General features: G+C 47.0%; 3 protein-coding genes across 9 annotated transcripts; 2 read left to right on the top strand and 1 right to left on the bottom strand.

Annotated features, from left to right (window-relative positions):
- The first annotated feature begins 20442 nt into the window (after window positions 1-20442).
- On the top strand, window positions 20443-21076 carry LOC120646521 (branchpoint-bridging protein-like). The gene is made up of 2 exons (XM_039923069.1): window positions 20443-20628; window positions 20852-21076. The coding sequence occupies exons 1-2, from the start codon at window positions 20443-20445 to the stop codon at window positions 21074-21076; spliced, it is 411 nt and encodes a 136-aa protein (XP_039779003.1).
- Window positions 21077-43650: 22574 nt separating this feature from the next.
- On the top strand, window positions 43651-45118 carry LOC120646520 (translation initiation factor IF-2-like). Its single transcript, XM_039923068.1, has 2 exons — window positions 43651-44039; window positions 44374-45118. Exons 1-2 carry the CDS (start codon window positions 43651-43653, stop codon window positions 45116-45118), a joined length of 1134 nt encoding a protein of 377 aa, XP_039779002.1.
- A 10715-nt stretch (window positions 45119-55833) lies between these two features.
- LOC120643596 (protein Rf1, mitochondrial-like) lies at window positions 55834-61886 on the bottom strand. 7 transcript variants are annotated; one of them, XM_039919994.1, is made up of 7 exons: window positions 61534-61886; window positions 58414-61144; window positions 57985-58060; window positions 57482-57695; window positions 56654-56820; window positions 56262-56548; window positions 55834-56162 (listed from the first exon to the last, which is right to left on the bottom strand). In XM_039919994.1, the coding sequence occupies exon 2, from the start codon at window positions 61027-61029 to the stop codon at window positions 58756-58758; it is 2274 nt and encodes a 757-aa protein (XP_039775928.1). In that variant the 5' UTR covers window positions 61030-61144; window positions 61534-61886; the 3' UTR covers window positions 55834-56162; window positions 56262-56548; window positions 56654-56820; window positions 57482-57695; window positions 57985-58060; window positions 58414-58755. The 7 variants fall into 7 exon arrangements, with proteins under 7 accessions (XP_039775928.1, XP_039775932.1, XP_039775927.1 ...); XM_039919998.1 differs by having other exon boundaries at window positions 58686-61144; XM_039919993.1 differs by having other exon boundaries at window positions 57482-58060.
- Between the last annotated feature and the right edge of the window lie 851 nt (window positions 61887-62737).

Below are 62737 nucleotides of genomic sequence, written 5' to 3'. Positions count from 1 at the left end.
GGCGGCAGATCTACCGAGGCAGGTGAGTCCTCCCAGAGGACTCGACGGACAGGTAGGAGAAGTCGGAGGAGTGGAGCGGGTTCGTCGACGCGCGACACCGCTGAGGGCTCCGGCACGGCTGCAGGGAGGAGGGCTGGGAGGAGGAGCAGGAGAGGGTGTCGGACCCAGGACAGCGGGACTGCCCACGAGCACGGAATATTCTAGAGTAGGGAGTAACACATGGATATTCCCTACCTCTTTTGTATCTACCCGAATAGGAGTAGAACTAGTCGACGTACTCGGGAACTAGCCGAACCCCTCGGACTAGGATCCTAACAGAACTCGACTAAGACTTTCCATGTAACCCTGTCCCCCTGTAAGGATCAATGGACCAAGAGGGGGGGTGAATTGGGCCTTTTTCAAAAATTCTAAAACAAAGTAAAGCAACCTTAACCTATGCAATACTAGTGAGGCTCAATTCACCAACCGGCTAGCTAAGCAAACTACACAAGCTTATGAAGATACAACTAGATAAGAAACTAAGCAAGGTAGAGCTAAGCTATGATCTCTAAGGTCAAGCACATGAATAATTGCATGAAAGTAAGTGCTTGAAAGTAAAGAGTGGGCAAGAGACAACCGGATTTTTTCCCGTGGTGTCGATGTGTTGGCACACACCCCTAATCCACGTTGTGACACTTACTAAGAGTCTTGTCACCTCCCAAGTCACCGAGACGAGGGCGCTCACTAAGAGTCTCCGTTCACCATCCCGGCGTAGGTGGAGCTCAAGCCACGTACAACCTTCTTCGGGCTCCCACAATCAGTTGGCAAGCTCCGGAAGAAACACCTTCAATCACCAAGATCGCCTAGGTGCTGCCAATCACCAAGAGTAACAAGCTAGGGTCTTCACTTGAGCAAGAACCGATGACCAAGAACGGATGCACACAAGCTTCTCTCTACTCAAGTCCTTAGTCTTGCTTCTTGATTGATTGAATGAACAAATATGTGAATGGTGAAGCTCAAGGTGGCTCTCAACAAAGTTTGAGTGTATGAATGTTGCCTGGTGTCAAGAGAGTGCAAAATGACCCATTGGAGGGGTATATATAGGCAGGTCACACGAATAGAGCCGTTGGAGAAAAGCTGCCAGAAAACTGCGTAGCGTCGGTTAATCCGACGTACCTCCAATAGTCAGCGTCGGTTTAACCGATGAATGTAAACTGCCCATTCTGAAAACTAGCCGTTACAACTTGGGCAGATTAACCGACGTATCATCGGTTTAACCGGTGAGTGTAGTTGTCCACTGATCAACTAAAAGACCAAGTCTCTAGACAACTGCACCGACGTTAACTCAAAACCATCGTCGGTTTAACCGGTGAGTACAACTTCTGAAATCCCTGGAAAAACCATCTCACTGGTCAATTGCACCGACGTCTCATTTCAAACAGTGTCAGTTTAACCGGTGTATTGAACTTGAAATGCCCTGGAAAAACCAACTCTGGACTAATGCACCGACGTTATTTCAAACAACATCGGTTGAACCGGTGAATAGAATCTGTCCAGACTCTGCTGACTGTGTTTAACCGACGTATAGAAAAGTGGAAGCGTCGGTTAAACCGGTGTATAGACTTTTTCTGATTTTGCCTTTTCTGATTTGAGTCTGGAGTGAAATCCAAATATTCTTGAGATATAAGTTGAAAACCACTTATTTGAACTTCTAGAAACCTGAGTGACCATAGTGTGCATCCATTTTTAAATGACCATGTCCATGCTCAAGTTACTTGACCTTAACCCCTCTTAATAGTGCGATCACTACAAAACTATAAAACCTATACTAACCTAAGTGTCCTTCTCAGCCTTATGACACTTAGGACTAGAAAGATCCTTAGTCTTGACATATTTTTGAGTTGAATACCGAGATCGCCTTTTTCGATAACGAAATTGAGGGGCCTCTTTTGACATATGACCAAATGAGCGATAATGATCTATTAAGCTGCACAAACTCATTAGTCACATTAATGGTTGTCATTAATCACCGAAATATACCTTGAGGGCCTAGATGCTTACAATCTCCCCCTTTTTGGTGATTGATGACAACACAAACATAAATAACGAGAGAGCGAAAAAGATAAAATAGGATAAACACAAGCAAACTCGAAAAAGGACCAAAAGAGCTCAACGGCTCAAACGAAATCCATAGATATGTCTCCAACCACAGCATACTCAAGCGCCAAAAGTACATATCCATGAATTAACACCAAATGTGATACAAAGCATCAAAGTCCTAATAACTACGAGCTCTCTCTAATCTACCCTCCCCCTGACTCCAACTCCCCCTGACTCTCTCCCCCTTTGGCGTCAAAGCACCAAAAAGGCGAGCTACTGGTCCGGCTGTCGCGGTACGGCAAGGAAGCGGTCCGGGTCGTCGTCGTCGTCGTCAGACGGTGAACCCTCTGTGACGGACGGGAGCTGCTGGTCCTGCGGGTCTGAGCTGACTGGAGGTGTAGCTGTCGTGAAGGCTCTCGTGCTAGCACTGCCTGGAAGAGGGTCCGTAGAAGTGGTAACCGGCTCAGCAGAAGATGTGTCAACATCTAAAGTAGTAAGTGCTGAAGCTGCCGGCTGTGTCGACTGTGGAAGCAGGGACTCCTCTCGTGCTCCTCCCCCTAAAGGTGCTGTCTGAGGTACAATGGGGAGGGCGACTGACTGAACCGTCAATGGTGACTCCTGGAAGAGCGTTGTAGCTGGCAGTGGTGAGAAGATCGGTCGATCGGCAGACCCAAGAAGTGCGGACATCGAGAACGAGGTCTCCGGTGTCGTCGAGAAAGCAGGAGCTGCAGTAGAAGCTGGCGGAGGAGCTGGTGTGACTGCAAGCTGAGGTGTTGCAACACCCTGAAGTCCTGGCTGCTGTGGGACGAGTCCGGTGTGAGTGTAAAGCTGTGAGATCACCCCGAACATCGCCATCATGCCCTGCTGCATCTGCTGGAACTGAGCGTCTGTGCTTGGAGAAACTCGGTCAATAAGCCCGACAAAGCGCTCCTCGGTCGCAGCACGCTCTCGAGCAGCCTCCCTCTGAATGGCTGCAAGCGGAGCCTCATGGGCTCTCCTGGCCTCCTCCTGTGCGATCCGATCCTCTCTCTGCTGGGTAACAAGCTGCTGAAGAAGAGAGGTGAGCTCGGACGGCTGAGTCACCTGGGACTCTGAGACTGTAACAACTGCTGAAGTCTGTGGAGCTGGCTCTCTAGACCCTCCTGCCTCGTGGTCGTGACTAGCTGGTGCTGCAGGAGGAAAGTACTCGTCGTCCTCGGAGGAGTCTGACTCAAGCTCAGACAAGTGAATCTCATCGTCTCGTCCGGGAAGCTGTGCCTCGGCTGCTAGGAGTGCCTCATCCTCCTCTACCACTCGGGCCTGCACCTCTGGTGAAAGTCATGCCATAGCAGCTGTCTGCCGGTCTGCCTCTTCTCCTATCCTGCGGTGCAGTGGGTCGGTACACTGGAAACCTGGGAGCCTCATCGTGACGGTAGGGAGCGCTGATGGGTGACTCTGCTGGCACAATCATAGAACATATATAGCTGATCCAGTGTGCATAGGGAAACTGTCGCACCACACCCATCCCGTCTGTGATCACATCCTCTATCTCAGCCAGAATAAAATCTACTATGTCAAACGGCTCGTGAGTGAGGATGTGTAGAAGCAGTAGCTGCTGCATGACCAGTAAACCCCTCTGGGTAGCCACTCCTCGGTAACAGAGTCCTCCGGAGTGCCATGTGTACTGCGTACGCCTCTAGGGTCAGCAAGCTCGGAACACTGGCGTAAGAGGCTGGGAACGGCTGGCGGAAGCACTGAGAGATCACCTCGTGAGAAGGTGCAATCCCGCCAACCATTGCCCTTCGGGGTGGATCTGAGTCCCCGTAAACCCTCTCGTGCAGTGAGACGTCAATCAGGTCAACTCCAAGGATGCCTGCAATCGTCGCCCTCAATAGACCAAAATCCTGCCCTCCAAACATGAAGTGCACGGCTCTGTGCTCGGGAGTTATCTAAGCTGTAGCGTAGAACACTCTGACCCAGTCCTCGATACATCTATTCTGCTCCATCTCTAGCAGCCTGGGTAGACCTCTGAAGTGTGCAAAGTGTGCTCTGACGTCTGCTCCCCTGCAGCTGTCCTCAGTGAAACCCAATCGAGCACTCTGTGTGGAAAGATCTGGTGGCCCCTCCTCTGATAGGTCTCGTAGAAGCTGGCCTATAACAAGGTCCAAAACCTCCTGTCGACCCTGCTGTCACGTGTCACTGGGAACCAGACCTCCTCCTCAACACTCCACCTGAGCCTCTTGACCTTGGCCGCATTGGCTCTGGTCAAGTTCTGGAGCATCACTCCTGGCTCCAGATGCACAAGAGTGTCCATACGGAATACTGCGCGCTCGGCCTCTAGGGCCTCGGCTCTGTGAGCTGCTGCTGCTATTGCGGACCTGCAAGGCTCCTGTGACTGGTGACCTCCTCGCGTCCTCGGTCCAGTGCGACGCTCGGTCGCTGGTGAAGACTCTCCTGCTGGGGACGTCTGCCGAGTGCGGCCAGAACATCGTAGAGTCGGTGACCCCTGTGTGCTCTGCCCCTGAGTCTGCTCTGACTGTGCTGTATCTGAATCTGCATCTGAAACTGAGTGATCTGACTCTGCAGCTGTCGGCTCCCCCTCAGACGCATCACCCTCGGTCTGCTGTGTAGTGGCCCTGGTGGCCCTGGTACCTCTGACCTTGCCCATGCCTCGGCCTCTGCCCCTGCCCCCTGGCTGGTTGCTCTCTGATCGCAAACGGGCGAGCACGGCCTGATGCCTGCTCCTCGGCGGCCTTGGCCACCATCTCGGCCCTCTCAGCCTCCTTCTCTGCACGAGTCCGCTTGCGAGCGGGCTTCTCGACCACAACTTCCTTCCCTTTCCTCTTCTCGCGACCCATCTTGACTGGCGGTGGCTAGAGCGTGGCGCGGGAGTGTGGGAATGCGTACACGGCGCGAAAGAAGTGCGAAGAGCGGCTCGGGCAAACCGTCGAGCAGTTGGCGTACGTGGTGTGACTGTGCAAATGGATCACAGGCAATGCGAGCGGCGGCGATGCGTGGGAGTCGGCGTGCAAGCAGTGGGCGGCGTAGATGGCTGTGGTGCACGGGAGCGGCGGCTCTGACCCTGACGGCGGCGTGGAGGCACACGGTGGCGGCAGCGCACGGGCGGCGTGTGGCGGCGCGGGCGCTGGCGCGTGAGCGGAGCGGTGGCTCAGGCTGCGCGTGGCGACGGCGGCGTGCGTGGGCGAGCGGCGGCGCGAGATCGGTGGCTGAGGGAGCGGCGGCGGTTCGAGACGGATGGACGCGGGCGAAACAGAGAAGAAAGAGAGGGCGGCTGCACGAGCAAGACACATATATGACAAGTGGGCCCGTGGTTTTCCTTAACGCCGGTTAAACCGATGACTAGATTTAGAACACCGGTCGATTGCATCGGTGCAGTTCACCCGAGACTCAGCACAAAATCCATCTGAACGCCGGTTGATCCGACGATATGTAAATTGAACTCGCCGGTTGAACGCTGCTAACACCGGTTGATTGATAGGTCAGATCTGTGTTACGTTCACCGGTTGATCCGATGCTCCGAAATTTGTATACGCCGGTTGAACGCCTGGTTTGACTGAGCTGAGGCTGAAACTTAGTAACGCCGGTTAAACCGATGAGTTAAATCCTTTTAAGCGTCGGTTTAACCGGTGAACCCAAAAACCTTCACTCAGCTCACACTTCTATGCTAAGTCCAATAAACTTATAAAATTCAACTAAACTCAAGTTAATGGACTTGCATAGGCGACTTTACCCCTCAAAATAAATAGGATAGCACACTAGCTTAAATATTTTTCTTTTTGAACACAAGGAAAAGCCGCAAAGCGAGACAAAGTGCCAAATAAAATGTATGAGCCATGTCATAGGAATATTGAAGATAGAAAGCTTCAAACTCATCATGACATTGCTCACTAGGCAATAACGCACCTAACACTTTGCTCTTTTCACTTTTCATGAATTAAGATCTTGTATATGAAACAAGTCTCATTTTCATCAAGTGATCTCCTTTGTGACCCTTACGCATGCAATGATGGTGCAAGCTACAACCATATGCGAAAGTAAAAGTAAACATGAAGTGCACATCTATATGACAAGAAATACATAACAAGAATTTAAGATCTACTTGTCAAGTTTGAACCCACGGGAAGCTTCTTCATGATGAGCCTTTCTTCAAGCCTAGAGGAAAACAAGTGAACCACCACCTCTAGCTAAACCCTTGCTCATCACTATCTTACCATGGTTAGACAAGTGTCCTATATGTATGCATTTTTCTATATGACATGGCAACTTACATGACGTTTGCCGCATCTAGCACATTAAGCTCATTCCTTAGCCTTACAAAAGTACTCTCGTCTAATGGTTTTGTGAAAATATCCGCCAATTGCTCCTCGGATCTCACACCTTGAAGAGATATGTCTCCTTTGGCTTCGTGATCACGCAAGAAGTGATGGCGAATATCAATGTGCTTTGTGCGAGAGTGTTGAACCGGATTCTTGGCAATTTTTACGGCACTTTCATTGTCACAAAGGAGTGGGATCCTATCTAGTTTCACACCAAAGTCCAAAAGGGTTTGCTTCATATATAGGATTTGGGCACAACATGCACCGGCCGCTATATATTCCGCTTCCGCGGTGGACAAAGCCACGGAATTTTGCTTCTTACTCGACCAAGAAACTAGAGAACGCCCAAGCAAGTGGCAACCCCTGGAGGTACTCTTGCGATCCACACGGCTTCCGGCAAAATCCGAATCCGAGTATCCCAAGAGATCTAAGCTAGCGCCTTTGGGGTACCACAAGCCTATGCTAGGGGTGTGCTTGAGATACCGAAGGATCCTATTCACAGCCGAGAGGTGTGATTCCTTTGGGTTTGCTTGAAAGCGGGCACACAAGCACACACTAAATATTATATCAGGCCTAGATGCGGTAAGGTAAAGCAAAGACCCTATCATAGAACGATAGAGGGATTGATCAACCGGTTTACCGTCCACATCCAAGTCGAGATGCCCATTAGTTGCCATGGGTGTCTTGATTGGCTTGCACTCATCCATCTTGAACTTCTTCAAGATATCTTTAGTATACTTTTCTTGATGGATGAATGTCCCTTCCTTCAATTGTTTGACTTGAAAACCAAGGAAGAAGGTCAATTCGCCAATCATGGACATCTCGAATTCCCTAGACATCATGGTAGCAAACTCATGGCTTAGTGAATCGTTAGTTGAGCCAAAGATAATATCGTCAACATAAATTTGACAAATGAAAAGATCCCCGTTGATGTCTTTTGTGAACAAAGTGGTGTCCACCCTCCCGATCTTGAAGCCTTGCATGATTAGGAAGTCACGAAGCCTCTCATACCAAGCCCTTGGAGCTTGTTTGAGCCCATAGAGTGCCTTGTGCAACCTATAAACATGATTAGGATTCCTCGGATCTTCAAACCCGGGAGGTTGCTCAACATAAACAAGTTCGTTAATTACGCCATTTAAGAATGCACTTTTCACATCCATTTGATATAACTTAATATTATGATGTGAAAAGTAAGCAAGAAGGATGCGGATAGCTTCAAGTCTTGCGACCGGAGCAAAAGTTTCACCAAAATCCAAACCTTCGACTTGAGAAAACCCTTTTGCCACAAGTCTTGCTTTGTTGCGTATCACCACCCCATGTTCATCTTGCTTGTTCCAAAAGACCCACTTAGTGCCGATGATGTTCTTGTCTTTTGGAGGAGCTTCGAGGACCCAAACTTCATTGCCTGTGAAGTTGTTCAATTCTTCTTGCATGACTATCACCCAATCCGAGTCCTCAAGTGCTTCATCTATGCTAGTGGGTTCAATACAAGAAACGAACGAGTAATATTCGCAAAATGAAGCATGCTTAGAGCGAGTTCTTACTCCCTTGGAAGGACTACCAATGATTTGACCAATTGGATGATCCTTGGAGATGCGACCATGCTTCACTAGCGGTACTTGCGTGGATGCTTGTTGGGGTGGATCATGGGTGACTTGTGCTTGTGGTGGAACATTTTGCTCTTCTTGTTCTTGGACTTGGGGTGTTGGCGTTGGCACATTTTCTTGAGGTTGTGGATCATCTTTCTCTTGATCTTCATCCACTTGGGGTGCCGTAGATGTGCTTGGTGTAGATGAGGAAGGTCCTCCCCCTTGATCATTGCCTTCATGCACCTCTTCCGGCTTGATATCCCAATGGACATCTTCTTCAAAGCTTCATCAATCTCCTCATCACCTATATTGTCATAGCCAACAACCTCCTCTTGGGAGCCATTAGATTCATCAAACTCCACATCACATGTTTCTTCAACTAACCTGGAGGTTTGATTGAATACTCTATATGCTTTGGAGTTTGATGCATAACCAAGAAAGAAACCCTCATCACATCTACTTTCAAACTTACCGAGCATTTTCTTCTTATAGATGAAGCATTTGCAATCAAAGACTCGAAAGTAGGATATATTTGGTTTCTTCCTGGTGATGAGCTCGTATGGAGTTTTCTTGAGGAGTCGGTGAGGATACACTCGGTTGGATGCATGACACGCCGTGTTGATTGCTTCCGCCCAAAACTTCTCGGACGTGCCATAATCATCCAACATTGCTCTTGCTAGGGTGATGAGTGTCTTGTTCTTTCTTTCTTTCCACTACTCCATTTTGTTGAGGCGTGTAGGTGGCGGAGAACTCATGCTTGATGCCCTCTTCATCGCACCATTCTTCAATCTTCATATTCTTGAACTCGGTGCCGTTGTCACTCCGAATCTTCACAATTGGGGAGTTGTACTCCCTTTGAGCTCTTCTTGCAAATGTCTTGAAGATTTCCGGAGTTTCACCCTTATCGCCTAGAAACATGACCCAAGTGTAACGTGAAAAATCATCAACGATTACTAGGCAATAGAGGTTACCACCAATGCTCTTGTATGTAGTTGGACCAAAAAGATCCATGTGTAGTAGCTCGAGCGGCTTGGAGGTGGACAACATCGTCTTGATGGGATGATGTGTTGCAACTTGCTTTCTGGCTTGACATGCTTTACATAATTTGTTCTTGTCAAAAGTAACGTCCTTCAAGCCGGTGATCATCCCTCTCTTGTGGGCTTTCTTGAGGTTGCTCATGCCAATATGAGCAATTCTTCTATGCCAAAGCCACCCAAGAGATGACTTGGTGAAGAGGCATGTCATGGTGCTTGTTTGCTTTGAAAAGAAATCCACCAAGTAAATGTTGACATGCCTAAACCCCGTAAATACCAATGACTTGTCTTCTTCATGAGTTACTATAATACCATTCTTGTCAAAGGTACACGTTAGTCCAAAATCACATAATTGAGCAATAGAAATGAGATTAAAACTAAGTGCTTCTACAAACAAGACATTAGAAATAGATAAATCTTTTGAGATTGCTATTCTACCCAAACCTAAGACTTTCCCCCTTGAGTTATCACCATAGGTGACATGTTCATGATCGCCGGGGTCTTCAAGAGAGGTGAACATGCTATCATTGCCGATCATGTGTTGAGAGCAACCGCTATCAAGTACCCAATGTTTTCCACCGGCTTTGTAGTTCACCTACACACATGAGAATTCACTTTTGAGTTTTAGGAACCCAAACAACCTTTGGGCCTTGCACATGTGTGACAAGAGCTTTTGGGACCCAAAGTTGCTTGGGGAGCTTCTTCTTTGACTCCTTAGCAATTTTGCCAATGAATTTGGCCTTCACCTTGCCCTTCACTTTACTCAAGAGAAAATGGTTATTTTGAAACATTGATGAGTAATTCTTTGGTAAAGTGGGAAGAGGACGTGATGGTAAGGTGCACTCCCTAGTGTGGTGCCCGGTGACTTGGCAATGTTGGCAATATGAACCAACTTCCTTGATGAAGCTAGTCTTGATCTCCGGAGAAGGAGTGGTGCCTTGATTTGGCTCCGGAAATGAACCAAGACCTCTCTTGCCATAGTCACATGCATTGTTGAAGAGAATTTCCTTGTGGATGTATTCTCCTCTTGAGAGCTTCTCCACACTACTCTTGAGGCTTGCCACTTGATCCATTAATTCCTTTTCCCTAGAAGGAGCAAGCTCGGGCACAATATTACTGGCATTTGCATTGATGAGTAGGTCATCACATGAAGTAGAAGCATTGACCTTTTCAATGGTTTCATTGACAAAGTTCTCAAGACTTGGGTCAATTGCTTCATAGGCAAATTCAAGTGCTTGATACTTGTGAGCCAACTCCATATGCTCTTGTTTAAGCTTTTTGTGGCTCTCTTCAACTTGCTTAGCAAGTACAAGTGACTCATTGTGCTTTTTGAGCAAGTCATTGTACTTGCCAAGCAAGTCGGAGTGGGCAAGCTCTAACTTGGCATGAGTGCTCTCAAGAATCTTGACTTTGCCCTTTTCCCTCTTGATGACGGATGTATATTCATTAATGAGGTTGGTAAACTCATAAGGGTCAAGCTCTTCATCACTATCATCTTCACTATCCACCTCACATACATTTGTGTTACCTTTTGCCATGAGGCACATGGGAGGCGGAGGTAGTGGTGGTTCTTCATTTGTGAGGGCGATGGTGACGATGTCTTCTTCATCACTTGAATCTTCGCTTGATGAGACATCGGTCACCCACTCTTGTTTTTCCACCAAGAAGCTTCTCTTGGTGTGCCCTTTCTTCTTTGGGAAGAGCTTGGTCTTCTTATCATGGCTTTTCTTCTTCCCAACCTTCTTGTTCTTGTTCTTCTTTTCATCCTCTTCATCATCGCTTGAATCATGTCGATATTTGCTTTTATTGTCCTTCTTTCTCTTGTCCGGCTTAGGGCAATCGGGAGAGATGTTGCCTTTTTCTCCACAATTGTAGCAAGTTTTGTTCTTGACATCTCCCCATGGCCGAAACATTCTTCTTTTAGGGTCAAAGTTGAAACACTTCTTGTTTATCTTGTCATTCAAGCGTGTGAACTTTCTCATCATGAGAGCAAGTTCTCTATCATCTTCTTCATCGGATGAGCTTTCATGATGATCTTCTTCTTCATTGCTTGAGCTTGATTCTTGCTTGACCATCTTGAGCTTGCGGTGCTTGTTGGCCTTGGTTTTGAGAGCAATTGTTTTGCTTGTAGTTGGCTCTTCGGACATACCAAGGATCCCCATTTCATGAGCACGGATTTCACCCACAAGCTCTCCCACTTCCATTGTATCAAGATTCTCCTTTTGAAGCATAGCATTTATGATGTTGTATTTGGGCTTTGGTAGGAGCATGAGAATCTTGCGGTTGATGGAGCCACTGTCAATTTTAGAAACTTCAAGGACATTAATGTCCTTGACAATGACATTCAAGCGAGAATACATATCATTGCAATTTTCATAAGCTAGCATCTTAAAGGAATCATATTTAGCTCTAAACAAGTGATACTTTTGCTCACGAACTTTTGTAGAGCCTTCATGAATTTCAATTAGCTCTTTCCAAATATCACTTGCTAAGTCCATGCCATTTACTCTAGCAAAGACTTCCTCACTAATGGCTTCGAAAATTGCATTTCTAGCCTTTGCATTCCATTTTTATTGTTCCGTGGTGGGAGTTCCGGTGAACCCGGTCTTAGTTGCCAACCACACTTCGGGGGCAATCGCATCAAGGTATGCGGCCATGCGAACTTTCCAATACGCAAAGTTCTTGCCCCCGAAGTGAGGCGGCGAACCACTCATCTTGGCTATAGCTCTAGGCGGTGAAGCCTAATGATCCAAATGAGCAACGAGGCTCTGATACCAATTGTAAGGATCGATGGACCAAGAGGGGGGATGAATTGGGCCTTTTTCAAAAATTCTAAAACAAAGTAAAGCAACATTAACCTATGCAATACTAGTGAGGCTCAATTCACCAACCGGCTAGCTAAGCAAACTACACAAGCTTATGAAGATACAACTAGATAAGAAACTAAGTAGGGTAGAGCTAAGCTATGATCTCTAAGGTCAAGCACATGAATAATTGCATGAAAGTAAGTGCTTGAAAGTAAAGAGTGGGCAAGAGACAATCGGATTTTTTCCCGTGGTGTCGATGTGTTGGCACACACCCCTAATCCACGTTGTGACACTCACTAAGAGTCTTGTCACCTCCCAATTCACCGAGACGAGGGCGCTCACTAAGAGTCTCCGTTCACCATCCCGGCGTGGTGGAGCTCAAGCCACGTACAACCTTCTTCGGGCTCCCACAATCGTTGGCAAGCTCCGGAAGAAACACCTTCAATCACCAAGATCGCCTAGGTGCTGCCAATCACCAAGAGTAACAAGCTAGGGTCTTCACTTGAGCAAGAACCGATCACCAAGAACGGATGCACACAAGCTTCTCTCTACTCAAGTCCTTAGTCTTGCTTCTTGATTGATTGAATGAACAAATATGTGAATGGTGAAGCTCAAGGTGGCTCTCAACAAAGTTTGAGTGTATGAATGTTGCCTGGTGTCAAGAGAGTGCAAAATGACCCATTGGAGGGGTATATATAGGCAGGTCACACGAATAGAGCCGTTGGAGAAAAGCTGCCAGAAAACTGCGTAGCGTCGGTTAATCCGACGTACCTCCAATAGTCAGCGTCGGTTTAACCGATGAATGTAAACTGCCCATTCTGAAAACTAGCCGTTACAACTTGGGCAGATTAACTGACGTATCATCGGTTTAACCGGTGAGTGTAGTTGTCCACTGATCAACTAAAAGACCAAGTCTCTGGACAACTGCACCGACGTTAACTCAAAACCATCGTCGGTTTAACCGGTGAGTACAACTTCTGAAATCCCTGGAAAAACCATCTCACTGGTCAATTGCACCGACGTTTCATTTCAAACAGCGTCGGTTTAACCGGTGTATTGAACTTGAAATGCCCTGGAAAAACCAACTCTGGACTAATGCACCGACGTTAATTCCAACAACATCGGTTTAACCGGTGAATAGAATCTGTCCAGACTCTGCTGACTGCGTTTAACCGACGTATAGAAAAGTGGAAGCGTCGGTTAAACCGGTGTATAGACTTTTTCTGATTTTGCCTTTTCTGATTTGAGTCTGGAGTGAAATCCAAATATTCTTGAGATATAAGTTGAAAACCACTTATTTGAACTTCTAGAAACCTGAGTGACCATAGTGTGCATCCATTTTTAAATGACCATGTCCATGCTCAAGTTACTTGACCTTAACCCCTCTTAATAGTGCGATCACTACAAAACTATAAAACCTATACTAACCTAAGTGTCCTTCTCAGCCTTATGACACTTAGGACTAGAAAGATCCTTAGTCTTGACATTTTTTTGAGTTGAATACCTTGATCGCCTTTTTGGATAACGAAATTGAGGGGCCTCTTTTGACATATGACCAAATGAGCAATAATGATCTATTAAGCTACACAAACTCATTAGTCACATTAATGGTTGTCATTAATCACGGAAACATACCTTGAGGGACTAGATGCTTACACCCCCCAAGATATATAAGGGCGGACAGGGACCCCTCCAAAAAACATCGAACAATACCAGAGGGAATACAAACCACCACACAGGACGTAGGGTATTACGCTCCGGCGGCCCGAACCTGTCTAAATCCTTGTGTTTCTTGCACCATCGCGTTCTGATCTCGGCGAGTCCCTATTCATAACCACTCTCCTCGGGATACCCCTCGGAGAACCCGACGGTAAAACACCAATAGCTGGCACCCACCGTGGGGGCCTCTCGCCAACGATCATCAGAAGAACCCGATGGCTTCTCTCGACGACAACCCGGTGCTTGAAAAAGGGACCTCCTTTCGCGTCGGCTCTTGGATCTTCGTCGCCAACGGATCAGGCGGTTTCGAAAGCCGCTCAATCAATCAAGATCCTCCAGAAGTTTCGGAAGCCGCAAAACGCCATGAATTCGACGAATTCATCGATCAACTCGAAGAAATCAGATTTTCAAACCTCAGCAATAAAGCCCGAATTCAAACCGAATTCCACGCAATCAGAACCAAAACACTCTTCGAGTTAGAGGAGGATTTGGATAAATTACTGGAAGATTCCAAGCAAAAGACTCCCATAGATGGAAAGACTCCACTTCTCAATTGCACCCACGTTGCTGAACCAAGTCTTCGGAAGAAAAAGTCAAGGATTAGCTTTAAGAAAACTACTCGCAAAAAGAAGTAGTCAAAAAACACTTTTTCAAACATCGACGATATTGATGAAAAGATCGAGCACTGCCTTCAGAAAGCTGAAGACACGTTCAACATCAACACTTCTCTCGAATAATGCTCAAACCAGTGGACTCTCAACTCTGCAGAGCTGAAACAAGATCAAGCTTTCATCGCATATCTCGAAGAATTGGATGAACCAATTTCCCCAGACGAACTAGCCGAATGGTCACACGACATCGATCTGTTCATGGAAGGATTAAGCAATCCCAACAAGCTTAAAGCTCTCTGGGAGCAGTCTAAAGCGAAGAAGCTATGGGATGACTCGCAAAGGCCACTGGACCAACAATTATCAGAAGACTCTGTTTCAATTGAACACTAGATGAGTCGCTAGTGTAACATCGTCCAAACTCCAAATTCCCCTACCCCGCAAGAAGATCACCGCATGCCGCTGATACGTTCTTCGGAAAAATGGAACAATTTGGACAAATACAACAAATTCATAAATGAACTCTCAGTTCGAATCGAAGGCGGATGGCCCCCAGCGGACCACATCCCACACGATGAAGACCTTCTGCGACACACTCTCGGATCCTCTCCCCGAGTCAAGCAAGACAAGGAAGTCTACCCGGTTTCGGACATCAAAAGAAACCGACTCGCACCACAACTCGACTCGGACAAGGAGACCGAATCCGACAAGAAGTCGACTTCTACAGTCACTATAAAAAGAGAACGGCAGTCCACAAATCGAGAAAAGAGGCAGCAACTTTCAGAAGACGAAGAACTACCATTCCAGCAAGGTCTTCCGCTCAAGGAAGACAACATCAATTCGAAAACCCGCGGCCATAATCCCGAAATTTTCATGGCTTTTCTTCCGGATACTGCAAACCAAAAAAGTGAGTACACAACACTAGAAGACTTGGACTATGATGAATTCCTCTCTAAACCGGAGATAACGGAAGCAGCAGCAGTTAGCTACGAGAATCCTCCACCAGGAATCACAGTCACCGTCCATCTAGACAACAACCCGAAGATGATCCTCAAGACAGAGCATCATCAATAATTCGGCGACTCGTTCGACTACTCCAACAGTGACTTACACAATGCCATCAACATTGGTCGCAATGCAAAAATAATCATCATCAACAAAAGAGAAGATTATGAGGAAGTCGAAGCCTACAGCCCGACATCTAATTACCAAATACCCGATATCTACGGGTACAATTCGTGAAAACGGCGTCACGACAAGGCAGCACCTCCTTCTCAATCAAAGCAGTCGACGGCTGATTCTACTCACCAGAAAATCCATTCAAGATGCTTCCTGCATCCCAAACAAAAGCACTCGAGCTTCCAATGCAGCACTCTTCGCAAAGCACTCGGAGCACCACCAACTTCTGCCAACCAAGACAACAAAAAGAAAGCTAACACGAGCAAAATCCCTTCCAATGAAGAATCAAGCATGCCAGTTACCCAAGAGAGCCATCTATTGGGCTTACCCCCGGCCTTACAACCAATAAAGGCTAGGATGGGTTTGCCCGAGCTCTGACTCAGTTCACCACTCGTGTTGACAGAAAGAAGAAACTAAAGAGAGTCATCTATTGGGCTTACCCCCGGTCTTACACCCAATAAAGTCTAGGATGGGTTCGCCCGAGCTCTGACTCGAGTCATCTATTGGGCTTACCCCCTGTCTTACATCCAATAAAGTCTAGGATGGGTTCGCCCGAGCTCTGACTCAGTTCCCAAAGCACTCATGTTGGCAGAAGACAAATACTCAAGTCGACTCTCGGCCTTTCACCCAATAAAGGCCAAGATAGATCCACCCGAGTAAAATTCCAATATAAAGAATTCGAGTGCTTCAAAATTGGATGAAAGAGAATATCTCGTTATCGGAGACATGAGCTCCACCCTCCCAAGGGGTTACTTCTTTAGGAGACTTCACTCCATCAGTTACCTCGAATACCAACCTTTCTTTGTTTACTCAGAGTCAAAGGCATGGCGAATCGAGTAACTGGGCTAAGGGACATGTGCCTTGCATCCCTAGAAACAAGTTCTCTACCACCTTCAGGATTACAACCTAAGAGACATGAGCTCCCCCTCCCCTGGGGTGGTTACTCCTTCGACTACCCCAAATACCAACATTTCTTTGTTCACTCAGAGTCAAAGGCACGGCGAATCAAGTAGTCAGGGCCTACAGCCCTAGAGACAAGTTCTCTACTCTCGTCCATGAGACAACAACTAATTCGACTACTGCGGTACTCGATCTCCGGATGGGACACACTCCCTATTTTTCTCGTCCATGAGACGACAACTCATTCGACTACTGTGGTACTCGATCTCCGGATGGGACACGCTCCCTATTTTTCTCGTCCATGGGATGACAACTCATTCGACTACTGCGATACTCGATCCCCGGATGGGACATGCTCCCTATTTTTCTCGTCCATGAGATGACGACTTATTCGACTACTGCGGTACTCGACCTTCAGAGGGACAAGCTCCCTATCTCCCAAGAGGATCCTTTCTCATCCATGAGACGACGAATTAATCAACTACTTTGGTACTCGATCTACGGACAGGATGATCTCCCTATCTTCCAAAAGGATTTCTCCATCCATGAGACAACAATTGATCGACTACTTAGGTACTCGACTCTCGGGTAACAAAATATCCCTATCTCCAGCAAGGACTTAGTCATCCAAAAGGTAACAATCCATCAACTGCTACGCACTCGACTTCGAGAAGAGAATAAGTCGACTACAACAGTACTCGAACAATCTCCCCACTTCCTACAAAGGAACTACTCGTCCACGAGACGATAAGTAAATCGATTACTATGGTACTCGAAGAAATGATTCAAGACAGCCAATGACAAGCTTCATAAAAAGGCAACCAGCCAACCGACCATCAAATAAAAGAAAAAAGTTGCTATTTATGACACATATTCTGCAGCCCCCGAGCCTTGAATTCAAATCCTTGATTTGGGGTTAAGGGTCCAGGAGAATCGTGTGACGTCCTCTTGTGATCTTTCTGAAATCGTAAGGGCTGCAGCGAATCTTCTGAAAAGGTGGAGGTGCGGTGTACTGTTTGCCCGTGGGTTCACGTGGCGAGTACTGCTGTAGAATCTTTTCTGTTTCACCCGTGAGCCCTCCTTCCTTTGGATGTCACGGGCTGAGCTATGGTTCTACTGCTTCTTCTATTTAAGCAGGGTCTGCAGCACTTGAATCCTCTTCTTGCATCTGTTCTTCTCCCTGATCTTCTTGCATCTGTTCTTCTCCCTGATACGTTTTGCAACAAAAACAATGCCATCTCTCCAGAGGCCATCAGGGGGGAGACAACCACAGTTCCCACCTGAAAAGCTTCTGACACGGCTTCCACCAGCTCTCTATCAAGACAACCAGGATGGCTACGATGTGAGGAGCAAAGGTGTCGGCCTGAGAGATAACAAGCGTTTGTGCTGCTTGCAAACACTCTTCTAGCGCCTACAAGGATGAATCGAGTACTCTCATCAGGAGGTCGAGTACTCTCTAGTGAAGAACTCCACTTGGAACCCATGGATACAACTGCAAGAATGAAGATTCAAGTGCTGCAGACCCTGCTTAAATAGAAGAAGCAGCAGAACCGCAGCTCAGCCCGTGACATCCAAAGGAAGGGAGGCTCACGGGCGAAACAGAAAAGATTCTACAGCAGTACTCGCCACGTGAACCCACGGGCAAACAGTACACCGCACCTCCACCTTTTCAGACGATTCACTGCAGCACTGACGATTTCAGAAAGATCACAAGAGGACGGCACACGATTCTCTTGGACCCTTAACCCCAAATCAAGGATTTGAATTAAAGGCTCAGGGGCTGTGGAATACGTGTCATAAACAACAATTTTTTTCGAAAAAAGTTCCAGACATCAAATAGAAGATAGAAGAACCCAAAAGACTAAGCTGATCCTTAGCCTGATTCATCGAATCAAACTAAGGCTCGGGGGCTACTCCATATGGAGCGCGAGTACATCACGCACCATATACCAAGACAGATTCGGGGCTTGAGCACCTCATAGCCTCGATGCAGCCGAAGAAGTACTCGGAAGACTACACCAAGCACTCGAGGGACTTTGAGGATGGACGACCTGTTCCAGAAGCACCCGAAGCACTCGACTACGCGAGCGGAATTCCAGAAGTTCTCGAAGTACCCGGCAGACGTCTTCAGAAGCACTCGATGCCTGCAGGACTCGACTACAAAGAGCTCGGGGGCTTGTCGGACCCAGGACAGCGGGACTGCCCATGGGCACGGAATATTCTAGAGTAGGGAGTAACGCATGGATATACCCTACCTCTTTTGTATCTACCCGAATAGGAGTAGAACTAGTCGACGTACTCGGGAACTAGCTGAACCCCTCGGACTAGGATCCTAACAAAACTCAAATAAGAATTTCCATGTAACCCTGTCCCCCCAAGATATATAAGGGCAGACAGGGACCCCTCCAAAAAAAACCAACAATACCAAAGGGAATACAAACCACCACACAAGACGTAGGGTATTACGCTCCGGCGGCCCGAACCTGTCTAAATCCTTGTGTTCCTTGCACCATCGCGTTCTGATCTCGGCGACTCCCTACTCATAACCACTCTCCTCGGGATACCCCTCAGAGAACCCGACGGTAAAACACCGATAGAGGGGCTCCTCCTGAGGAGGAGGAGGAGGAGGAGGAGCAGGAGGCGGGTGCTGAGGAGGTGGAGCAGGAGCAGGAGCAGGAGGAGGAGGAGGAGGAGGAGGAGGGGGGGTGGCCGAGGAGGAGGAGGACTTGGGCGTACCTACCGTCTGGCAGCGAGGCCCCTCGAGGCTCCCGGATCGTTCGATACCTCTAGAGCACCGACCGGTCCTCCGACCTGACGGGAAAAGGTAAGTAAGTTTAGAAGATTTTAATACGTTTCCTTTTGATATATTCAACATCACAATTGACACTAATATTATCTCTCAATAACTTATGCAGAAACTTTGTGATAGTTGTTCCAGGTGTTGCTCACAACCGCATGGCCAATGGCATCCTGGGACTGCTCTGCAAGCGACACTACCCAGGTACCATGGATATTGCTGGGGTACGTCAGCCGGCGTCTTCGTTGGGAGCACTACATCGCCGCACCGGATGCACCAGATACGGAAGGCAGGGCATTCGACAACAAGGCGCACCGGGTGTTGAGCGAACTATGGGTAAGTGTTCATGGCACTACATTTACGAATACATCATATTCATTGCACATTTTTGAAATAATGACTTTGTTCATGTTTTTGTGTAGGATTTCTACAGATGCGAGGAGGGAATGATGCCCAGAGTGATGCAGGTGGCTAGCAAAGCATGTTACAAGCTGGTGGCAGATATACTTTACGAGGCGCGCATCCAGGCCATCATCGACTACAAGGCTAAGATCAAAAAAGTAAGGATCTACAAAGGACCAGCGAGAGATATCAGACTCACCCGAGAACAGTACTTGCGGGTAAATACTCAATCTTACTTAAATCAACTATGCTCCATTTGTTCTTCTTACATGTCATAACTTGATGATGTGCAGGTGCCTCCATGGTGGATTGCCAATGATTATCTGTGCTGAGAAATGATAGTGGACTGGTGGTACTCGCAAGAATGGCTGGAGATGCACGAGGCTGCCCGGCAGCGGCGTTTGATGATGCCAGGTGCATCGCACCATCAGGGCAACCGTAACCTCAAGGCGTACGCAGCTAGATATGTATGTGAATTAATTTCTTTATTCTAACACTTAATTCTGCATAATTTCTAATCATCTTCCTTTTTTCGTTGTCGGCATCACATGGTGGTGTGCCTTGCACCCAAGTCCAGGCATACTATTTGGCCCACAAAGGGAAGACGACGTCCGATGTCACCTTCAACCCGCAAGATCCGCCCGAAGCGTACAGCAACGCAAGCGTCCGCAGCCGCCTCAGTGGGTACACCTCGATGGCACAAAGTTCATGGGCCGGAGTTTGATGTGATCAATGAGCCCATTGATGGAGAAGTCCTCATGAGGGCGGGAGGAGGCAAGAAGCATGGACGGTACTGGTTTGGCGATAGCTTAATCGACACAGCGACTACTCCCACTCTCTCGCAGATTCGAGCCAGGAGTACCAGCTCAAGCCCAGCCATACGCCCACGGCCAGACACTACATAGACTCAGATTGAGGCTGTCAAGGTTATTTCTGTTTCATCCATCGTTCCTCCATTTTTACATATGTTTACTTTGAATTCTAACCATGGGATCAAATCCTTTAGGCCTAGATGGAAGCAGCCTTTCAAGCACGGCAGGAGGCGGTAGAGGAGAGGTGGCGGGCCGAGCGGGACGAGATGCAGCAAAAATTGGATCAAGCTCTAACATTTATGCAAAGCCTGAGCTCGGCGATGGGTGTTTTGCCTCCACAATTCCCTCCGGCCCCACTTGCTCGTCAGGCAGAAACTCCTCCTACCGTAAGTGGCTTTGATTCCTATCGAGTTTCATTCATCTTAGTGACTTACCATTAATCTAGAATGACTTAGAAATAATGCCTTATGATACATCTACAATGACTTATAACTTAGGCTAATGCTTGTAGTTTTATTCTTATGTAACTCAATTCTTATGCCTAAGTTTGAATGCTGGTAACTCAATTCTTATGTAACACATGCCATATATATATTCGTTTATGTGCAGAATCAGTCGGCGGCATTCAATGATGGGCCAGTAAATCCTGACTTCTCGCCTCCGGTGCAACAGCCTCAGCAGCCTCAGCAATTTGTGTGGCCACCACCTCAATGGGTGGCTTGGATTCAGCAGCAGCAACACCCACCACCACCACCGCAGCAAGGTTGGTCGCAGATGCCTACATGGCCGCAGTCGTCGATGTGGCCGCCGCACCCGCCGCCGTCGGCCTCGTGAGTTACGTTGTATGGACTTGCTTTATACCACTTGTATGAATTTGTATGAACTTGATTTGTATGAACTTGTATGGACTCGACCAGTACTTGTGGTTGTCGATAACAAAACTTTATTTGTATTTGTGTATCAAATGCTTGTAATGCTTATTTGGATACATAAAATAATCATTGTGATATATATGAAATGCTTGAGGTACCATATACATAATCAACAAACAAAAAAAATTGAATCAGGGACCTTTGCCATGTGCAAAAACCATGCCACACGGCAAAGGAACCAATCTTTGACGTGTGCAAAAGCCAAGGCACACGGCAAAGATTTGAACTTTCCCATGTGCCATGTCGGCAGGGCACACGGCAAAGGACTCGCCACGTCATCGTTCCTGGGTGGCGACTTTTTTTTGTCGTGGGCCGAGAGTTGCACACGGCAAACCCTTTGCCGTGTGTCCGATATATAGCACACGGCAAAGACCGGCTTTGCCGATGCCTGGTTGCCGTGTGGGCTTTGCCGTGTGCGGCACATGGCAAACCAGCCCGGCAAACGCCTGGTTTGCCGTACTGAATCCTACTGTATAGTATTCTGCACTTCTGCAGAATCTTACTTGTGTTTCCGAGTTACAAACATGGACTACCTCAACATAGCTAAACATGATTTTTTTAAGAGAAACTACGGCAGGCAAGAAGCCGGCTCGGCCAGTCAACATATGTTGAGAGCTTACCTTTTCTGTTAGCCTACTAATAATGCTACTAAAACAAATCGCAAGTCAACCATAATCAACTTCGAAATAGCCCAGGCATGCAGAGTTGCAGACCGATCGGGTGGTGACGCTCTGGGTCCGTGTTGAGCCTCGACGGTATAAGGGCAACTCTAACTGAGCTCTCATCCAGATTCCAGCCCTCTACTTCCCTTCCCACTCCAACCGAACTCTTATATACCTCCCTATATCTTCACTACCTCTTTTTGAATTGATATCATGTAACTAACGATCGTAGCACTATATAAGCAAAATGGTGTTTACTAGAAATAATGATTGTCTCAATGAATATATTTCGAACTAATAATTTTTGAATGGGATTTGGGTGCCTCTCCGACCCCTCTGGCGCAGCCTTTGGGCGCCACCACCCAACTGCGGCGCCGGCCACTGCGTTGCTGGCCTCGGGCGCCGGCGGCCTAGTGCGCCACCGGCCTCGGGCATGGCCACGAGGTGGGGGCACCGCTGGCCCAATCGGGCGCGGCCCCAAGCAGGGCGCCGCCGGCCCCCTCGGCCACAGCCGTAGGCTAGGCACTGCCGGCGCGGATGCCTCCCCCCCGCTAGATCTACAGGTAGGTAATAGTTCCTCTCTCTCCCCAAGACTCCATGACCACCGAAGATGACTACCGGAGATGAGAAATAGAAGTACATACCGCGTGAAGAGCGTCGACGGCGTGGGGAAAGCTCCGCGGAAGCGCAGGAGGACCGGCCGTTGCCGCCATCACCGGATGAGAGCTCGAAAGAGGAGCTCCTACGAATGAGAGTCCAGCGGGGGAAATGAAGTCGCCTCGTCCGTGGGGGTCGGGACGAGAGACCGGTTGGAGGGCGTCGTTTCAACTCTCAAAGATATGGTAGGAGTCCAGAAACGGTCTCGGTTGGAGTTTCCCTAAGGTCCGGATGCTGCCTTGTCGGGCTGGCCCAAATAAATAGGCCCAGCGCGGTAGCCAGGGTGCGGAGCATGTTTTACCTTTATAGTCTTTATTTGGACAAGAAGGCATCAAATGCTGCTCTGATATGGCGATAATATCAAGAGCGAGTGAAATAGTCTTATAATGTTACCGCTATACTTTCTAATATTCATGTAATTTTATTTATCTTTGTGCAGTATTTGTATCAGATCATGACAAAGTAACTGAAGCTGAAAACCATAGTTTGAGGACTAAATTGGCCCAAAAAAAAGTACAGGGACGAACTTGACCCTTTGCCAAGAGTTCAGGAATGATTTTGCTTATTTTGCCTTTATTTAATTATCTATAAATGGTCTTGTGAGTGACATCTACAACTCTCCTAACTTGGTATGAACCAACTTTTGTTTGTAGAAAAAAGTCCAATTTACTCCCTTTCAAGTATAGCCAAAGTCTGAATAACCTCATACACTATAACTTGGTTCAATTTACCCCCTAAACAATGTCATTGACTCATGTAAGCCCCACACGTCAGTGAGATAACGATGGTATATATCTAACTTTGGGATCTTTTAGTGGTACAAATCCAAATTTCTCTTTAGTTTATTTTACCTATAATACAATTTGTATTTTTTTATTTCTATATACACAAGATGAATTTTAATTTCAAATTTTGCAGGATAGTAGTGGACATCACAATTCATATTATTATCATTTTTCATCCTTATTTTTCATATAATTTTGTACTCTAATGATTAATTTGTTATTAAATATCCTAACCTGTCAAAGTAATAATAAAATTATGATGTATTTTTTCTAACATATGTCATGATGTGTACTATCATCTTGTAAAATTTCAATAAAAAAACTTCAGCAGACCGGAGTGAAACTCAGCAGACCTCCTCTGTTTCTCTAGATCGCTCTCCCTACCCCAATCCTTTCCTGTTCCTGTAGCCTCCAATCGTTCGATCTCGTGCCATCTCCCATCCCCAATCCTTCCCTGCCTCCCCACGCCCATTCCTTGTTCTCTCCCCGATCCATCGCGGTGCCCTGTTTCGCGTTGGAGAGGGTCAAGGTGGAGATGGATCCACCCCCAAGTACCGGGGTGGCAGCGGCGAGGACATGTGGTCCGATGCCATCGAGCAGACAGTGGTTGTAATCCACATGGTGCTCCACGTTCTTCCCCCTCCATATCGCTTTGGCCGGAGCGGAGGATGACCTACGATAAGGATGATCCTATTGTGCTTGCCCTCTTCTATCAAGGGATCTGCAGAGACAACACCTTTGACCAGTACACCGACCTGTTATTGCACTAGAAGCAGAAAAAGGCATGGAGGAGCGCCCCTCCCCCAGCTCCATGATGCATGATTCCTTGCCTCTAGGGCCTCATTTCCCATTTGCCTTCTTTAAATGGGGGCCGAGCAGGGGCTCCTCACCGCCCTAGACTCTAGGCCCGAGCAGAAAGATAGGGGCCTCCTTCTCTACTTCGACTTCAGTGAGGTGATGGCCTGTCACCTGCTTGCACCTCGACGCCTCCACGTTCCCGGCGCACGAGCGCCTACGCCGGTAGGTCATCCTTCTACGGCAAAGTAGGTAGAGGAATTGATCTTGTTGAATCTCATTGGGTTGGTGGACACAGAGGCCCCTCCATCACCTCCGCAGTTGCCAGCTCAACCACCTGGAGCACAGCTTCCTCAACATTAGGGAGTGTCTCGTCCTAGTGATGAAGGATGCCAAGGTGAAAGACCACCCCTGGTCCTCCCTGACAGACCTTGCCTTGACGGCATGCATGGCTTTGCATCGGGTGTTGCGCCGTCACCAAAGGCTGCAACAACCAAAGATTGTACATTGCCTCTCCAGGCTTGATTTCAGTTCGGCTTTGGCACTGCACAGTGACCCACAAGCTCATCTTTGGGTGCGCACCGGCGCTGACACACTTGCCTTGTGGGTGGTACCTGCACCAAGATAGTGGCGGCGGAGGGTTCGTTCCGACCCGCTACAGATTGAGACTAGTTACTATTGCAGCTTGAGGATGATTGACAAGTTGAACATGCAACAACAAGATATATGCTAAGGACTGTCAACAAACTTTCTGACGTCGTTGCCATAGAACGTACCAATACTAATTTAGCATTTTGTTTAGTTATACATTTTCCACACATCCATATATAGAGTCATCTCCTAGTTATCCGGCAGTTCTATTACATGAGTATTTCGAACCCCCTTGATCTTGTCATCCTATTTTTTTTATGGCTGTGAGATCTATCTCGGTCTTATAACTGTGGTTATTGCACAAACTTTCTCTAAAAGAAAGGACAAAAGTCCTTATATTCACTTTTAGTAATTCGAGCAAAATAGATCTATGCTAACTATTTACGAGGACGGATCGAATGCTATAGTGCCCATTATCAATATTAGGTACGGGTGAACTTCTCGACTGCTCCTACAAAGAAAAACAAGGAGCTCCTACAAATTATTTCTATAGTAGTGCTCCGTGAATTCATGAGGGAGTGGACAAATAATCGGATCTTTCATAAAAAGAGTGGACAAATAGTCTCCATGAGGGAATATATAAAACTGCAAATAGAACAAGAAATAGAAAAATCAAGATCTTGAAGCAATAATGGTTAATCTTCTAGAGTGTTCTCCACCATGCAAGAAGAAGATATTTCCCATGGAGAACAGTAGAATTAGTAATAAAGAAAATGTAATAAATATTAAAATATCTAGGAATTCTAGACACTTATTTCACTACCATGGTCCCCATTAGCCTATATCAAACTTTGATGCCAACTATTAACCAAAGTTAAAAGTGTATATCAATGGCATATAAAAAACAAACAGCTGAAAGAAGATGTCAAAAAGATAGAGGGTCAATAAGCTAGCATTTTCGTTTTGGTATAATAGAATAAACGAAGTTTGTCGGTGCTCTTATTTTAATGTGATAGGCATAGTCTAGCAGAAATTAACTAGTAGTCCAAAACAAGTGTAAATAGCAACAGTCATTAGATTAAATTTAATTTAACATGAGTGTAAATAGGAAAGAGCTAGTAACACTATCAGCATAATATTATCAGTTCCAGTCAAGGCTATAGACTTGGTCTTAGAAGTTGCTTGGAAGTTGAAAGTGCTGAAAGACCCATAAAATTGTGCTTGATAAGCTGGTTTGCTAGACTAATTATCATCATCTGACCACTTCCATTTGATTTGAGCAAGAATTGAGCAAATCTTTAACATTGAAGTTCTGCCCTCCATTAGGAGCTTTGACATCTCAGAACACACCTCCATGCTAGGAGCCTGATCACTCTAAATTTGTAAGATTCTAACAATGCAGCAGTTCATGGCAGGGAAAGTTGAGGCCACCTTTGTAGCAGAGGTTCTCGTCGTTGCTCGTTTCCTGATCTCATTGATGGTGGAACTGTGCCCTAAGTCGCCACAATAGTTGTCCCAACTTCTTTCACACATGTGACCAAGCGTCCAGGGCATGCGGCATACTGGTGGTTTAGACTTTAGACTAGTAAGGTCTGTCAGTTTAGACTGTTTAGTTTTTTGCCAAATGGTTACTGTTCATATCCTTGTCTACTTACTAACAAAATGTTGGTAGTTGTTACAAAAGTGTTATCTATAGCAATACATTTAGATTAGAAAATTAAAGTGTTAAGTATGGCAATACATTTAGATTAGAAAATTAACCAGGCTCGTTATAAAATTAAGGGCGATGGCATGGCAGCTGAGGGATGGAAAACAGATGGCAATGAAGCGAAGAGCCTCGCTGGTGTAGGTCTCCGCTATCGCATCATATCCTGCGGTGCAAAAAAAAGAAAGATTTTAAAGATTATTAAGTCCTGATACGTACAGGGTCCCAAATATAAACAAAGAGGTTTTAAGATCCCATCCAATAAACTAGAGGAAGAGGATAGCGGGAGCCGGCGCCGGCGCTCATGGAGACGCGCGGAAATGTCGGGGCTTCTCCGACTTCAATCCTGACACCAGCTGGCTTGCCGTGACACACCCAGAACCCGACTCCAACTGCAACTCATCTCGTTCAATAAAACCCAAGCTCCGTGATGCTGCTGCTTCTGGTGTAACAGATCGTCAAGACTCAAGACCCTGCAGCCTCGCGCGCGCACCTCGTCAAGTTTACATCTACCGCCCACGAGATGGCTCCTGATGATGCCGCCGCCGATGCTGCAGCGCCGGCAAAGGCCGGTTCGGATGCGGACGCCGCCGCATCGTCGGCGAAAAGGGACGACGCGGTTGTTCCATCCTCTGGAGAGATGCGCCCCCCGTGCGGCAGACGCCTGCGTGCACGTCCTGGGCGTCGCCGAGCTGTGACCGGAACTGTCCCGCAGCGTGGCGGCGGCCAAAGGGAAGAAGGCGCTGGCAGCCTCTTCCTCCACCGCTGCCGCTGCTCCAAACCCCATGGCTGCGCTCCGTGAACAGGTAATGGTGCGTTTGTTTTCTATGGGTCCGTGAACAGGTACTGATGACAACACATCAGTGAAAGCATGCATGATCAAGCATATGTCAGTTGTTACTATGTTTATCGTTATAAATTTTCTTCCAAATGTAACAATACATTTTCAACTAAGCAGATAATGATCCAATGTGTTCCGTAGGGTGTCAACTTCAGCACTACAGGATTAATTACCAGAAATAGAGGATTGCAAGCTGCCATAAAATGCTATAGGAGTATTGCAAGTCGGATGTTGTACCATTTATAACGCTCAATGCGACCTTTTTTTTTTTGCATATGATACTTTGGTTGGAGCACTGCATACGTTGTGGTACCTTTAGTTTTGTTGCATTTGTACCTGATTTTGTATCTACTTGTACAAGAAGATTCAGATGATTAATTGAGTATTTGTTTTCTGGAATTGAAACATCCACACAAGTTAGCGTTGGGCACGGTGGCTCCATTTAAGCAACGTTTTCCCTTTTTTATTTTTTATTAGAACAACATTTGAGTAACCTTGGAGCTATGAGGCATGACGCAGAGGGACCAACAGAAGGTTATGCATTGCCTGAAGGACATGCACACGAAGTCACAAACCTAGACAGTCAGCGATTGACAATGAGGTCAACTTTAGCGTCATTCTCTCTGGTTAGACAGTGCCGGCCCTAGGATTTGGGAGGCCCCCTGGCGAACTCGTCGCAAATGGCCTTTCTAAAGTCTAGACCTTATATAAAATCTTATGACCTCGAAGATGACCGTGAGCGGCGAGCGCTCCACGAGACGCGACAAGCCGCCGATGCGATCGCGATGCGGATGCTGACCGCGAGCGGCGAGCGCTCCGCAAGACTGCGATGATTTGGCTTCCGCGATTCCTCCGACGACAGTTCGAGGCCTCTTAGTCTTTGGGTTGGGCTATACTCTGTAGCTACGTATACATAATACTCCCTCCAGGTTGGTAAAGGAAGTCATTTCGGACATTGACACGGTCTACAAAACAACTTTGATCACTATCTTTTTGCCATAAATAATTTATAAAATATAGTCAATATATACTTCTACGAAATTGCATTTTAAAATGAATCTACTTATATCGCTTTCATATTTTCAAACTCAACCCAATAGAATTTATTTATAGTCAAAGTTTAAATGTTTAACTTAAAGACAAACTTAAAACGACTTCCCTTACCGATACGGAGGGAGTACATAACATACCTGGACTTGGGCCCCCTCCTGGCTTGGGCCCTCGGCCCTCGCACATGCTGCCCTACCCCTAGGGCCGGCACTGAGTAGAGATACATACGCTTACAAACATGTACACACTCACTTCTATAAAAACATACACGCATATGAGCACCGCCGAGAGTCTATATCAGTTTTCAGAATAAAGAAGGCAGAGGAAAAGCGGGGAAAAGCATCTTACTTTTACTAATTGGAGGCTCCTGTCAAGCCTCCGCGTGAAGCCACCTAGGATCCTAGGTGGACACTCTACAAAAATAGATAAATTCTAGAAATTCTCACAAAAATCTGAAACATTCGGCCCTCTATCTATCACTCTAATTATAATAGCCATTGGATTTATTAGCTCTCCTAATAAATTGTCCACCTCTGCTATTTTGAAAATAGAATAAAGTAACCCCTAAATATGTATCTAAATTACCCACTACTCTTCATGTAAATTACCCACCTATGCCATTATAAAAATAATAAAAATAACCCCTTAAATTTGCATATAAATTATCCAATTATGTCACTATTAAAAATTAAAATAACCCCTAAATATAAATCTAAATTATATAGTTATAATAAAATATTAAGGTTTATAAATATAAAATTCTAAATTACTATTTCTATCATTATTAATATGTTAGTTATATAAAATATGTTGATGATATGTATCACCATACATTTATGTATGATGAAAGAAATAAGAATATCAATTCACAAATAAATGATTCAATTAAATATATATTAAACTTATACGGAGGTGTGGTGCAAAATAAAATCTATTGCAAGTAAATAATGATAAATATATATTTTAGAGCATGTGTTAGAATATTTAATTAATGAAAGAGGACTTGAGATAGATAATTATAATTATTAGCTATAAATATTATTTTTATATTAATTTTGCCCGTGCGGGAGCATGGGTTGATAGGCTAGTAGTCACACTTGCAGTACCAGAATATAAATTTCACCTCAAATTAATTTTGGACCTACAAATTCGTAGGGCCAGCACCTTGATCCAGTGGGGCGAATCCGTGAACGCTGCGGGGAAGAGTACGGGGAACCGATTCCGAGTCGGTGCCCGAGGCAAACCCCGAGAAGGCGCGTCATCCACTGATCATGTCGGATTCCGTGGCAGCGTGTTCGGACTGGCGCGCACCTATATATATCTCGACTCGATGCCTCAATTTCCCATCAGATCCTCAACCCCGGCCGATCTCCCAACTCCGGCTGCTCCTCTGCTTCCTCTCTGCGGGCGCTTCAGGCCGGGCGGCGCGTCTCCCTGCGGCCTCGATCCATGGCGATACCTGTTGCGCGCGTGCACCTCGCCATGGCGCACGCGGCTCTTCCCGGGCTGCTCCCGACCCCGCCCAAGTGCATGATGCTGCCGCTGCTCCCGGCGCCGCCGTGCGCCGTCATCCTCCCTAACAATTGGCAACCGCGCCGGCCCAGCCGCGCCGACGCCGCGGGGAGGTGGGACGCGCACAAGACCAAACCAGCCGGCAGCCCGGCGTCGTCGTCGTCCTCAGGTGACCGCGCGAGCAGCAACGGGATCAGCCGCGCGGACTCCGATGAGAGGTGGGACGCGCACAAGAAGCCTGCGAGCCCAGCGTCGTCGTCCTCGGCGATCAGCAACAAGACGAAGACGTGGCGCGTCAGCAGGCGCCCCAATGGCCAAAGGTCGTCGTCGTCCGCCGAGCGCTGGGACGCGCAGAAGAAGCCTCAGGCGCCGCAGCCGGCCGACGAGCTCGACGACGGCGAGAGCAGCACCGGGAGCAACGACGTGGAGTCGTTTATGCCGCCGCGGTCATTCTACGCTGGACCGGGCTTCATCACCTCGCCGGAGCCGAGCATGCTTCCCAAACCATCGTTCATGATCCGTGTTGCCTAGCAACCGTTAGCAGCAATTAGTACGTGACAAAGCTGATGGTGCTAGAATCAGAAAGTTCTATTGCAACTTGTACTCGCCTGTAAAGCCGATCGATGCTTGTATGTTTGTTTCGGTAATGGAATGAACTGGCAAACCATGATCACCGAAAATTGTAGTCTTCTCTTCTGTAAACAATGAACGAACCTGCAGCTTTCTTGCCGGCACTGATCATGGGCTAGCTAATGGCTGTTTCTTTGGAAAAATCACCACGTGTTGATGCGGTGCAAAATCTTTTTTTAAAAAAACGAAAAAAAAATTTAAAAGAAAAAAAAGGAACTGGTACAAGAGCTGCTGGAATTGAAACATTGACACTGGATCACGAGTGTTTTTTTTTGAAAGGTGGATCACGAAGGTTGACTGAGCATGCTCACGTATCACACACACACAAGTCCATCTGTACGTGGGCCGGGCCGCACACTGGTAGCAACTGCACAGGCCACATTTTGTGCACAATTCCGGCCAGCATTTGGAGTTTTTTTTATTTTTATATTATTTTTTCGATTTATCAAAAATATATATCATTTTTTTTACAAAATTGTCACCATGCCGCCGGTTCATTTGGCGGTAAGGAGATACCGCCAGATGAACCGGCGGTAGGAACTGTGGGCCCCGGCTGACAGCCTATCGCCGTTTGAATTGGCGGTAGCAGGCCAGGCCAGCGGGCCGTGGTTGGCCGGGAACGTACCGCCAGTTGAACCGGCGGTAGGTGGCGCTTACCGCTAGATGAGCCGGTGGTAAGTACTTACTGCCGGACCAACCGGCGGTAAGGCCCCCCATTAATCCGGCCCGGCTCCTCAAGCGCCGCCGCCCACACACTCAGTCCCCCGCGCCGCCGCCTGCGCCCGCTCTCCCGCGCCGCCACCCGCCAAGCGTTGCGGCCCGCCCGCTCCGCCGCCCGCATCGCGCCTGGTCAGGGCCACGCCCCAGCCGGAGCGCGGCGGCCTGCTCCCGGCCCCCGCGCGCTGTGGGTTGGCCGGCCGGCGCTCCCCCGGCCGAGCGGTCGCCACCCTTCGCTCGTGCGTCCGGCCGTGCGCGCTGTCAGGTATATTTTACGATTTAGTTTTGTTAAAAATAATTAGTAGATTAGTATTAGTAATATTAGTGATTTAGATATAGTTTTAGATGTAGAAATAGTTCTAATAAATATTAGTGATTTAGAAATAATTATTTTTACTAATAAATCGTAGAACAGGAAATTAAAAATATTAGTTTACATACGAATATAATTTCATATATAAATATTAATGAGTTCAAACAGACATATTAGTCTCATAAAAATATTATTAATTGATATTATATTACATAAAAAACCTACGAATATATGTCAGTAATAGAAATTGTAGAGAAACAATTAAGATTGATATAAAAATAGGAGAAATATTTATTAGCGTTGATTAAATTCTAAGGATGAGTAATTATTGTCGTAAATATTGGCATACATGTCAGATGATTTGTATTTTCAAGTGTTCTATGGGTCAGAAGAAGTTAGATATGGTCCTGAATGGGTAGATTTGTCATAGTTTAGCTCGATCACAAAAAAAGTACCCCGAGCTAGAGAGAGGACTTGGGTTTTAATATCCAATTGGCTATTTAAAGCTTTCGGCCTTAGTCGAGATGAACATGAGATCTCTGTCATGTCAGTGGTCAGTCGAAGGGAACCAGTATTTTGGGAGCTATTGCCGCTTGAAGGGGCGAAAAACTGGAGGAACTATGTCAATATAAGTAGTAGCCGAGACTTACCGCTTGTGTTGTTTATTCAAGCATTCGAGAAGATTAGTTTTAGAACTGAAGCGGGCGGGGATCATGAAGGGCTGGGATCGGAAGAAACCGAGACGATGCATGAACCTCATGAAGAAGGTGGTGAACGCTTGCAACAGGTCCTGACATGCCATGTCATGTATTGTGTGCGTTGAATTGTGTGGACCACTATTTTATTTGTGTTCAATGTATGAACGGTGATTGTTTTGTTTGTTTTTATTGTGTGTACTGGCCGATATATGCCCATGGAGTTGTCATCACGTCGGTCTGAAAAGTTTATTTGTAGAGCAATGCTTCTGAAAAATCTAGTTATAGCTCATGTTTTATGAAATGGGTACTTGTAGTAGAAAGTACACAATACAGATTAATTAGACATTGAAATTACAAAAATAATTGCACTGGCATGTACATGGAACACGCTAACGTCGTGTTCCATCTAGACCTAACATGGCTTAGGGAATATGAAATTCGAACATTACATGATAGTTATCTACTGAGTGCACCGATGATACTTCCCCTTCCTAATACCTCGGGGCCCGCCTCCTTCGCACGGCGGGCCCTCTCTCGCTTCCTCTCCCTATCAGCTTCACGCTCCTCCGCCTGCCGACGTTCCACATCTACGAACCTCTTCTGGATCTCTTCTTTATCTTTCTTGCGCTTCTCCTCCATTTTTTTCTCTTGTAGCATTCGCTGCCACCTTTCCGCAGCCCACCTTGCTTCGCGCTCAACGTGTTCCTTAGCTTCGGTCGATTACTCCGTGTCCAGCCACTGTATGAAATCACAAAGCGGTGGTGGACTCTATTTCCAAGCCGAGTTAGAATTAACTTACTGAACTCCGAAGGCGCAAACTAGATAGTGCGAGGTGATATCTTCGCTTTGTCCTTGCCGTAGCGCTTTGCCGGATCGTACTCGTAGTTCTCACACATGAAGAACCTCCTGCCGAAGTCATCGCCCAAAAATTTGGACTCCATCAGCTTGCACAACGAACCGCAGAAGCACATTGGAACCTGCACTCCTTGAGGCACAGGTTCTCTAATCTTGTTCCACAGAATGTAGGTAGAACCAGAGAAAGACATGGTGGTATTGCGGGGATGGCTAGTGACTTCGTATGAGATGGGGCGATGTCCTATTTATAGATGGAGCTATTTGGTCTATAGGCATGGTTCACGCATGTCTATCGCCGTTTCAAACGGCGGTAGGTCCTCCTACATTTTCAATTATAGTGGAGGTGCAGAAGAATCTGATGCAAGGTGACAGGACATCGAAATCTTAATTGAAACTCATGAATGTCTCATAAAAATATATTTTCACATTCTATTAGAGTTAAATCTAATTTGTATTAATTTTTTAAAAAATATTTCCCTAACCTCCGCTATCTCTATTATTTTCTGAAATATCTCTAAATGTAAAAAAAATAATTACAGTACAGACAGTATATAAAATAATTAAACAATTAATTACAGTACTGAGAGCATATAAAATAATTAAAAAATGTGGGAATACCTACCGCCGTTTCAAACGGCGATAGGACACTGGGCGTCTACAGTCCGGCTACGGCCGGCTATAGCCGCGCTGTAGCCCGGCAGTAGCACCTACCGCCAGTTCATCCGGCTGTAGGTAGCTACCGTCGGATGAAACGGCGGTATGTTTGATGGGCCGTGGGCCAAGGAACTTACCGCCGGTTCATCCGGTGGTACTTTCCTTCCGCCGGATGAACGGGTGGCTGTATGACATATTTGCAAAATAAGAATTACGACATATATTTTTGACAAATCAAAAAGAAATAATATAAAAATAAAAAAATTCCAGCATTTGGATGGGCATGGTGAGGAGCACGGTGGCGGGGCAGTTCTCCGACGCGTTGCACGGCACGGGCGCCAGTGCAGGCGCGTCTCGGGATCCAGCACGGCGGCACCTGCACCAGCGCAAGCTGAGCGCTTGGATGGGCATGGAGTGCTGGATGCCGCACTCGCCGCCGGCACAGCCGCACCGCCACGGCAGTCGTTCCAGCTCGCCAGGGTCGGCTGTATGATTGTGAGTGCCCCTGAATGAACCACACTTTAGGGCCCTTAGGCTAAATAATTTTTTTTAACATGATAAAGTAGATAATAATACTAATGATATATAATTTTTGAAGAACAATGTCTATAATACAAAGAGTTTTGCTCCGGTGATCCTTTTCATAAAGTTTGCACAAATTTTAAAGTATCTGGAATTTAATTAAATTTTTCCCAAGTGGGTTTTATTTGGGCCCAGCCCTACCCATGCTCTATTGAGGCCTGATCCAAGCGGGAAATCTATTCCCGGCACATGCAGGGACATAGGAGGAGAAGAACATTGCTGTCGGCGAGCTCGGGGAGGGGGATGGGGAGGAGCGGCCACCGGGGAGGGGCGGTTGGTGAGGGAGCGGCTGCCGGCGGGTGGCGGCGGACTTTAGGTTCTGAGTTGCCGGATTCCAGTGGCCACCGGACTTAGACGAAGGGCCGGGGGAGGCGGCGGCCCGGCGGTGGAGGCGGATTGGCCGGCGAAGTGCGAGGCCGAGCGGGGCCGGATCCCCGTTGGGTAGTGGCCGGCGGCGGGGGCGAGAGCAAGGCAGCGGGCTGGGAGTGGTTAGTGTTGGCGGTGATAGGTTGTGTTCACTGACAAGCACACCATAGAGGTGGTGGTCTGTGATGTGGTGCAACACTTTGGGGCAGTAGTGCATTCTGGAGACTGAATTTGGAAAAATGCACGATGAGTACAGTTCTTTGAATTATCACATGACCCCTCAGTCACAAAAAGAATGCAAAATTCACTTTTTGAGGAGTCAAATAATTTCAAGTTTGACCAAATTTTTCACTACACAAAGGACAGAAGGAGTAGATATATTCATATATAGATCCAAATTAAGATAGCTCCTGTTTTGCGCTGGGATAGAAATTAAGCAACACAAGCTGAAGCTGAAGCTGTGAGGTCCGATGCAAGGTAGCATTGTGATCTGGTCCTCAATCAGGTGCTGCGCAAGCGCACCATGTTGCGCCATCGGGCTAACCCCTAAGTGACAAACAACCGCGCCCCCTCGGTACAGCTCCTACTTTGTCTCCGACCAACGCCCGCGTCGGCACTAGGAATGTAAGGACGGCGCGCATTGGCCCGCGGAGAAGCCAAGCCATAGGCGACGGACGCGCGAGGGGGACCAAGCCAGGCAGCCACGGCGAGCCCTGACCCCGAACAGAGAGGACGAATCCTAACGTCGCGGGCGGCGCTGCAGCGCCGGCCGCGGCTGCGCTGGGCCGCTGCGTCCCCGGCCCACAATGCGGCGGCCGGCGATGATGCCTCCTCTGTTTCGTTCGTTGGTTCCCTGCCTCCGCAAGAGCAGCCGCGCGCCCCGCCAGTCGCGGAACACGGGCGCTTCCGTCAAGCTCCGGCATGCCGTCACGGAAGGAGCTAGCCGTTCTGCAGAGCAGGGAGGCTGCGACGAGTCCGGACGGGGCACTTGGGGTCGACTGAGGCGGCGCTCTCCTCTTTGGACGCGCGGCTTCTCGCCTCACCACGGTAACACCGCGCCGCTCCAGCGCCACGCCGGCCGCGTGCGCCGGCGTCCCCAACCAACCAAGGGCGGACGGTAATTCGATTACTGTCCGGGCTCAGTAAATTTGAGCCGTAGGATGGCACCTGTGCGGCTGGGATAGGTTCTCACAAGCTGTTGTTTGGGACGCGCCAAGTGGGGAAAGGCCCAGTTCCACCTGAGACCAATCGGCTCGTTGAGGCCCGTAGCTAGGCGCGCTTTTTTCTTTTTTATATTTTTAAAAAATAAAAATTTTAAAAATATATGTCCATTTTGAAATATTTCAAAAATATCCCCCGGTCACCCCCCCATAGGGCGACAGGCCCTAAGTGTAATTTTTTTTTTCAAATTCACAATGACGTCCCTGGCAAAAAAAAAGGGGGCCTGTCGCCCTCCCAACGGCCGACAGGGGCCTGTCGCCCACCCCAGGGGCGACAGGGGACTGTCGCCCTTTGGGGGGGCGACAGGGTCCCCTCCCCCTATATAAGCCCTGGCCGCCATATGCCGCCATCCCCTTTGTCATTTGAGCCTAAAAATTCAGGAAAAAAGAGAGGGGTGAGGAGAAGAAAAGCGGCGAAGCTCTGCCGAATTGCGTACTTGTGATTTATCGGTAACTTCCGTATGAATCCATTGATATTGTATAAAAATTTAATTTAATTAGCAGATTAGCTAAATTAGATTTGGTGCTTTAGAACACTCGTTTAGTATTACAATTTTAGTACTATTACAGACTTGTTTTTAAATTAATTATGAATTAGAATAGAATTATAAAAGTACCTTATTGATATTACAGCATAAGGCAATGACTGCTTCTAATTGTGGAGGATTTTCATGGACCAAAGAAAAATCTAGTATAATACTTGATATCATGACCCATCTTGTTATCAGTAAGAAGTTGGATCCGTTAGCGGATGGTACGATAGAGATGGTGTTGTCCAAAGTAGTAGAGTTTAAAGATTTCACATTATTTCGAGGTATTACGACGCAAAATGTAAAGGGACACCTGCTAGAACGTCGGAAGATATACATGAGAGTATGTGAACTAGCGAATCATCCTAATACCATTGGATTCTTATAAAGTTCTTGTAAGATATGAATGCGGCCAGAGGTGTATGAGATGCACATTAAAGTAACTCTCATTCAGTTATAATCCCGTCCATCATTTCGAATCCATATTTATAAAACAGTAACATTGTTTTTAATTATATGCTATAATTACCCCGAGGATACGGAGTTGATTAACAAAATGATACCAAATTTCCGTAAATTGGTATGTATCTTCGGTGGACTTATGCCGCAAACTAGACGAAGGAGGCGGATAAAATCTTCGGGTGATAGTACTTGGCCGGCGCAAGAACATATGCCCGGAGGTTCGTCGAGTCATGTTTCAGCACCTCAACCACCTACTTGTGTTAACTGGGATGACATGGATGACTTCATGCCCCCAAACCATGGCCTCCAACACATGATGTTCCTCCCCCTATACATGAACCTAGAATCAGAAAGGAGACGGACTTCGGAGTATTTATAGGCGCACAAAGGTCTGATACTCAGAGTGTGGAGTGTAAATGCACCTAAAAAGCCTACATGACAACACAGTGAAGAGGCTAGCTGACCTAACACTGAAAATGCTAGATTCGATTCTCGAAATGACTACTCGATGCATCTATGTGCATGCAGACTCACAACGCTGCATTGATGCCGCTCGGTCGATCGCGCCTAGATGCCGCCTTCCCCACTACACACCACAGACCTGCGCTGTAGAATGACAGGTTCGTCGTCCTCGCCAGAGAGACTGTTTTGAAGGTGAGCTGGAGTGGTTGCTGTGTTGTCACATCTTTTTGAAATGGTGGAAGGGCACTGCTAAACATGTCACGTATGTCTGGGCAAAGAATGCGACATTTGGGAAACCCGTGATCGCGGTGCTGAGCAGTGGCAACCTGTGATCTCGTACTCGCAGCTAGATACACTATGGTTCCTATTTTGAGCTATTCGAGCGTGTAGTCGTCATCATCGTCGGTAGGATCTCGGCCGCTAACTCCTACCGCACCTAACTTGTCCTTCATTAAATTACGAAAAAAATTCGCAAGAACTTCCCTTATTTCACGAGTATTATGGAACCCGCAAAGATAATAAGTTCACATCAATACTATGTATAGAAACAAATGACAAGTAAACTAGCACAATCATAAACATCGGATACAAATAAGCAGTCCACAGCTATCTCATTACAAATAAACATCAGATATATCTAACCACCCCTAGGGTGTCGGATCATTTTAGCCCTCTGCTGGGCACGAACATGGCCCTCGGAGTAGGTGAGAACATCCGGAGACCTCACCTGTTGCTCTGGACGCGCAAGGGGCTGCGGTGTCTGCTGCTGAGAGATCCCAAGTGGTGCTCCTCCTAGCTGTGAATACCCCAAGACATCGGGGTCACCTTGCGCGGCAGGCTCTTCTGGAGTCAAGCTGTTGAGGTCGTCTAAGGTGAAGGCCTCGTTATCTGGTCGAAAGGAGGAAGAAGAAGGTCCGGCGCCCGCATCCGGGTAGAATCCTACGCATAAAATGTGGATGTTAGCGTACGCCCGTGTATTTCGTCATAACATGTAGAAACCGAAATACAAAACATAAACTAACATGTATAGACCGGTATCTGTGGCCCCTGTACCATCCCTAGATATGGTCCGCCAACTAGTGCTGTCCCTCTAAACATTTCAGTATGGCCGAACGCAGTAGCTGGATCGTATCTTGTATGTGATATTAGTAAATATGTAGCAACACTTGATCTAATTTTAAAGAGATATGTACGTTAGCTGCACTTGGGAAGAACTGCGACGTCGGCCCGTGCACGGTCGACGGACACGGGAACGACGACGAGGCCTGGGACGACCCGTGGCTGTCTTCGTACTGCACACGGCTTCCCAAGTTGTGCACTACCTGACGCTACTGATCACGCTGCCTCGATCATGCCTCTGTCTGCTCAAACTGGGTCATTGGGGATCCGGCACGTACCCTCGTCAGGTAATTCGAGCAGTCCGTCTCCATCATATTGCAAAGGCGAAACTGCATCCATTCAGTAAAGATACAGTTAGAAACATATGAATTATCTTACGAATATGAATATATATATATATATATATATATATATATATATATATATATATATATATATATATATATATATATATATATATATATGCAAATATGATCAAGAGACTCACCGCGCCAGCTAGTGCCTCCACGTGGTGCCGGGCATAGCCATCCTGAGGCCTCGCCTGGTGTGGCTGCGGGTGAGTGTCAACATAAACAAGACGAGCCCGAGTTCGGGGTAACGCTCTCTGAAATACTTCATGCACCCATACATGATGAACTCAACAATTCCCACAAGAGAAAAGGCACGACAAGAACGCATAACCATATTAAAACACTCTGCATGGTTCGTTGTCTGAATACCATACCGTATTCCGTTGGTATCATAAAGGAATGACCATTTCTCCTTAGGTGCACCTTGAATCCAGTGTGAAAATGGCTTCTCAATTGAATCCCTAGCCTCTGCAGCCTGACTCATGCCTGCTCCTGATGCCCTTATCTTCACTAACTCTGCAGTCAACTGATCAAGCATCTGCCATAATGCATTGAATTTTCTCTGTTGATTTTGGGTGCACAACCTCTTAAACAGGTCTTAAGATCCTTGTTCTTAAAGTGGTCATAAAAGTTTGCACCCATATGCCTAATGCACCACCTGTTTTTGGATATCGGGCCACAATGGAGGCGTTGTCGCAGTTCCACGTTGCAATTTCAGTATTGATTGCAGCAGACCTGCATGCCTATCACTAATAAGGCACACATCTAGACGTGCAGCAACAACATGAATCTTCACTCGTTCAAGGGACCAATACCAACTGTCTATGTTCTCATTCTCAACAAATGCAAATGCGAGCGGAACTATTTGGTTGTTGCAATCTACACCGATTACGGTGAGTATCTGACCTTTATACCTTCCAGTCAAAAATGTGCAATCAATACAGATCACCAGAAGACAAAACTGAAATGCTCTAACACAAGCACCTATGCAAAAGAAGGCTCGTTGCATAATTCTTTGTCCCCTAGTCACGGCTGGTACGAGGTATGTGTTATAAAAGCTTCCAAGATTTCTAGCAGCAACCTGGGATAACATACGGGGTAGGTTATCATATGATGCCTCGTATGTGCCGAACCGCATCTCGAACACCCTTTGTTTAGCCCGCCATGCCTTCAAATAACTGATGGTGTACTGGTAAGTCTGCTCAATGTGTCGAACAATCATTTTTGGCTCATAATTTAGGTTGTCCATAATAAACCCATATATTTGCTTTGCAACAAAGTCGCATGATATATTGCGATGCGAGGGAAGAACTTCTAACAGCAAACAAGTGTGCTCTGTCACAATTAAACATTTCCAGTTTGACTTCCATTTTCCCTTGAATGCATGTACTCGCCATGGACATCCATCATTCACACACTTCACCTCATATTCTTTACTGCCAGACTTTACGACTCTGAATTCTGGTTGTCTCAAGTTGACTCGAGCAGCGGCAAAGGTTTGGGCTCGGCGTACAAGGGCGCCCTCCACACTCATCCCCAATTGTAAATTCCTAATTATGCCTTTTGATTTCTTGGAAGAGTCTCGTGATCTGTCCTCTCAGGAACATGATGTCCGCAACCGCTGCCACGACTGCCTCGCACAGGCAGTCAGCGAACGCGCGGCATACTGGAAGCAGCGAGGCAAGCAGCGGGCGATCAAAGAAGGTGACTCCAACACCCAATTCTTTCACGCACACGCCACACTGCGTTTGCGCCGGAACATGATCAAGGTTGTCGAGGTGGACGGTGTGCGCGTCAACTCTCACGACGGCAAGGTGGCTGGACTCACCTCACACTATAAGGCGATCCTAGGCGAGCCGGACTCGAGCTCCTTCGCCTTCGATCTTGGGGCCCTCTACAGTGGGCGGAGGCTCGCTAGTGCTGCCCAGTCGGCTGATTTCTCTGCTGATGAGGCACTTGCGGCGGTTCGGTCCATGAACAAATGCAGCGCTCCGGGTCCGGATGGTTTTGGGCCAAGTTTCTATGCTACGACCTGGGACTCCATCAAAGCTGATGTCATGCGTTTCCTGCACTCGTTCCACACTGGGTCTGTTCAGCTCGACAGGATTAATCGATCATACATGGTTCTCCTCCCCAAGAAGCCTGGTGCTGTCTCTGTTGATGCCTTCAGGCCGATATGCTTCCAAAATTGCAGTGTGAAGATCGCGGCCAAGTTGCTCACCACTCGTCTGCAGAAAGAAATCCCAAGGCTCATTGACAAGGATCAAACTGGTTTCCTCAAAGGCAGGACAATTGCTGAGAATTTCGTATATGCAGCTGAAATGCTTCAACAATGTCACAAGAGAAAGGTTCCTACTCTGGTCGTCAAGCTGGACTTTGCCAAAGCGTTTGATACCGTTAACTGGGACTGTCTAATGAAGGTTCTGACAGCACGAGGTTTTCCTGCCCAATGGTGTTCCTGGGTCCGTATGCTCCTTGAGACCTCACGCACTGCTGTGCTTGTCAATGGCTGTCCTGGACCATGGATCACTTGCAAACGTGGGCTGCGTCAGGGGGACCCGATGTCGCCGTACCTGTTCTTGCTTGTGACCGATGTTCTGCAAGCTCTCATCAAGCAGGACGCCTCCGTCCGCCACCCGCTTGACCATTCGGCGACGTGCTCCGTCCTCCAGTATGCCGACGACACCCTTCTTCTATTGCGTGGGGAAGTCGAGGACGTGCAACACCTGAAGCGCCTTTTGGATCAGTTCTCTGCTGCAACCGGGCTCCTGATCAATTATCACAAGAGCACTGCGGTGCCCCTGCATATGGATGCGCGAGCATTACCACAGTGTATTGCTACTCTTGGGTGCCGGCAGGAAGGTTTCCCACAAACATACCTCGGGCTGCCTCTCTCGTGTGAGAAGCTCAAACTCACTGCTTTTGACCCGTACATCTGCAAGACTGATCGTTACCTGGCGAGCTGGCAAGCTTCCTTTCTCAATCCGATGGGCAGGACTGTGTTGATCAATGCTGTGCTTGATGGGCATCTCTCATATATTATGATGTCAGTTGCGCTACCACCTGGGGTGATTGCCAAGATTGACAAGCGCCGGCGAGGCTTCCTCTGGACGGGGGATGGAGAATCAACTGGTGCCAACTGCCTGATTGCCTGGGATCGTGTGCGACAATGCCGTTCAAACGGTGGACTGGGGATCAGAGACCTTGCAGTTCAAAATATTTGCTTGCTTCTGAAGCTTCTGCACAGGATGCACGTTGGGGAACAGTCGTCATGGGCGGCCTGGGTTCGGCAGCACACCTGTTTGGCCACCCTCTCCGGTGATCTGCAAGGCCCTCACTGGGAATCCCTTCGTAGCCTCCTGCCCCTATACCAAGCCATCACAACTGTGACGGTGGGAGATGGACAGACCACCTCGTTTTGGCAAGATGTCTGGCTGAATGATGAGTGTTTATCTGATCGATTCCCGGCTCTACACAGCCACTGCAAACGGGGGGATAAGTCGGTTGCTGCAACTCTCAGCGATGGTCTGCGAAACCAGCTCGTCTCTCGGTTAACTGCTGAAGCCGCTGAGGAGCTCGCGGTCCTTGAAAATATACTGTCAGATGTTGCTCTCTCTGATGCTAGGGACACAAGGCACTCTCCGTTTGCTGATTAGGATGGGAAACTACACACTGCCGATCTTTATGCATTGCTCAAAGGAGTGGGCGCCTCTTCAGGCTCACCTGTGAATCATTTCTGGGGCAGCTGTGCCCCACCCCGGGTGCAATTCTTTGCCTGGCTCTTGGTCCATGAATGGATTCAGTGCAAAGCCAACCTGGCTCGTCGGAAGATCCTGCCGGATGACACCTGTGAGCTGTGTGGTCGATGCCCAGAAATGGTTGTTCACCTGCTCTTCTTCTGCGACTTCGCTGCCTCCTTCTGGCGTGCTCTGGGATTCGACATACCTGCTGATATGGAGGCCAAGAACATCAGTGATCTCCCCCGGCACATTGTAAAATGCACTACGACACCTTTATCCTAGTTTGTTGTTGGAGCTTGTGGAAACGCAGAAACAGCATTACGTTCCGCCAGGAGACGATGACTTTGCGCCAAACACTGCAGGAGTGCAAACGTGAAGCGAAAGCATGGAGCTGTCGCCTTCTATGTACTGATCAAAGTCTTGGTGACCATTGGTGTAATCTTTTTTCTTTGGCAATGTAACTTAAACAAAACATTGTACTACATCTGGTCATTCTAGGGCCACCATGGAAAAATATAAATACCAGGTGGGGGACTCTCTCCCCCTCCGTTGACCCCTAAAAAAAACAAAGCTGAACACACAGGCACAGTTGTCGAGCCAAGACGTAGCCACCAACCGCAAGGCTCAACACTCCGGTAAGAAGCACGAAGGATCTTCAGACACAAAACAGCAGCTGAAACAGCAAGGCTGACAGCCAGTGCGCTGATCGAAGGTCTTCCATCAAGCTCAGCTCTCTCCTTGCTAGGTCGGGGTTTCCTTTCTGCAAGCAAGGTCCTTGGTCTCGCTCTTGCACTGTTGGTTCGGGTTGCCAGGCAGAAGCAAGCATTGCCCCTTGAGGCCTTGACAGCCGAGAACCAAGACCTGACTGTCGACGGAAACCACACGTCGCATTCAGGGGAGGATCCAGGCAGCTCTAGGAAGGACGAATCGACACCGCACGCCGGTCAGCGGAGAGACTCTCGGTAGGAGGAGGCCGGAGCTTCCCGGGACGCGCGGGGTCGGCGTCGGCGCTCTCCTCGTCGGTCGCGCGGTTTCTCGCCTAGCCCCGGCGACGGGGCGCGCGGTGGCAAATTGGCAAGCAAGAAACCGGCCGGCGGCGACCCAGCCGGCCGGGCAGCACCGTACCCAGGGTTGTGTCCAGCCCCCTGCCGCGACGAAACGGGTGCGTGCGGTAACGCGAATGCGGATGCCGTTCGCGGAGGAGCAGGGCGCCATCCGTCGTCGCGTCGTGCCGTGCCGGCGGCTCGTCTGCTTCGTCCGTGGCCGACTCGCCTCGCCCGCCGCCGAGCTCCGGCGGTTGCAGAACAGGCGCGCCTCCGACGCAACCACCGAACGATCCGCGCGCGCGCCGAGGAAGCATCACGGAACTGGCCGTTCGCGCTCAGCAGACGGCTGGGATGGAGGCGGAGCCCGGAGCCGGCCGGCCGGGGATGCGCGCGGCGCGATCGGCGGCGCCGCTGTCCTCGTCGGTCGCGCGGCTTCTTATCCAGCGTCGGCCTCGCCGCGGCGACGCGCGCCACCCAGCAGCCCGCATGCCAGCAGCGTCCCCGACCAGCTAGGGGGCGGACGGTATTCGATTCACCGTCCGGGAATTTTTTTTAATACAATTTTTTACTCAAATTACACATTAATATTTTGGATTTTAGAATTTTCAAAAATAGGTTACTATCGTCTACCCGACGAAATTACTTATTTTCGTCTACCTAGTAGACGAAATATGGGGCCCACCGTATTTCGTCCCAACTTAAGTATTTACTCGGACGAAAACATATTTCGCCGACTGGTTGGATGAAATCTTCCAAATTTCGTCTCACTGGTGGACGAAATGAAATTTCGTCGGCCCGTTAGACGAATCTCTATACACGATCCCTGGCCAATTCCGAGCCGTCTCATTGGGCCACAGCATCACGCAACATCTCAGTCGTCCATCCGGCAACGAACGGCCATTGGAGCGGGAGGAGGGGTCGCGCGCTGCCACCCACCGGCCGGCTGCCGCCCCCAACGACTTCGCACGGCCGAGGCTCCCCCGCGACCGGCTCCTCGCGGCGGCCGGCGAGGGCAGTAAGCACAGCACGCTCGCCACTGCCTCCGCGCCAGGCCATGGAGGGAAGTGGAAGAGGTCGGGCCACCAGCGCACCACGGATGGGAGGAAGCAGGGGCCAGCTCGCCGCCGCACCACGAAGAGCAGGGGTAGGTGGGCCGGCCGTCGTCCGCTGCGGGGCCAAGGGCCGCGCACTTGCGTTTACCGCAAGCGCCGCCGCCAGCCGCACAGGGGGAGGGTCGCGCCCCGCCACCGGCCGGCCCCTGGCCACCTGCTGCCGCGGGGGAAGGGGGAGGGGAGGGACCGGCCTGCCACCACGCCACGGAGGGGAGGACAAGGACGTAGCACTGGCCTCGACCTCCAGCCTACTGCCGCCTCCGCCGACATCGCCGCCGCCGCGGCCTCCTGGCTTCTGTCCTCCACAGATCTGCTCGCAGGATCGTCGGACCCAGGGCCGCCTGCAACCCCGGCTCCATGGAACTTGCCTCGGGATCCTGCAGCCTTGGAACACACCGACGCAGGACCAGATCGATGGGTGCCTGAGTTCTGGATCGATGGGAAGCTAGAGGGAGCAGATGGGGAAAAGGAAGTGCGGTGCGGTGGATAAGAACAGATTCTGGATGGTTCAGGAGGCGACTGTAAAAAAGATGCGAACCATTTTTTAACTCTGATGACCTGATAACGTGAGCCATGTCCAGTGGACCACAGGACTTGTGCGTGGCTTCCGGCTCCCATGGGCAACAATAATTCAAATTAGTATGTGCACACTAGCTTTCAGTGATTTTTAGTGAATTTTTAGCTACTTTATGCATTAATGGGTACTATGCTAATTGATGTAGGCTAGAATTACATTCTTTCGTGGATAATTTTTAAACTCTAAAATTGCATTCTTTCATGGATGGAGAAAGTAGATAGAAAGCTCCTTCGGTAATATGTAGACAAACAAAGGACACGTCAACTCCAAACCTTCCCGTGATATCAGGCCTCGAGGCTCCTTTGATTTTTATTCTTGCCATGCGCCCATGCCCATATTTGGCAATATGCCGCTAGCTATTTAAAATATCTGCGGTTGTTTAAAAAGCAAATAAATCAGTAGCTACTTACCAACAGATTAAAAGATTACTGAAATGCGTAAATTGCTATAAGCTCTTATACTGTTAGACAACATAGGTATGATGTTAACCTAATACAATTTATCAACACTGAACTGAAAAAAAGTACCTAATAAAGGTGACACTTTGTCTAAACAGAGTTAACATAGGTATGATGCCCCCGAGGCCAAGAGGGCAGGGAGCCCAGGGAGAAGCCCATGGGCGCAGGTCAATCTGCTAATGGTGTGAGAACCGCACCATACCCAAACCAAATTGTTTCTTTTTCTACTCACCAATCAAATCTCACCGGACCAAACTACATATCTCAAAAACCAAACCAAACCAAACCGATGTAGCGGTCTTTTTGAACCAAAACCAAACTAAACCGTAAACATTAGCTGGTTTGCACCGGAGAAATGATCGTGGTGCTGGTTGCTGCTCCTCGGTTCTCTCATCCTATTTCCTGGTATAACATCACGTTCCTCAAGAACCTGCGGGACCCACTCCTCCGCGAGTGGACCAGGCCCAGCCCAGCTACAACCCCATCGTCCCTCTCACCACCGACACGTCGAACTCCTTCCGGGACCACACCACCACGTGGCTCGGCTGCGATGGCCTGTGGAGGTTCTTACAACCGAGCACCACGTGAGTTCTGACCTTCAGCTCGCTAAAGCCCAGTAAAGCCCAGACCAAACCGATCTAAACCAAATTTTCTAGCAAACCAAACCCAACCGAACTATTTAAAAAATCTCCCCATTTCCCACCAAACTAATAGCATACCAAGTGAAGCCCAAACCGTTGGAACCGATTCCGCCCCCAGACCATTAGCAGGTTGAGGCGCAGGCGCCCTGCTGCTCTACTCGCTGCTGGCTACTTTGAGAGGGAAAAGAAAATAAGGTGGAGACTGAGGTGTGAGAGAGCAGATGAGATAGGGATGAGGACGACGAGTTGCTGTGTGGCTGGGAGAGAGAGACGGACTGACGGGGCTGCTGCGGTGTGCAACGGAATGGGCAACGGCATGGCCGAAAAGCTGGACATCCCCGTGATCTGTCACCGGTGTGCCAAAGCCTGCTCCAACCGTGCTTTGGTGCACAATTTGTGAAACAGTACTGCTCGTGGATTCAGTGAATTTAGCCAGGGTGGTCAACATGAGACAACAAGCTTTGACCAGCTAATTAACTTGAACAAAACGTGCATTAGTTGAAGTATCATGTGGCTGGTTCAAAGAGCTACAAAGACGATGCAATCAAAAAATTATTAAGAACATTAAGCATGCATCATTAATACAAATATTGTTGTTTACGGATGATTAGCTCCCAATGTACATATAAGCTCCCAATGCACATACTTAACATCATATTACCGCAAGCAAGCCATTGGAGGTCCCCACCATGGTTCATCCAAATTATATGTATCCGCAAGATTATTTTTTGGTTTCGATATGCATAAGCAAACCATTTTCATTGGAAACAATTCTATAATAAATTCCTTACGAACCTTCATAATAAATGGAATATACCTAATCATGATCAAACAAATATTGCTAATCGTGATCAAAGAAATATTGATCTACAGCCTCAGCGCCGGCGACCAAACAAGGGACGGGGATAGGGTCAGGCTGATCCGGGCCACCAATAATTTGCGTTCATTATTGCTCCAACAATCCACCCCTGAGGGTTACATTTTGTTAAAATTTATCAAGATATGATCAATTAGTTGTTTTTATCACTGTTCTAGCCTCAAACAAATAGTAGTAAGTCGACTACCATTCTTAGTTCTTTAACTTGATTTAATTAGTTATCTCACCGGATAATGTTGGGTTATATATATTATGTATGTATTGCATTCTTGTACCTATCTGCGTGCATTGTCCTTCCTTGATTTGTTTATCCATGTACTTGTCACATGTTAATCAGTTAATTACTTAACTTGACTAGATGCTTAGCTCTACTTAGAATACTCATCTGGCCTACTAGAAAGAACAGCTGGAGTATCACATTTACCGGTTACCCTTGATCGCACTGGTCTGGTTTGGTGGTTAGTGAAGTGGTAGTACCGAGATTCGAGCAGAATGGTCGGGCCTAGAGAATGAAGTCACATGGGCATAGTCCGCTTGGATCGATTAAGGACCGAGTTAATGCCATCGGCCTTGAGCACCTTTATGTGCTACCACATATCCAATATAATGGTACGGATGAGCCAATTACCTTCTTTGACTTGATCATTGATGTGCAGTCCTAGATATGTGGCTAAAGGCTATGCAGAGAGGCTTAGAGGTGTCCCCCCGGGTGGACCTATGTGTAGAAAAGTTTAGAGATGGCCCCGGTGGAAACTAAGTCTCTACTCGTAAGCTAGGTGTAAAAATTTCAATGATCGAGCCATGTTGGGAACGGTTGACGCGAGTACCCCCTTATCCAACTTTGGACAGTTGGGTGAGTCGCATAGTCCTTGCGTCGTGTGGGTAAAGTAGTACACCCTTGCAAGGTTATAATCAATTCGAATTGCCGCGCTCTCGGATATGAGCAAGCTCTTGGTTTGTCGAATTTTTCATAGAGAGTTTCGGTATTGTTGGCTTTGGATTCATGTCATATCGAGGATCTATTATATATTATGTTACTCTCTTAATCAACTAAAATTGTTTGGGGGTTGGGTAAGATTAATTAAATTTGCTAGGTGATAGTCTAGACAGCTCATGCTTATGCAATAATTACCTAACCCTAAAGTCTTTACTTGAGCCTTTGCATGATCCTTGTTTATTTAATCGCGTAAGTCTTGCGAGTATCTTTGTACTCAGGGTGCTTCTAACCCTAGTTGCAGGTGAACCGGAAGTGGTGTTCGGCCACTTCTACCCTGCCGATCCTGGTGCGGGGGAGGAGTAGGTCGTTGAGGCTATGGTGGTGTCCTTGAGCAAGACATCATTATCTTAGGTATGTTTTTATCGTAGCCGAACTCCGTGAGAGCATGTACATGCAATAAACTCTAGGTTTCCGTTTAATATGACTTTCGTGAGCCCAAGGCTTGTAATGGAAGTTAGCGGAACCCTCCTATATCAAACTTGTAATTTTAAGTGTGCAAAATTGCTCTTTGTGGATCATCAGCAATGTACGTGCTTGTGTAATGGTACGTGTGCTTAATCCTGAGCATGTGGCAAACACATACCGGGACTACCGAGTTTGTTCTCGTTCTAGGTGAATTGTGTTGGTTAAATGCCTCTAAGGTGTGGATTAGCACGTGGTTTGTCGAGAGACGGACACGTGTTAGCCCTCATCTTGATGTGATTCTTGAGATGAATTGGTTGGGTAAGCATGATGGAGTTATCAAATATGGGCCCCGCACCATCGATCTTTTGTATCGCTTCGGGAATAGAGTTCTACTCTCTTTTGCCAAGATGGAATCTTGTTTATATGCTTTACCGAGTACTAAAGTTACTGCTTTGGAAGATATTCCCGTGGTGTGTGAGTATCTAGATGTCTTTCCGGAAGAATTACCGAGTATGCCTCCTGATCGTGAGGTGGAATTTATTATAGAGCTCATGCCCGGGACTGCTCCTATCTCTAAACAGCCTTACCGAATGCCTCCCAATGAGTTGAAGGAATTGAAGAAAAAACTCAAGACTTTATTGGACAAGGGTTTTATTCGTCCGAACTCCTCTCCTTGGGGATGCCCGGCTCTTTTTGTAAATAAGAAAGATGATAGTTTGCGGATGTGTGTTGATTACCGTCCGTTAAACGAAGTCATTGTCAAGAACAAATATCCTCTTCCTCGGATTGATATCTTATTTGAACAACTCTCGAGAGCTCGATATTTCTCCAAGATTGATTTAAGGTTAGGTTATCATCAAATCAAGATCCGAAAAGAAGATATTCCAAAAATGACTTTTTCTACTAGATATGGTCTCTATGAATTCACTGTTATGTCTTTCGGCCTCACCAATGCACCGGTTTATTTCATGTATCTGATGAATAGCATCTTCATGGAGGAACTTGATGTCTTTGTGATCATCTTTATTGATGATATTCTCATTTACTCCAAGACCCAAAAAGATCATGCTCGTCACATTCATATTGTCCTTCAAAAACTTAGAGAACATCGTCTTTATGCCAAGTTTAGCAAATGTGAATTTTGGCTTGAAGAAGTATCTTTTCTTGGTCATATCCTCTCCAAGGATGGTATTGTTGTAGATCTTAGTAAGGTGCAAGATGTTCTTGATTGGAAGCAACCTTAGAATGTCCATGAGATTCGGAGTTTTCTGGGACTTGCGGGATATTACCGCCGGTTCATAGAGAACTTTTCTAAAATTGCGAAGCCTATGACCGAGTTACTGAAGAATGAGATCAAGTTTGAGTGGTCCCCAGCCTGTGAAGAAGCCTTTCAAACCCTTAAGGATCGTCTCATTACCGCTCCTGTTCTTGCTCAGCCAAATATTTCCAAGAGCTTTGATGTTTATTGTGATGCTTCTTGCATCGGTCTGGGTTGTGTCCTTATGCAAGAAGACCGAATAGTGGCCTTTGCTTCTCGACAACTCAAGCGACATGAAGAAAATTATCCTACCCATGATTTAGAGCTTGCGGCTGTTGTCCATGCTGTCAAAATATGGCATCACTATCTGCTTGGCAATCATTGCAACATCTATACTGATCACAAGAGTCTCAAGTACATTTTCACTCAATCTGATCTCAACATGAGGCAACGTCGATGGCTTGAACTGATCAAGGATTATGATCTTGAAGTGCATTATCATCCTGATAAGGCAAATGTCGTCGCTGATGCACTAAGCCGGAAGGCTCGATGTAATTGTTTGACCATAGCCCCTACTTTGCATACTCTCTGTGATGATCTCCGAAAACTCGGAATTTCTATGGTAAAGAAAGGCTATCTTTCTACTCTCACGGTTAAATCCGACCTTTATGATCAAATTAAGGAAGCCCAAATGAAGAATAAGGGTATGACTCGAATTCGGGAATTAATGAAGGAAGGCAAAGCTCGGTGTTTCTCTACGGATGATCAAGGAGTTCTATTATTTGGGAAGCGAATTGTGGTGCCAAAGGATCATAACATCAGGCAAATTATCTTTGATGAAGCCCACAATTCTCAATTTTCCATTCACCCAGGTAGTATTAAAATGTATCAAGATCTCAAGCAAAGATTTTGGTGGACTCGCATGAAGCGAGAAATTGCTCGGTACGTCTCTGAGTGTGATGTTTGCCAAAGGGTTAAGGCTGAACATCTCAAACCTGTCGGTACCCTTCGGGCCTATCCCATCATGGAAGTGGGAAGAAATCGGAATGGATTTTATCACCGGGTTACCCAGGTCTTCCCAAGGATATGATTCTATATGGGTAATTGTGGATCGTTTGACAAAATCAGCTCATTTCCTTCCGGTTAAGACTACTTATCATGCCAAGTAATATGCGGAGTTGTATCTCACTTGCATTGTCTGTCTTCATGGTGTTCCTAAGAAAATTGTCTCGGATCGCGGCCCTCAAGTTGTTGCTCACTTTTGGAGAAGTCTGCATGAAGCCATGGGAACCGATCTCACTTATAGTACTGCTTATCATCCTCAAACCGACGGTCAAGCCGAGAGAGTCAATTAAATCTTAGAAGACATGCTACTAGCCTGTGCTCTCATATATGAAAAGAAATGAGTTACTTGCTTGCCAATTGCAGAATTCTCCTACAATAATAGTTATCAAGCAAGTATCAAAATGTCTCCTTTTGAAGCCCTCTATGGAAAACGGTGCAGAACTCCTATTAATTGGTCTGAATCTGGAGAAAGACCTTTCTTTGGCCCTGACATGGTAAAAGATGCCGAAGAACAAGTCAGAATTATCCGTGAGAATTTTCGCATTGCTCAATCTCGTCAAAAGATTTATGCTGATCGTCGCCGCCAAGAACTCCATCTTAAGATTGGCGATTATGTCTATCTCAAGGTTTCTCCATTCAAAGGTACTCGACGTTTCCAAGTAAGAGGAAAATTAGCACCACGCTATGTGGGACCTTTTCGAATTATCAAGAAAGTTGGAGCCGTGGCTTATCAATTGGAACTTCCTTAATCACTTTCTGCCGTGCACAACGTCTTCCATATCTCTCAATTGAAGCAGTGTCAACGTGTTCCAACTGACACCGTCGACCTTGAGTCACTTGACCTTCAACCGGATCTTACCTACGAAGAACACCCAATTGCCATTCTTGACCGAGATGAAAGAAAGGTGAAGCGTAACATGGTGAAGTTTATAAAGGTTCAATGGAGCAATCATTCCAAAGATGAAGCCACGTGGGAGCGTGAAGATCAGATACGTCAAGAATACCCTGAATTCTTCTCTAATGAGTAAGTTCTATCTCTACCACACCCATGCCTTAGTACATTATCTCCTAGATCTTTATCTCGTCTAGGTTGGAGTTTTATCCTTTCATCTCTGTCTATCTAAATCTCGGGACGAGATTTCTTTAAGGGGGTAGATTGTAACATCCCGGGTTGAAAAATTGAAATTCCGAAAGCTCTGGGTTCAAAAACCGGAACCTCCGACTTACTCTGCTCCGGCGGGCAGAGCACGAATCACGGCGCGCCGTACGTCGCCACCGCCGCCGGCCATCCTCATGCCATGCGCCAGCCATCCTCATTCCGTGCACGTCCTTATCCCCTGTGGAGCTGCCGTGTTCTTCTTTTCATTCTCTTCTTCCTCGAGCTCAAGCCGAGCTGAGCCGCCCCGTCGCTGCTCCGGCCATCTCCGGCCGCCGTTCGTCAATTCCTCCCACCAGTATCTACCGAGCCTCGTCCTCCACCCATCCACGAGCCCATTTGAGCTGTTCCCCGACCGAAATCGATTCCCCATAGCCGCCACCGCTTGAAACTCTGCCTCACGTGTCGAGCTCCATTCTCCGGCCTTTCTCCGCACGACCTGAGCTCGGGGTAAGCATCACGGCATCCTCCTTGACCTTTCCAGCCGTTCCTTCTTCCATTTCGGACGTCGCGCGCATGCCATGGCAAAGACCGGCTGAAACCGGAACTTCCGGTTTTCGCCTGACAAGTGCCTGAAACCGGAACCTCCGGTTTGAAATTTCGGAACCTCCAGTTTTGTCAGGGTTGCATATCCAAAATGTTATCTCATGTATATCTTTTTACGCATATCATTTCATGCAATTTATTTTATGCACAATCGTAGCATTGCACTAACGCATGCATTTCATTCATGCATTATAGTGACTGAACCATCGAAGGACGAACCCGTGGAGCCCACTGAGTTCGTTGAGCCTGGAGTCTAGTTCGTGGTCGAGCCTGAAGCTAATCAAGGCAAGCAGCTAAGCATAATTCCTTGCACCTATCTAATTTGACTAGCTTAGTTATCTCACTTGGGTAATGTTGGGTTATATATATTATGTATGTATTGCATTCTTGTACCTACTTTGATGCACTATCCTTTCTTGAATTGTTTAACCGTGGCCTTGCCACATGTTAGTCAGATAATCACTTAACTTGACTAGATGCTGAGCTATGCTTAGAATAATCTTTGCGCTTACTAAAAAGGATAGTTTGGAGTATGACACTTACCGGTTACCCTTGATCGCACTGATTCGGTTTAGTGGTAAGGGTTTGGTAGTATCGAGATTTGAGCGGAATGGTAGGGCCTAGAGAATGAAGTCACATGGGCATAGTCCGCTTGAATCGATTAAGGACCGAGTGGATGCCATCGGCCTTGAGCACCTTTTCGTGTTACCACATATCCAATATAATGGTACGGATGAGCCAATTACCTTCTTTGACTTGATCATTGATGTGCAGTCCTAGATACGTGGCTACGGGCTATGCAGAGAGGCTTAGTGTGTCCCTAGGTGGACCTATGTGTAGAAAAGTTTAGAGATGTCTCTGGTGGAACTAAGTCTCTACTCGTAAGCTAGGTGTGAGGTTCAATGATCGAGCTTTGTTGGGAACGGTTGACGCGATTACCCCCTTATCCAACTTTAGCCGGTTGGGTGAGTCGTATGGTCCTTGCATCGTGTGGGTAAAGTAGTACACCCTTGCAAGGTTATGTATTGCATTCTTGTACCTACTTTGATGCACTATCCTTTCTTGAATTGTTTAACCATGGCCTTGCCACATGTTAGTCAGATAATCACTTAACTTGACTAGATGCTGAGCTATGCTTAGAATAATCTTTGCGCTTACTAAAAAGGATAGTTTGGAGTATGACACTTACCGGTTACCCTTGATCGCACTGATTCGGTTTAGTGGTAAGGGTTTGGTAGTATCGAGATTTGAGCGGAATGGTAGGGCCTAGAGAATGAAGTCACATGGGCATAGTCCGCTTGAATCGATTAAGGACCGAGTGGATGCCATCGGCCTTGAGCACCTTTCCGTGTTACCACATATCCAATATAATGGTACGGATGAGCCAATTACCTTCTTTGACTTGATCATTGATGTGCAGTCCTAGATACGTGGCTACGGGCTATGCAGAGAGGCTTAGTGTGTCCCTAGGTGGACCTATGTGTAGAAAAGTTTAGAGATGTCTCTGGTGGAACTAAGTCTCTACTCGTAAGCTAGGTGTGAGGTTCAATGATCGAGCTTTGTTGGGAACGGTTGACGCGATTACCCCCTTATCCAACTTTAGCCGGTTGGGTGAGTCGTATGGTCCTTGCATCGTGTGGGTAAAGTAGTACACCCTTGCAAGGTTATGTATTGCATTCTTGTACCTACTTTGATGCACTATCCTTTCTTGAATTGTTTAACCATGGCCTTGCCACATGTTAGTCAGATAATCACTTAACTTGACTAGATGCTGAGCTATGCTTAGAATAATCTTTGCGCTTACTAAAAAGGATAGTTTGGAGTATGACACTTACCGGTTACCCTTGATCGCACTGATTCGGTTTAGTGGTAAGGGTTTGGTAGTATCGAGATTTGAGCGGAATGGTAGGGCCTAGAGAATGAAGTCACATGGGCATAGTCCGCTTGAATCGATTAAGGACCGAGTGGATGCCATCGGCCTTGAGCACCTTTCCGTGTTACCACATATCCAATATAATGGTACGGATGAGCCAATTACCTTCTTTGACTTGATCATTGATGTGCAGTCCTAGATACGTGGCTACGGGCTATGCAGAGAGGCTTAGTGTGTCCCTAGGTGGACCTATGTGTAGAAAAGTTTAGAGATGTCTCTGGTGGAACTAAGTCTCTACTCGTAAGCTAGGTGTGAGGTTCAATGATCGAGCTTTGTTGGGAACGGTTGACGCGATTACCCCCTTATCCAACTTTAGCCGGTTGGGTGAGTCGTATGGTCCTTGCGTCGTGTGGGTAAAGTAGTACACCCTTGCAAGGTTATAATCAATTCGAATTGCCGCGCTCTCGGATATGAGCAAGCTCTTGGTTCGTCGAATTCTTCATAGAGAGTTTCGGTGTTGTTGGCTTTGAATTCATGTCATAGTGATGACCTTATGTTTATTATGTTACTCTTTTAATCAACTAAAATATCCTGGGGGTTGGACAAGATTAATTAAGTTTGCTAAGTGATAGTCTAGACAGCTCCTGCTTATGCAATAATTATTTAATCCTAAAGCCTTACTTGAGCCTTTGCATGATCCTTGTTTATTTAATCACGTAAGTCTTGCGGAGTACCTTTGTACTCAGGTTGCTTCTAAACTTAGTTGCAGGAGAACCAGAAGTGGTGTTCGGCCACTTCTACCCCGCCGATCCAGGTGCAGGGGAGGAGTAGGTCGTTGAGGCTGTGATGGTGTTCTTGAGCAAGGTACCATTATCTTTTAGTTTTTCTCGCAGCAAAACTCCGTGAGAGCTTGTAAATATAATAATCTTTAAGTTTCTGTATAACATGGCTTCCGTGAGCCCAAGGCTTAATGGAGATTTAGTTTGAACCTTCCTATGTTGAACTTGCAATATAAAGTTTTGAACTCTGGTAATGTAAAACTATTCTTTGTGGTTTATTGGCGATGTATTCGATTGTAAACGGTATGTGTATATACTGATTCTGGGCGTATGTTAGAGCACATACCGGGACTATCGGATTTAATATTATTTTAAACAAATGACGTGTCGGTTATTCGTGTCTCTAGATGTGAGATAACACGTGGCACGTTCTCTGGCAGACACGTGTTAACTCTCATATGAAAGATAATGACTGGCGGTTCGCTTAAAATAATATTAAATTAGGCGGTTCTCACACATCGCTCCCGGCTAGCACCAGGGTTTCTTTTGTAATAAATACTTCGGGTCGGGATGTCAGGTAGCCATGGCCAATAAGTATGTCCAGGAACCTAGAGCTAACATTAAGTTCCTATTACCAAAATGCACCAACAAACATAGGGTCCGTAATTCTGAAAGTTTGTGGACTGAAAATGGGTCTCGCTGAAATTACAAGTTTGAGAAATGTAGATGATCTACTTGTATTATTATCGCTCATAATTGTGAACAGTCAATTCATGCCTCATTATTCACTGGTAACTCACGAGTCATCACCTGTCACTGTCAAGTGTGCTTGTTCTTGTACAAACTCCAGTTCACGGTGCAATCATCAACGCAAGCTGCTGCAGCACCAGCATCAGTTGTCCCTGGCAAATTCAAATGCAAAGACACAAAAAGTTTATAGGCGAACACAAAATTGATCAAAGCAAGATTGCTGTGCAACAACAAGTGCCTTTTGCCGTCACCTGTCTCGGCCGCGCTGCAGATGGAGGAGAGGCAGATCTTGGAGCAGTCGCCAACACCGAATGCGGCGACGGGCACCTCGCGTAAGTTGACGGCGCAGGACTCCACGCACTTGATTGTGCAGAGCCACGCTGGGTTGCCCTCCCTGCAGCCAGGGTAGCAGCTGCCGAAGCACTCACAGAACCCTGTGAATCCGACTACCTGTGGCTGGCCTGAAACGGACAGCATGACGAGCATGCAGCCTAGAGTAGCAGCTGCAACTCTCTTCCCTTCCATTCGTCTTTCCTCCCTGCAGTACAGTCAGAGAATGTTCAAGAGGATCATTCATTTTGCAACAGCATCAATGTGTTGATGAAATCAAACGCAGGGAAAGTTGAAGTAGTAGGATGCTCACCAGTGATTGTTCCTTCAGAAATTGGGACTTGAGGTGTTCTTTCTGTTGCACATTTTGTGTGGTGACATTCAGATAATGACGTCCATTTATATGTACCACTGGTGCAAAGGCTTGGAATCTTGGTCTGATGCATTCTTCCACAAGCTTTCTAGAGATAGCTGTGCAGACTGAAAGAGAATGGAGCACAGCACAAGTATGCCCGATTCAGGCCAATTTCAGCTGGTTGGGCAAAATATTTTTTGTACTTGTATGGCAGCATACATTTGATCCCAAGTGATTCATGATGACTCAAAGTTGGAATGGACAACATAACCATGCATAGATTTAGGGTCATGAAGCTATTCATGACCAAGCAGGAAACTTTCTCCATGAATAGGATTCTGACAATATAGGAAAAGCTTGCGGAACGATAGTGGTTCAACACATTATCACAAAAAAAATGCATTGTGTTGGAAATGCACATTGGTTGGTTAAGTATCTGAACCCAAATAAGTAGCATGGGTAGGACAGTGGTTGGCACTGCAACACTCTGATATGAATTATTTCAGATGTTCAGTTGTGGAATTAGTCTGAAAATGGAGAATTAGGAAAAGTATGCCAGCTTCAGGAATTATGATTCAGGACAGCTTCAGCATGGGCAACAAAAGAAATATCAACTAGTATACTGCAGCAATTTGGAGGCAGCGAACACAGAATTTCACTATGTTCAGCAAACCAGAGCCCTGCTGTGATGCATCAGAACTAAGGACAATATGCAGATTTGCCAAAGTTGATACGAATTTGAATTGTATCAGAATATGATTGCGGGGTAACGTAATCAATACTTACCCATGGTAATAGTGTACAAAGACCGGTGAACCCGCGTAATTTGAGGCAAATGTTACAAGAGATGAAGAATCCACCATGCAGCCTCTGTTCATTTTAACATTGATTTCTCTATTACATGCCTATGCTGCTTGCATCTACAGTGAAATAAAATCCTCACTGGATACTGGTATCGGGGCATTAAAATTGCTAGCATCTTTCAAAGCAGTTTTAATACCTAAAAAACACACGTCAGGAAGTATTAAAACCAAAACAAGAGCAGGGTGGCATATATGATGCAGAATTTGTGATTTCCATGTCATCATGTTCAAGGTGTAGTGAGGATTTGGTGAAATATTACTTGACTTTGGTAAAGACTGAAAGCCCAACATTATTTATTGTTAGTCAACATAGTAAAATAATTTCTAAGTAAATTCTCTTCCCTGCAATTTCCATAAATTTTTTTAAAGGAATAATGCCCAAGCATTTAAAATGTGGGAGATTATATTGACAAAGAGGATTTTGACCAGTCATCTTGCATGGAATTATCCTCCTCGCTATACATCGTCCCTCTTGTGGTGGGCAGTTGATGTATACAGAAACCTTGCACAAATATTGCATTTATGATTGAAAAATGTTACAGCACAAAGAAAGCAAAACAATTAGAAGTGTGCTGACTGTAGAGGGGAGAGAGAGAGAAAAGTTCTAATCATTTCCAAATAACTGAAAAGATATGTCTTATGCACAGTTGCACTCATTACCAACAATCCAACCAAGGTCACAACGTGGATGCTATGATAGGAAAACAATCATCAGGGGACATCTTGTAGCACATCAATCAGAAGAACATAAAAATCAAGGGCTTGTTGTTGGAGCTTGTATGAGGGGAAAACATATCAAAACCTATTATACTGCTAACAGTGGGGAAATGCACAAGCTTAAATTATAGGAATCACCTCAAGGATCAAGAGGTCCAGACTCCAGATCATATATTTTATCACCATGAGTGCAGGTATCTTCACAAATAATCAACAAAATGCAGAGACTTAAGTGCTACCAGTTAATTTGAAAGCAAATTCTGCTATAAAGCTAACTTGGACCGCACAAAATGTAATTTTACCAGGAGATAAAACACTTAACTGCACCAGCACAACGGAATTTCCTAGAGAAAAAAAATGTGACGACAAAACAAAGCAAGTAAATTGGAGCATGAGACATGAATAATCACTTCACCAAATTAACATGTCCCATTTAGATGTATCAGCACTGCTGACAATTTGATACATGTAACACAAAACTCATTTCTTGATCTCCTTGAGAAAATGATACTTTTCAGGCAGGGACTTTGCATGGTGCTGATATTCCTCCCTCGAGAAAACTGATATTAGCAAGGAAGTAGTGGCCGCCTCAAGTGAGAAGTTCATCTCATCAATTTTGGAGAGGTAAGCCCCAGCCCTCATTATATCACCTCTATGCAAAAGCCTCCTAACAAGAGAATTTAGCATAAATGAGTCTGGAATGCATCCACTCTTTTCCATTGCTGAAAACAGATTGTCAGACTCTTCTAGCAACCCTTCTTTTATGAGATTTTGTATCATTAAGCTGTAGGTCACAACATTTGGGACTAAACCATGGGCAGAGATAGTAGCGAACATATCCATAGCATCTTCCTTTCTGCCACTTTTGAAAAAAGCATCAATCATAATGCTGAAGGTAATGATGTCGAGTTGAAAATCCATAGAACATAGATTTTGAAATATTTTAAATGCCTCATCAACACAGTTATTTTTGCAAAGACCATTCAGAATTATGTTGTACGTGTAAATGCTCAACTGCATTCCACTTTTGATCATATTGACGTAATGTTCTTTTGCTTCAGAAAACTTCCCAGACTGAAATAAACCATGAAGTATCGTGTTATAACTGACAATTCCAGGCTTAACTTCATTGCTTAACATTTCTCTAAATAGTCTAACTGCATCATCTATCCTGCCAGCTCTAGAATAGCCATGAAGCAAAGTATTATAAGAAGAGTCATCTGGTTTCAAGCCAACTCGGACCATATCATCAAGTAACTCTATAGCTTCCTTCATCCTACCAGCTAAGCAATAGCCATCAATTAATGAATTATATGAGATAACATTAGGTCTCACACCTACACGCACCATCAAGTCAATGAGACTCTGGGCTTCCATGACCCGTCCTTCTCTGCAAAGGTTACACATTATTGTGTTGAAGAACGTTGCATTGGGATGGATCCCTTGATTCAGCATTTCAGAAAATAATTCATCAATCTTTGCCCATTTATCAAGAGTGCACAGTCCATAAACTAGTGAGCAAAAAACAAAAATATCAGGAGTCACTCCTTCATTTATCATCTGATTGAACTTAAGCATAGCATCGTACACTTTTCCCAACTTGCAAAGTGCATCTATTATTGCTGCATAGGTGACTACATCAGGACTCAACCCTTGCTGCCTCATTTGATGAAATATATGCATTGCCTCATCTATCATACCACCTTTAGCATACGCAAAGAGAATTATGTTAAAAGTATGATGGTCAGGTGAATTACCATTTCCTGCCATTAAATCCAAGAGGCGATGCATATCAGAAAGAGCTCCTTTGATAGCATACCCATGAAGCAGAGTATTATATGTAGTTACATCAGGTTTTATGCCCTTTTCAATCATAGAATCAAAAATCTTTCTAGCCTCTGTGCATCTTCCATTCTTGCAATGATAGCCCAGCAGCAAATTACAAGTGACAACATTTGGCTGAATACCATGTGCGGACATTTCTTTGAGCATTCGAACCACCTCTTTCCCTTGTCCTGAAGAGCAATATCCATGGATCAGACAGTTATATGTGTGATTGTCTGGCTTGACACCTTTATGAATCATTTGTTGAAGGACACCCTCAGCCCTGTCAACTGCTTGCACTTTGCACAGGCCATCAATGACTATGGTGTAAGTCACAACAGTCGGTGAAATCCCCCGATCATCCATTTTATGAAATAGCAGCTGAAGTGCCTCTTCAATTCTCTTTTCATCGCATAAGCCCTTTAGAATTATGTTGTATGAAACTTCATCTGGCGTGCAGCCAAACTCAGGCATTCGTCGAAGCAATATGTCCATGGCCTCAGACACGCACTTTCTATTAGAGAGACCTTTGAGAAGCTGATTGATGACTATGGCATCCACCCGCCAGCCTGTCTTAAGGATGAGGCCAAAGGCGGCGAAACCAAGCTCCAGGCATCCCATGCGGCAGAAGCAGTTGATGAGGATGCTGTAGGTGTGCAGATTGGGAGCTACCTTGTTGGAGCAAGCACGGGCCATCCGGTTGAAGAGGGAGGGGACGAGCTCCGAGGAGGAGCCCCTGCCCCGGGCACCAGAGATGGCGGTGAGGAGCTTGTTGATGGCGATCACCGAGGATGGCGTGGCGTGGTGTAGCAATTCATCGAACAGCTCGAGGGCGTCGTCTAGGCCAAGGTTTCCCGAGCGGACGCGGTCAACAATGGCGCGCTCCAGCTCCAAGAACCGGTCGCGGGCGGCGCTCAGGCGGCGGGACATGCCGGCGTGGGGAGGCAAGTGGGCGCGGCCATGAGAGGGAAGGACGGCGCCGCATGCGCCGGTGGGGGCTGGCAAGTGCAGGGCCCAGTAATTGAGGTGCGGGTATTCAAAATTTCTGAAAGATGAACAAAATTAACAGCATAAGGTACAGATTAATCGCACAAAATGGAGAACTGCAGCAACCTAAAGTGTTATTAGCAAATTGTAATAAGCAACAAAATATGGATAAATTTCTCACCACGCTAGTTCAATTGGGTTGTATTTAAGTGGGCAAAGCACAGCCGGTCAGCAGACAGCCGCATCAAATTTACAAGAATATGACTACAAATGTTGCATAATACGCTTAATTCAACAATGTTCCCATTCTTCACGGCTAAATATCTTGATAATACACGGCAGCAATACAAGTGGATCCACGAATTATTCAATTAATCACTTGATGTCCGAATTCAGAAGTGAGATTGAGATGGATCGGAATAGATTGAGAGAGAAAGCAGTACAGACCAGTAAGCGGGGCTTGCTGCGGCTGGTGCCCGTGCCCCCTGCCGCTCGTAGTGCATGTGCAGTATCCACACGCATCAGGGTGGCCAGGCGGGAAGCGGTAGGCGCTGGCCGGTGACCGCCGGATGCGGGCTGCGGAGCTGCACCGAGCGGCCGGGGTAAGGTCGCGCCCGCGCCGGGTCCTGGCAGGAGACGCGAGCCCACCGTGCGAAGGCCAGCTTCCAGGAAGGGTCCGCGAATCACAGGCAGGCGGCGTGGGGCTGGGGCGCAGGCCGGCGGAGGCCGTGGCGGCGCAGCACCACGCGGAGGAGCAGTCACTCACGCAGGGGGTAGGGACCGGCGGAGTGGAGGCACAATCTGCGTCGCTGCTGCCTGGGTTGGATGATTTGGGCTTGACGGAATTGTTGGGCCAAAATTTGTATATATTACAACTTTTTTGGGCCAAAATTTAGGCCTACCTGGACTACCCTTTGGACTCGCCGGCCGTTGTGCAGAGCGGGGAGGACGCGACGAGGCCGGCCGGGGCGCCGCGCCGGAGAAACAGAGCTGTGCTTGGTGTTACACGCAGTGACGGATCGGATGACGACCAGTCGAGCTCGCGACAGTGAAGGCGGCGGCTGGCCGGCGAGGTACGGCGGCCTCACACTAGACGGTGGTGGCACCAGCGGCGGACATCCATACTTTCAGGAGGAGCTAATGACCGCCCTTGCCTGCCAAAGCTAGATTTTTTCTCCCTCCAAACCTCTCCAATTTCCACTGCGTTGACGCGGCCGGGACGCGGGGTGGCATCCTCACTGCATGGGATGATCGCGCCTTGGCCATGACTTCCTTCTTTACTAGGCGCCACTCTCTAACACTTTTCTTCATGAGTAGAGCCTCTGATGCTACCTTCGCCGTCACGAATGTTTACGCTCCGGCCGACCACCATGACTCTCAGCATTTCCTTGAGGATTGGAGTGAAGTTGCCAGCCATGTTGATAGCAACTGGCTCGTGGCGGGCGATTTCAACCTCACAAGGAATGCTGACGAGAATAGCAACGGCACCTTGCACCAGAACCTTGCCGAGCTGTTCAATGACACCATCCATGCCTTGGCACTGATCGAAATCCCTCTTCTTGATCGCTTATTTACGTGGTCAAACCACCGTGCTGAGCCCACTCTTGCGCGGCTTGATCGCGTTTTCTTTAATAATTCGATGAGCCTAGCC

Source organism: Panicum virgatum, chromosome 8K (genome assembly GCF_016808335.1).
Source record: "Panicum virgatum strain AP13 chromosome 8K, P.virgatum_v5, whole genome shotgun sequence".
NCBI classification, from domain to species: Eukaryota; Viridiplantae; Streptophyta; class Magnoliopsida; order Poales; family Poaceae; genus Panicum; species Panicum virgatum.
The sequence above is the reverse complement of the archived record's forward strand: the minus strand, read 5'-3'. Positions and strand labels throughout refer to the sequence as shown.

Excerpts from the sequence above, each read along its gene's own strand:
- LOC120643596 (XM_039919996.1), bottom strand. The coding sequence starts at position 61,029 with ATGTCCCGCCGCCTGAGCGCCGCCCGCGACCGGTTCTTGGAGCTGGAG.
- LOC120646520 (XM_039923068.1), top strand. The coding sequence starts at position 43,651 with ATGCGGATGCCGTTCGCGGAGGAGCAGGGCGCCATCCGTCGTCGCGTC. Across the intron at positions 44,040-44,373 it reads GACCAGCTAGGGGGCGGACG|CATCACGCAACATCTCAGTC; the intron begins GTATTCGATTCA and ends ATTGGGCCACAG.
- LOC120646521 (XM_039923069.1), top strand. The coding sequence starts at position 20,443 with ATGGAAGCAGCCTTTCAAGCACGGCAGGAGGCGGTAGAGGAGAGGTGG. Across the intron at positions 20,629-20,851 it reads AGGCAGAAACTCCTCCTACC|AATCAGTCGGCGGCATTCAA; the intron begins GTAAGTGGCTTT and ends GTTTATGTGCAG.